Genomic DNA, 72,089 nt, shown 5'->3' on the forward strand with positions numbered 1-72,089 from the left:
GGATCAAGGACCCACATAGTCATTAAAGCAATTCAGAAAGAGGTTCAACAAAGAAGTATCCAAGACCAAAAAGGATGAGCGACGATGAGAAGCTTATGGCAATGCTTGATGTATTGCGACCAGAGGTGCCACTATGGGATATCTCCAAAAGAATGGCCTCCACTTTACGAAAAAATTGTTGAGGCAAGCTAAAGGTTTATGGAGCTCGAAGAAGCAAGGAAAAAGTTATGAGCAAGAAAGATGACCAAATTTTAGGGAAATTTGAGCACCAACCATCAACAATAATAGCAAAAAGAGATAAGACAACCAATAGCATGATCATCAAAAGCAAGCAAAGAAAGGCTAAAACAAGTTTAAGCTTGAGCCTCACCCACAAAGTATACTAGACCTAGTCTAGTCGTGAGAGAACATATTTGTTGCAACAAAAACCTAAGTGCCATATCGGTGAGCATCACCTATTAAGAAGGAAAATAGGGATAGAGGTTGGACTAGGTTCTACCGCTTTCACAATAATGTTGGCCACAACACTAATGAGTACCAACCAACAACATCGTGATATTGAAGAGAGACAAAGTGAAGTGCTCGATGAAGTTCAACAATGAAAGACATCATTCAATTAGTCGTGGGTTGATAAATAGATGTCTGTTGAAGCAACCAAGGTCGTTTTTGTTGGTTTTAATCTACCTTCCAATAGCAACACCCAATAAGATTATATGAGAAAAAGTCTAAAATACCCATATTTCAAGGGTAACAATATATTTTGTCCAAATTAATTGTGAAAACAAAAACAAAACTATTATAATTTAATTTTGTCAGCATTGATTTGAGGAGTGAGTATATTTGCGAAAAAATTACATTAGCTCAAGAAAAATATTTATTTACTCCTGAATTATTGCTTAATTCGACTTTCTTTATCTTCTAATTTTTATTTTATTTTTGTAAAATTATATCTGAAAAAAAATTCAATTTTCAACAAAAAGCTCATAATTCTTCGAAAATAGACTAAATACTTAATTGGCACATTTTAATATATTTAACTATTTAGTTTGATTAATAATTAAAAAAAATGGAAAGTAAAGAAAGAAAAAAGGGAAAAAAAGGCAAAGTCTCATCACATTCTCTAAAATAATATAATTATATTTATATATTATAAATGTGTGTTTAACTAAAATTATTATTTTCCGTTTGATTTAACAATTTTGTTTATTGTTTTCTAACACCGTTAGTTTTAAAGTCATCTAAATATAGATAAATAAATTTTAAAATAATAATAATAAAGTCATCTAAATAAGCTAAATAAATTGAAAGAAAAAAAAATAATAAATGAGTCATAATAATTTCTCATCACATATTTTAAAATATCATATTAAAATATTTGAATTACTCGATAAATTATGTTTTCAAAACTATAACCGAAAAATATTTATGTGCTAATATTTATTCTTTTCTTTCTTTTATTAACTATTTATTTTATCATTTAACGTATTGTGTTTATCCAAACATATATGTAATAGTGAAATAAGACATAAGTATACATATTTTCTTATTTTGTCATTTAATTTTTTTAATTAGAAATTACTTATTTTAATTACTCTAGCTATTAATTAAATAATATATATTTATATATAACTTTTTGTTAAGTTTAAAATTTGATCAAATAAAATTTTTAAATTCATAATTTTAATTTCAAATTTTTTTTAATATTTCATTATATTGAAATTCATAAGTATTTTTTCTAAAAGAAAATTAGAAAAAAAAAAGTATTAAATCTTAAAATTATAATGTATCATATCTTTATATATATATATAATATAATATGTGTATTTTGGTTTAACAGTTTTTTGTTTATTTAAAAAAATAAAAATGATCATATTATTTATTTTTTAAAAAACTATAGATAATGTTTTGATTATTATTATTTATTTATTTTTATTTTTTTGGGAAGGGCTCGCCACAGACAAATTTTCAGACTCTTTCTGAGACACAAGCTCACAACTTGCCACTTGGAAAAGCATATTTGATTTTTATTCAACCAAAAAATCCATGTTATACTAATTAATTTACCAAAAGTGTCATGCAGTTAGCACTTCACGTGAGGAGATTAACTTTGGTCAATGTCTCCAAATTTAATAAAAACAAAATGGTTTGAGTTAGTTTTCCACTATTTTATTTGCACGGTTAAATTAAGTGAACATATTGATGAAAAATAATTTGCTTCAAATTTAATTAACAGAAATAATTTTATTTATATGGTAAAACTATAAGTTATAGCCATAAGTCTCTGATCTTTATATTTTAATAGTTTTGCTTAATATTGATTGTAAAAAAAGATATAATCATTGTTTATCATCACAAACATAATAATTCATGGATAAATTTTTCATGTGGTTACAAAACATTCAACTAACAAAAAAGTTCATGTGCCCACTTAAATTATGTTTTTCAAAAATTTCTTCAAATATGACTCGTTGAAGGATCACATGTGAATGAAATATACACGCTGATGAAATATTAGAGATAAATCAATACTTATATATAATAAAAGAAAATTATTAAGACCAAGTTATTACATCTTACCTTCTCCACTTTCCTTCATCATTAATCTAATGCACTCTCATGTTGAAAATGTAGATTAGACAAAAACTTTAAGATGTTATAATTACCCTACAAGTAATTTAAATAAGACTAATTTATAAAATAATTATGTTTTGATTTATAACAAACCATTCTTTGAGAAGACCTTCCAATTTCTTTATGAGATAATTTAGTAGTCTTCAATGCCTTCAATATAGTAAAAATCACACATATTAGTATGAGAAAATTTTAAAAGACATGAAACTTATATTTATCAAAACAATTCTTACCTTTTTAGATGTGCCTCTCTTGCATTTCTTATCAATTCCACTTTTCATCCTTTTTGGAGCTCCTTTAGTATTTGAAACTCGTGGATCATTTAGTGAAAAATAACGCATGAGATTGCTATCGATGCTTTATTTGTTTAGATCACGGGACTCAAAATTAGGATTTATGGAGTTCTTCAATGAATGATTCTCCATAACACATTTTTTTTAGTGTATACTTCAAAGCATAATATGCATTGTTGAAACTATTCAAAGACATTGACCCTTCTTCACATAATTTGTGTGACGTCCTCCAAATCCAAGACCGTTACACTGTGCAATTAAATAGTACTTAACTCGCTAAACGAGTCATTTGGACTTAATCCGTATAATTGAAACTAAACACATGTGTATATACTAAAAATTTTGGTCAAAAGTCAACAATTTCATTAAAAAAAATGTTTAATCTCAATACATGGGATCCCAACAGAGTTTAAAACGGTTACAACCCAAAACGTATACAAAAACTGACCTAAGCGGCAAAATCAAGGTCCAACCCTAGTTCTAACTGATAACCTTGGTCATGGTGGACGAGCAGGCTGCGTATGTACACTCTGCCCCTGAAGCTCTCCAACTCATGGCTAGTCCAGCTTTTCCTTTCCTTTACCTGCACCATTTAGCACCTGTGTGCCAAGGCTCAGCAAAAAAACATAATCACGCTTATAAGCAATAAATCATTAGATCACAGAATCATAAATAGCATGCCTAGCAGTAATAACCCTACTCATGCATGTTGTAAATCCATATAAATGTCTATAAAGTCACACTAGAGCCTATTGCACAATTCCTCATATAAACAGCCTTAAAACTAGCCAAGAGGGTCTGTGTAGACCATGCGATTATTATGATGTGGGATTCGAAACCTTATTACCCACTAGGGAGTTATTAGTATCCAGAAGATGGGTCAGATCATTGCCAATGATAGTGGAGGGTAGAGAGTTATTAGTTGATTTGATAGAGTTGGTTATGACCGACTTTGACATGATTCTGGGTATGGACTGGTTGGTGAAGTATGGGGCAACCATAGAGTGTAGAAGGAAGATGGTAACCTTTGAGCCTGAAGGTAAGGGTCATTTTGTGTTTGTTGGCACTGTGTATGGACCCCGTCTACCCATGATATCTGTTTTGAGGGCTATAGATCTATTGCAAGGAGGTTGCATAGGATTCTTAGCCAGTGTGGTTGATACCACTTAGGTCATGCCAATGAGATTAGAGGAGACCAGACTAGTCTGTGAGTTTTTTGATGTGTTTCCAAAAGATTTATCAAGATTGCCACCACATAGAGAGATTGAATTTGAGATTGAACTGGCACCAGGGACGAAGCCAGTGTCTAGAGCACCTTACAAAATGGCCTCAGTGGAATTAAAAGAGTTGAAAGTACAACTGTAGGAGTTGTTAGATTTGGGTTTTATCAAACCTAGTTTCTCACCGTGGGGTGCACCAGTTCTGTTTGTGAAGAAGAAGGATGGTTCTTTGAGGATGTGTATTGATTACAGAGAAATGAATTAGTTAACAATCAAGAACAAGTATCATCTGCCAATGATAGATGATCTATTTGACCAGTTGCACACATAAAGCATAATAGTTACTAATCCACAATTATATGCCTTTAACTACCACATTTTATTACAACCAAGTATACTCATACTTTATCATGCTTCCTACAAGCTAATAAACAAGTATAACATATAAATTAAATTCAAACAATTAACCACATACACTCAGTAAGCAAACCATTATTCAAGTATTCATTCACATGCAACAGGGATGCTGATCAGCACGCCTCAATCTCATCACATAATAGTCAAGGGCCAGGCCCTATCAGTTCTTATGCTCCCTATAGTCATACAGCATAATATATTCATATTTCAATCAAAACTTAAACATATAGTCTCATATATTCAATTACAGAACCCTGAGTCGAGCTTGTCTTTAGCGGCGAGTGTACAAGTCCAGCCTTTCTCCAGGAATCCTTAAACCTAGGATGCTCTGATACCAAGTTGTAACGCCCTGGATAACCAGGACCGTTACACTGTGTGTTTGAAATAGTGCAAGACCTGCTAATCAAGTCATTTAAATAAAATTGTGAATCTAACGACACAACAAGTTAGGTTTAAAATATTTTGGCTATAAACAAACAATTTTCATCAAAATACATGTTTGGTATATGGGATCCCAAATCAAGGTTTAAATAACGTAATTACGGAATTTCCAAATCTTATAAATAATCAAGCCACTCTAATGGAAAAATACACGTTTTAAGTTCCCGTCCCTGTACAAACCCTCGACCGTGGCAGCCGAGCAGCTGACATTGTACACCTCGCCCCCAGAGCTCTCCAACCCATGGTCAACTCGTCTTACCCTTGCCTTTACCTGCACCACGTAGCACTCGTGAGCCGAGGCCCAGCAAGAAAACATAATATCATAGCATAATCAGTATCAACAACTAAGTAATTCACAAAGCATAACCAAATTATTTACAAGACATTAATCAATTATCCAGCAAGCCATAGCATTCATTCAATCCAAGACATCAGTCAATAATCAATGACCTAATTCTAGATATTCAACATATCATACACAACAATAAATAATAGTATACATGTCAAGCAACAATTATGGTTAACGCCCGTAGGTCGCACCCTCTATTTAATCCACTGTCTATGGCTCGCTTAGGACAAGCCCAGTGATATACCCACTGACTCCGGCCAGCTTAACTGAGCTCAGTGATTAATAAGTTGTCCTCAGTTACCAGTGGCTGAGCCGCGCACTGTGCGCCAATGTAAACTCTGGCACTCTTAGTCTGCTCGTTTACTATTTACATGGCATAATACCATCCTCTATAAAGCATAGAAAGCAGGGAACCCTTAGTCCCATTATAAATCCACAACAACGTGCAGTTTTCTTACCTTTAATTCCAAGTGCTTAGATGAAGAAAGACGACCCCCGAGCACGATCCTGCCTCGAGCCCAAGCGTAAACCTAGTCATAACCATGATAAAGGATTCCATTAATAATAAATGATTAAAGGTTTTCGGATAGGGTTCTAGCCTCCGGGACATCGAATTCCACCAAACACGGTAGTGGGATCGATCCCGAGTACCCTAGGTTAGGTTTCCATGCTTAAAAACTCCAAAAGGCCAATAATTCCCTTAAGGGTCGCGGCTCAAGCCCCCCATGCCACGGCATGGCCTCAAACAGAGGCTCAGCCTCACCCAGAAACTGACACGGGCCGCGGCCCTACACACCCCATGCCGCGCCCCGCCCTCCTTCTCCAGCACAATCTGTTCTAGAGGGTCGCGGCTCAACAAGAACTATGTCGCGGCCCGCCCCCTTCGAACCCAGGAAAACCTCCATTTTCTCAACCAAAACCAAACCAATTACCCCTTAAATTAACCTAACAACTTAGTTTAATCAGTCCAAGAGTTCTACTAAGACTCCAACAGCAAAGCCTAACAAACTCTAGCTTTAAAACTCATTAAACTCAAGATCCAATCTTCAACTTCAACACCTTTAAAGAACTAAGGAAACCAGCAAATAACCACTGAATTAACTTGCTAAAATCATAGTTTAATGCTTACCTCATCCTCTACTTGAATCCACAAAGTGATGCAGAACAATCCCCAAGCTTTAGAGCTCCAAATCCTTGCTTTGTTCTTCAAAATTCCCCTTGGAATAACTTAGAGAAAGGAGAGAGAGAGAAGGGAGAGTCTTGGGTCGGTTCTTAAACATTCTGAAAAGTTCTTGGTTTTGTTTTATTTAACTTAAGTTTCTAAGGTTATCTCAAAGGCTCGGGGTACCAAAAACGTCCCCGATGGTAAAATGGTAAAATTCCCCGATATTCCCACCTAGGCTTCCTAACCTCAAATATATATCCAATTATTTATTTTCATAACCCAATAATCCAAATAACCACCTAATACCCGAGATACCCCCTTAACTTGCCCCAAGTCAAGTATCGGGTCCCGTTGTAACTTTCTCGCTACTTGCCCCCTAGGATCGCCTCGTGTCGAAGGCTGCAAACACATATATCCACATAATAATGTGGTCTCAATAGTTTATCACAAATAATCATGTTTATGCCCTAACGGCCAAAATTACAATTATGCCCTTACCAGCCAAACAGGGTCCGCATGCTTATCCAATACCTATAACACATGCTTTCTTACCATTAATTCTCTTAACCTCCAATTATGCCCTCCCAGCACACTAATCAAGGCCCTTAAGCCTTATTAGTAATTTTGGGTCATTACACATGTCAACAGGTCAAGGATAAGCATCAAAGGCCAGGAGGGCTACTACAGCCTCTGGACATCCCATAGTGGAAATGGGAGGACATCACGATGGATTTCGTGGTGGGGTTACCCAGGACTGTGGATCAACATGATTTGGTGTGGGTTATTGTGTATCAATACACCAAGTCAGCTCACTTCATACATGTGAGGACAACTTATACAGTTGACCAATACACAAATCTCTATGTGAAAGAAATTGTATGCCTTAATGGGGTGCCGAGGTCGATCGTGTCAAGCTGAGACCCCACATTCACTTCTAAGTTCTTGGGAAGTTTGCAGAGGGCCATGGGTACACAGTTGAAGTTCAGTACTACTTATCATCCTCAGAAAGATGGACAATCTGAGAGGACGTTCCAAATATTAGAGGACATGCTACGAGCATGTGTGCTGGACTTTGGTGGGTCCTGGAGTAAGTATCTACCTTTGATAGAGTTTTCCTACAACAACAGTTATCAGTCGACCGTTGGGGTGGCTCGTTGTGAGATATTGTATGGTAGGTTATGCAGATCTCCCATTCATTGGGATAAGACAGGAGAAAGGAGATACTTGGGTCCTGAGGCAGTTCAGAGGACCAATGAGGCCATTGAGAAGATTAGAGCTCGGATGCTCGCTTCTCGAAGCAGACAGAAAAGTTATGTTGATCCCAAACGCAGGAATGTGGAGTTCCAAGTGGGAGACTATGTCTTCCTTAGAGCCTTTCCATGGAAAGGGGTGAAAAGATTTGGGAAGAAGGGAAAGCTGAGCCCTAGATTCGTAGGTCCATTTGAGATTCTGGAGAGGATTGGACAGGTGGCCTATAGGTTAGCCTTACCTCCAGCATTGTCGGATGTGCATAATGTGTTTCATATTTCAGCTCTTCGGAGGTATGTATCAGACGTGACTCATGTCTTGAGTTACGAGGATCTGGAGCTTGAGGAAGATCTCTCCTATGAGGAACATCCAGTCCATATACTAGATAGAAAGGGCAAGGTCTTGAGAAATAAAACTATACCTTTGGTCAAGGTATTATGGAGAAATATCAAGGTCAAGGAAGCGGCCTGGGAGCTGGAGTCAGATATGCAGAGTCAGTATCCCGAGTTGTTCAAATAAAATTTTGAGGAAGAAATTCCTGTAAGGAGGGGATAGTTGTAATGTCCCAAATTCCCTAATAAGTTTTAGTCCCTGGATTAGGGGGCCAGGAGGGGCCATGATTGATTTAATGTGTTATTATGTGATTATGTGGGTTGTATTATTATATGGCTATATTTTATGTGCATGTATATGATATATGGGTGAGAACACATTATTATGTGGATATATTTGAGCTATTCGGCATGAGACGATCCTAGGAAGAAAGTTAGCGGGTTAGTCATAACGGGGTTAATTACTGGGCTCGGGGTGAGCCTAGGAGTAATTTGGTGCTTAGTACATTATCAGGAATGAACGGGTAATGGGAAATGATTTGTTAAATATTTGAGGATATTGGGAATAACGGGAATTGAGAGTCATTAATTATGATTAAGGGGGTAGGTGGTAATGACAAAATCGCCCTTGGGTGGCTTTGAGGGATTAGGTTGGCCCTAGGGGCATTTTAGTCATTTAAGGCTATTAGATAGGCTTGACCAAGGAGGGAAGGCTGTGGACTAAACCAGGAAATAGGGCTCTCTCTCTCTCCTCTCACGATCACTCTTCCTCTCTCTCCCTCGGTTTGATTTTTGAAACTATGCTAGAGGATTCAAGCGTTGAGTTCTAGAGCTTGAGGTTTAGGATTGAATTGCAGCACTAGGATGTGTTGATCACAGCTGAGGTGAGGCTTTCTGGTTTTGACTGGTTTTCCCTATGGTTTTAGTTGTTATTGAGTTTGGAATTTTGATATTGGAATTGGGTATTTGGTGATGTTTTAAGTGTTATGAAGCTTGGGTTTTACTACTGGATTGGTGGTTATGTTGTGTTGAGGTTTGGTATTGATTTTGGGATTGTTTGATTGAGTTTTTGGTTGAGTTTGGATTCAAGGAAAAACAGGGGTGCTGGGTTCGCAGGGGGGCATCGCGGTCGTGTTCTTGGCGTTGCGACTCGTGTGAACCCTAGGGGATTGGTGGGGCTCTATTTGCTTAGCGTGTTGCGGCCTTCATGGGCATGCCGCGGCCCACCCCTAGCACCCAGACAAGTAGATTTTTGTCTGGGAGGCGTACCGTGGCCCTTGGGGGCATATCGCGGCCTTCCTATTTGTTTTTGGCCAGGCTTAATTTTATTTGGTTTTAGGCGCGGGTTTTTGAACCTTAAAGCTCGGGATTGAATCTACTAACCATTTTAGTAGGATTCGAGGTCTCGGGGGCTAGAACTTGGTCCAGGAATCCTTTATTGCTCATTTTATTGATGGGATTTCATATTTGGTTATGATTAGGTGACCGCTAAGGGCCTAAGGTCAGGATCGTTCTCAAGGGTCGTTCTTTTTTTATTTTACGTTCAAGTCTGAGGTAAGAAAACTGCACCCAGGATGTGACATACTTGATTATTGATGAGGCATGTTGAGTGCTCTATATATGGATATTTGTTGCATTGTGAATGCCTAGTTGCATTGCTTACTTGTGAGTGGCACTGGCTTATCAGTCAGAAACCGTAATAGTGTTGAGCACTGGTCGTATGAAATTGACTTATGAGTCAAGAATGGCAATAACGCAACGAGCATTGGTCGATATGATTAGATCTAATCAACCAGGGCATTATATGCTCGTCCGACCTATTGGTCAAAGAAAACTAAAGCGCTTGGCTAGTCTATGGCTAGATACTCAGAGCCAGGGCTAAAAGGCTCAGGTGACTTGATGGTCATATGGCTTAGGGCGCAAGACCCAGAATGACTTAATAGTCATCTATTCAGGGCACAAGACCCCAGAATTACTTAATAGTCATCTATTTAGGGCACAGGACCCCAGAATAACTTAATAGTCATCTATTTAGGGCACAGAACCCCAGAATGACTTAATAGTCATCTATCGAGGGTACAGGACCCCAGGGTGACTTAATAGTCATCTAATTTATTTATGTTTGTGTACATGTAGTAATAAGTTTCCTTCCTGAGCCTTGGCTCACGGGTGCTATGTGGTGCAGGTAAAGGGAAAGAAAAGCTTGCCCAACCTTGAGTGGAGAGCTTAGGTGGGGACGTGTACATATGCGGTTGCTTGACCACCACGACCAAGGTGTTTCTCAGGGGAACTAGGGTTTAACCCTATTTTTGCTGCTTAGGCCGGCGGATTGTAACTTTTGAACTGTAATGACCATTTTGGATTGTAAACAACTTTGTAAACACTTTTATGGGATCCCATGCACAGTTTAATGTTTTAAATAATATACATTCATTCCTTTTGGCCGAGATTTTAACCCTGACCATTAATAACACTTAGATGCACGTTTATGGCCTAATGACTCGTTTGGCGAGTTAAGCACTATTTAAAGTACACAGTGTGATGGTCTTAGCAAACCAGGGCATTACACAAATATTTCCTCACCCATTTCAATCCAATGGATGGGTGATCTGCATTTCTTTCCATACATCACCTCATAAGGAGCCACTCCGATAGTCGACTGGTAGCTATTGTTGTAGGAAAACTCAATCAATGGAAAATATATAATCCAAGACCCTTCAAAGTCCAACACACATGCTCGCGGCATGTCCTCTAGTATATGTATCATCCTCTCAGACTATCCATCTATCTGAGGATGATAGCCGGTACTGAACTTCAGTTGTGTACCCATAGCCTTCTGCAGACTTCCCAAAACTTGGAAGTAAAAATAGGGTCTCGGTTTGACACGATGGACCTGGGAGTCCCATGAAGGCACACTATCTCCTTCACATAAAGATCAGCATACTGATCTACTGTAATGTTTGTCCTCACTGGAAAGAAATGGGATGATTTGGTATACTGATCCACTATCACCCCTACTGAGTCATGCTAATCCACTGTTCTGGGTAATCCCATTACGAAGTCCATAGTAATGTCCTCCCATTTCCACTCAAGGATACCCAAAGGCTGGTCTCTGGTGTTCAGCTTTCACCTGATGACACGTTAGGCATTTAGCCACATATCCAGCGTCTTTCTTCATCCTAAGCCACCAGTATAGTGATTTCAAATCCTGATACATCTTCGTGGTGCCTGGATGGAGTGAGTACGACGTAGTATGAGATTCATCCAGAATCTCTTGTTTGATAGCATAGTCCATCGAAACACAAATCCGCTCCATGTACCTCAGTAAACCCATCTCTGAGACATTGTAATCCCTAGCCACTCTACTTAGGACATCCTCTCTTTGCCTCCTTAACTGAGGATCATTCATCTGACCCTCTCTAATCCTCTTCAAGAAAGTGGACTGGAAGATGATGCTAGCTAACTGTCCCACCACCAACTCTATATCTGCTTTAGTCATCTCCTTTGCCAATTCCTTTGATAATTGCTTCAAACTAAACAGTTGTCCCGGACCTCTCCAGCTTAAGGCATCAGCCACCACGTTGGCTTTCCCTGGGTGGTAAACAATCTCACAATCATAATCTTTCACCAACTCCAGCCAATGCTTCTGTCTAATATTAAGATCTCTCTGAGTAAAGAAATACTTCAGGCTCATGTGTTCAATGTATATCTCACACTTCTCCCTATAAAGGTAGTGTCGCCAGACCTTAAAAGTAAAGACCACCGCTGCTAACTCCAGATCATGTGTAGGGTACCGCTATTCATAGTCCTTCAACTGTCGTGACACATAGTCAAACATCTTTCCATCCTGCATAAGGACACAGCCTAACCCTTGCTTTGATGCATCACAATAAACCTTAAAATTCTCTTGATCTAAAGGAAAACTTAGAACTGGATCAGTGATCAACCGCCACTTCAACTATTGGAAGTTGTTCTCACATCTATCTGACCACACAAACTTCAAGTTATTGCATGTCAGTTCTGTCAATGGTGTTGCAATCTTTGAGAACCCTTCCACAAAACGTCAATAATATTTTGCCAATCCAAGGAAACTTCAAATCTCTGAAGCAGTCCTTGGCCTTGGTCAATCCCTGATCGCCTCGATCTTGGCTGGATCCACCATAATTCCTTCTCTGCTGATTATGTGACTGAGGAACGTCACCTGAGATAACTAGAACTCACACTTATGGAACTTTGCATACAATCTATGCTCCCTCAACCTCTGTAATACCAACTGGAGATGTTGCTCATGCTCTAACTTTGGCTGAGAATAAACCAGAATGTCGTCGATGAAGACGATTACAAACATGTCCAAGTAATCCTTGAACTACATCCAAAAACTCACAAACTAACCTGGTCTCCTCGGATCAAACTGGCATAACCCTAGTGGTATCTACCACACTAGCTAGGAATCTCATGCAACCACCTCGCAATAGGTCTCTAGCTCTCAATGCTGATATCATAGGAATACGGGGTCCGTGCACAATTCCCACAAATACAAACGGGTCCTCACCCTTATGTTCAAATGTTACCATCTTTTTCTTACAATTTGTAGTTCCTCCATACTTGGCTAGCCAATCCATACCCAATATCATATCAAAGTCTTCCATGAACAGCTTAATGAGATCTATTGATAGCTCTCTGATATCTACTTCCACCTGTAATAATCTGACCCATCTCCTAGAGACCACCAGATCCCCAGTAGGAAATAAAATCCCAAATCCCACTACATAGTATTCACATGGTCTACACAAACTATCAATCACCCTACTAGATACAAAGGAATGTGAAGCCCCAGAATCAATCAAAACAAAACAAGAAGTGTCAGCACTAGAAAGCTGACCTTTCATTACTAAGGGTTAAGCCTCAACCTCTGATTGTGTCAATGCGAACATTGAAGCTGAAGCAAGTTGTATGCCTTCTTTGGTTCTTCCTTCTTCACCCTTGGGCAATCTTTCTTAAAGTTCCCAACTGTACCACATAAAAAGCAAGCCTTCGCCTAACACTCTCCTAGATGATGTCTCCTGCATCTAGCACATTCTTGATAAGTCCTCCAGCTCTCATTGCTACCCTGGCGGCCAACCTGTATACCCCATGGCATTCTATCTAGGCCTGGAACTGTAATGTTATCTGGGGTCTTCCTCTTCTGGTCAATAGGGCCTCCGCCCATGCCAGCTCCAATAAAGGGAGGTCCCACCCTCCAAGAGCCCTTCTGGCAGCGTTCTCACACCAGATCTTGTTTCCAGCGCCCTCAGCAGTAATGGCCTTCTCCACTACCTAAGCATAAGTCGTCACTCTAGGTACTGAAGTAATTTTAACATCCCGTGCTATCATAACGCTTAGCCGTCGAACAAATCTCTCTTTTCTTATAACATCAATTGGCACCAAGTCTGCAATGAACTTGGCAAACCTATCAAATTTCAAGGCGTACTTTGTAACAATCATGGAGCCATGCACCAAATTACTGTACTCATCTGTCTTTGTAGCTCTGACTGCATCGTTATAGTATTTCTCTTTGACCAATTCTCTGAACTCCTAGCTCAGAGTATTTACATCTCTGGTATAGGATACAATTTCCCACCAGATTCAGGCGTCCTCCTGAACATAAATGTGGCACGGGCCACTCTGTCATTACCTGCCACCCCCATAAAGTCCAGGATGGAGGTGGTCATACCCATCCAATACTGAGCTCGCAGCGAATTTGGCCCTGCCTCAAAGGTAGGAGGGTGTTGTTTTCTGAAGCACTCAAAGAGAGGTTGCCACCAGTTTTCAACCCCTGGCTGTTGCTGTAATACTGGTTCCACAACAGGTGGCACCACTAGTGTAATGTTCCCTGCTGGAACCTACTGCTGTCTCAATAGGCGAATCTCTTCTTCCTACCTATGTATCCTAGCTTGCATATTAGGAAGCACATGTTGGCAGTTCTCAGAAGCTGGCGGAGGGTTCTGACACTGGTCGTTCTCTCTAACCTGACTTCCAGTGCTGACTGGTTCATTTGATTTCCCTGTAAGTATACTCCTTAGCCTATATGTAATCAATGACTCGGCACATCAGGCAACAATAACGGTGCCCAGCACCACCCCCACGTTCCAAGACCGATCAATTAAGCATACACATGCAATAACAGTGCTAATAAGCAGTTCAATAGCTTTCACATACATCAGTCATTCTAATAAGCTAGTCAGTTCATATTCATGCTTAATCACGGTGGTAATAAGTACATTCTTCAATATTCATAACAGTAATAGTGCTAATGAGCACATCCTTTATAATCCACAAAATAGTCAAGGGCCAGGCTGTAATGCCCCAAATTTCCTAATAAGGATTAAGACATTGATTAGGAAGCCGGGAGGGCCATAATTGATTTAATATGTTATTAAATGATAATATGCATGTTTAGGTGTATTAAATATGCATGTGAACTCATTTATGAGTAATTGGGTGATTTTAATATTTTGGCCATTTCTAGCATATTTGGCATATATGTGATATGTGTGTGGTGCTATATTATTATTTGGTTATACCAGGGTTACTCAGCACAAGACGATCCTAGGAGGTAAGCTAGTGGGAAAGTCACAACAGGATTTATTCTTGACTCAAAGTGAGTCAAGGGGTATTTAGAGCATTACCGGGTTATTGGGTAATGGGAATTAATATTTGGTCATAAATTGGGAGTTAGTAAGATCAAGGGGAAATTCTGGAGGTTTTGACTATTTTGCCCATGGGAGTGTTTTCGGGACCCCGAGTGTTAGGTTTTGGTTAAGGATACTTAAGCTTGAAGTAACCTTTTAAAAGAATAAAAGAACGTTATGTGCGTTCTCTCTCCCTCTAAGTTTCCTTCTCATCTCACGATCGTATTTTCGAAGGTAACTTGAGTTCTAGGACTCAGATTCAAGCGAGGATTGAGGTATAGCGATCCTAGGAAAGATTAGAAGCTTATTAGCCAGAAGATTTAGTTGGAAACAACTCAATTGGAGGTAATTCAAGTTTTAAGTTTTTAAAGTTTTTATGCTTGAATTGGACTTTGTGTTTTGATGAGCTTTTGTTAGATTTGAAGCTTGGGTTTTATGGGTTTTGGATCATGGGGATGTTTGGGAACTTTGATTTTTGGATTTGGAGGTGTTTAGGTTTATTTTTGGGAGGTTTTAAAAGGTTAAAATCGGGGTTATGGCTGGTTCTGGGTTTGGGGCCGCGACCCTGTTCTTGGGCGCCGCGGTCCTAGCTCGAAGAAGTTGTTGGAGAGGTTTTGGCCTTACTGGGCGCTGCGACCTTCTTCTGAGGGGCGTCGCGGCCCTTGCTCCTGGAGTTGCTGGGGGTCGCGGGTCAAGGTGTTAGGGTCACAGCCATTGGTTACTTTTGAGCTCGTTTGAGCGTTTTGACCTCGGGAACTTAGTCTTAGGCCTCAGGATCATTCCTACTACCCGGATTGGTGGGGTTTGATGTCTTGGAGGTTAGGTCTTGGTTCTGGGATTGGTTTTAGAACTTGAACTCATTGGATCACCATTTTTGGTTGTGACTAGGTTATCACTAGAGGCTTGGAATCGGGATCGTGCTTGTGGCTCGTTTATTGGTAACCTGTGCTTGGACCAAAGGTAAGAAAGCTGCACCCTGTGTATATGTGACATGCATGGTTATTCTTGATGCATGTTGGATGTTTAAATGTAATGCACGAGAAACATGTGATTAGGGCATGCTATGTATATTGAATATGAGGTTGTTCAGAGCTTGAGCCTCTGTGTTTGTGCATGATCCTAATTGTGATAGTATTTATTGAGTAAGCATGTTGAAGCCCTATATTCGGATATTTGACATATGATATATGTTTGGTAGCATTGCTTGCCTGTGTGTGTGGCACCAACTGTTCAGGATCAGCACTGGTCGCGTATTACTGACTGAGAGTCAGAAATGGCATAAGCGTCGAGGACGCAGCACCGAATGAAGATTAGATCTAATCGATATCAGCGTTGAATGACTCATATGGGGTATTAATGCTGGACCGACTCGAAGGTCGATTAAAATTATAAGCGCTGGTCTAGTCTAAGACTAGTTACTCAGAGCCAGGGCCTAAGGCCTAGGTGACTGCTTGTCACATGGCTAGGGAACAGTGTTCCATAGTTATGACACTAGGGTCATGAGGAAGGTTATGTTGGTGACTAATCAGCATGCACCTATCCTGTTTAAGCTAGTGAAAGGATCGTGTATGGGAACGAAACCCACCTTAGTGACTTGTACCACTGTCACTCTTTTGTTCAGGGCTATCAGCCCGGTATGGTTACCGGAACCACCAGTGTTAAAGCACTTATCTAATTGAGATTGACTTGATAGTCATCCACTCAGGATCTTATTCTGGATACTCATCATTACGTGGATTTGTTTGCTTGCTTGACTAAGGCTATGTCTGCTAGGCGTGTGCCTTATGATTTGATGACATGTTATTACTGTTCATGAGCATATTGAGTTTTCTTGCTGGGCTTCTGCTCACGGGTGCTATGTGGTGCAGGTAAAGGCAAAAGAAAGCTGGACCATCCTTGAGTTGGAGAGCTTAGGTGATGATGTGTACATATGCAGCTGCTCGACCACCATGGCCGAGGTTTGAAGGGGAACTAGGGTTAAACCTTGTTTTGCCGCCTAGATCAGCTGGTTGTAAATATTTTCTTGTAATAGACCTCTAAATTATATTTTTGGGTTCCCAATGTATATAATAAACGTTCTAATGAAACGTTATATCTTAACCAAACTTTTTAATCTCTAAACTGCTAATCATACTTAGTTACACATTTTTGGCCAAATGACTCTATTAGCGAGTTTAGCACTATTTACAAGGCACACCGTAACGGTCCCTGGAGTTTAGGGCGTTACAACTTGGTATCAGAGCGAGCCAAGGTTTATGGTTCCTGAAGACAAGCTGGGCATGTACACTCTTCACTGAAGATAGCTTCACTCAGGGAATGGTAACTATTTTTGTAGTTATGTGCTTAACTGCTTAAATAGAATGTAAATGCTTTACCTGCACATTGTATTAAGGAGCATGAGAATCTGACAGAGCCTGACTCTTTACTATATGATTATATGCTTCGTGAATATATATATATGATTGTGGTCATATGATTACCTGCTCCATGAATATATAATTATGATATTTGCATGCTGGAGTTGAAGGCATGGTGTTAGTGTTGGAAGAGCAAGGATTATGATTGATGTATGAATGTTATGGGCATGTTTTTAGCACTGCAAGTGGTTTGTGATCGTGGTGTGGTAAGACTACTCCCGTGGGGAAGGCTCTTGATATGCTCGTCATGATTAATGGGTTAAGTTATTGACTGCAAATCCAATCAGCAGATTTATAGCCAAGGCAGATAATGAGGCCTAGTGGTGGTTATATAGAGGTTGGGAATTACAGCCAGGGTTTCAGTTCTTCATCTGCTCCTATGAATTTTCAGCAGATGCTTACATATTTGCAATCAAGATTGCAGAGGCATGAAGAAGAGATCAGGTGTCTGAAGCAACAGCGGAATCTGTTGGGGAGCACCTCTTCCTTTGTTGTGCCAGGAGTGGCACCAGCTTTGGCTCAACCTAGGGTTGAGAATAGATGGGAATTTCTCTGTGGAAGATTCCAGGAGTATTACCCTCCAGTCTTCGAGGGAGGCCTAGATCCATTCAGAGCTGAGCAATGGATGGGCATGATCAGTTCCATTCTTGATAGTATGGGACTGGTGGGCCACGATAGGGTGATATGTGCTACATGTGTAATGCGGGATGATGCCCGGACGTGGTGGGAGGTAGTATCCCAGACACGAGACACGACTGTGATGGATTGGAAAGAATTCAGGCAACTGTTTAATGAGAAGTATTATTGTGATGTATCCAAGACCGCTAAGATGAATGAGTTTCTGAATCTTGTTCAGGGTAATGCAACAGTAGCTGAGTATGTTAACAGATTTTATGGGTTGGCCAAGTTTTCTTTTGACATGGTACCCACAGATGTAGCTCGGAAGGAAAGGTTTATTCAGGGGTTGAATCCCAGAATAGTTCAGGGCATTAGAGTTGCCCCAGTGCATGAAGTCTCTACCTATGCTCAGGTAGTAGGGAAGGCTCTTGCTATTGAGAGCGCAGGACATCAGATTGGGCAGGAGAGTGTTGGAGAGCATGGAGCTCAGATAGGGGTACCTCCACTTATTGGAGCAAGTAAAAAGGAAAGTCGGAAGATATATCTAGTATGCGCTCGGTGTAAAAGGCATCATCTAGGAGAATGTCGAGCAAGGGCATGTTTCTCATGTAATATGTTTGGACATCATAAGAAGGATTTCCCCAGCTCAAGTGTTCATTCAGATGCAGTCGGAATTTGAGACTGAGACTAGTTCCTCAAGAGTGACAGGTCAGTTTTCTAGTTCTGAGTTTTGAGTTATGCTGACTGGTTTTGGTGCCATGCTGTTTCTTTATTTTTTGCATATAGAGAAGCATAGAGTTGTTATGCATATCACATGATTATGTTGTGGTGGGAAGGCAATACCGTATTGGTGACTTAAGAGATGAGTTGGGTTATGATAAAAAGGACTCGTCAGTGGTTTTGGGTAAAGCTGGTTATGACTGGCTCAGTATGATTCTGGATTTGAATTGATTAAGTAAGTATATGGCAATGTTAAATGGCAAGGAAAGGATAGTAGTTCTTGGGCTTGAGAGCATAAAGCCTTGTGGCATCTGGCACTGTGCATAGATTTGGTATGTTGATGATATTTGTATTGAGAGCTAGAGCTCTAGTGCAAGGAGATGCATGGAACTCTTAGCTAGTGTGGTGGATACCACTTAGATTGTGCCAGTGGAGTCAGGACAGACTGGATTAGTCTATGAGTTCTAGATGTGTTTCCAGGAGGTTTGCCAGAGTTTCTTTTATATGAAGAGATAGAATGGTGATTGGATTAGTGCCAGGGATGGAATCAGATTTAAGCACTGTATTGAATGGCTCATTAGAGTTGTAAGAATTAAAGGTTTAGTTATTAAGTAAGATGGAATTCTCTAAGGTGGATCTTGGATCTAGTTAGGACCAGATAGAGATCAGGGAGAAAGTTATATAAAAGATTGTGTTTGTATCAGATAAGGGCACTGGGAGTGCTGAGTATGTCTTGAGAATTTGTTTAATGCCAAGTGTTTTATGAATTAGATGAAAAGAGCATTCAAAGGTTTATTTGAATGGGAATTGTGATTGTTTTGGACGATGGTATTGTGGTATTTTCTCTGCGGAGATTTGCCAAGGTTAAGGAACACCTTAGGGGCAGGAGTGTCCTTGGGTGGTAAGGATATTACAGGTGCCTTGGGAAATAGTTCTGAGTCTTCTTGCAGATCAGAACCAGTTAGTAGGTTGTTATGACATCTCAGTGACAGAGAAAAGTAATTGCCTAAGCAATATGTTGGTTAAAGCATCTGATCAGAACTATAGTAGAGTTTCTGGTGGGCCAGGTGGCCAGTGTTATGTTTGAGATTATTATCTCAAAGATGATCAAAAGGAAAACAATTAAGTGAACCATAGATAAGAAACATTGAATGGAAAATCTTAGCTGGATTGGCTAAGAGTTGTATAGTGTCAGGTATGAATTTATTGTGGTATAGGGTCGGATTTGGAATCCGATGGACACTGAGATTAATTGGGAGATTCTGGATGAATCTCATGTTATTCTTCTATTCTCTTCATTCAGGCATCATGGAAATGTAACCAGATATGAAAGCTTTATAGTGGTTGCCTGAGATGGAGAGGGATGTAATGGAATGTGTGGTAAAGTTCTTAGCCTGATAGTAGGTCAGATCAGAGTGTCAGAAATTAGTGAGGCCATGGTAGCCTTTGAGTATTTTATAATGTAAATAAGATAGCATCTCGATGGCTTTCGCGGTGGGATTGCCTAGGTTAATGGATCAGTATGAGTTAGCATTGAGTCATTGTGGACCAGTAGTCCAAGTGAGTTTATTTTTGTCAGCAAGGATGAATAGTACAGTTGATCAGTATTCAGATCTCTTTGTGAGAAAGGTAGAGCGCCTTCATGAAACTCAAGGTCTATCTTATCAGATGAAGACTCTATTGCGACTTCTAGGTTTTTGGAAGGGTTAAGAAGGCGATGAGTATATAGGTGGAATTTAGTACAGTTTATTATTCTCAGACTAATGGTAAATCAGAGAGAGAGGGTTATCAAATTATTATTGGAAAAACATCTTATAAGATGAATGAGTTAATATATATCTGCATCATGAGGTGGTTCAGGGGACTATTGAGATTACTAGAGGTTGAAGCTTGGATGCTTACTTCTCAGGGTAAATGGAAAAGTTTTAATAAATTGGAAAGCAGGAACATGGAGTTCCAGGTAGAAGATCATATCTTCCTTAAAAAGTATCACCATGGAAAGGGGTGACGAGTTAAGAGCAAGTTGAGTCCTAGATAGGACTGGTTAGGTTGATTTTGGTTCGACCTGATCTTTGGCACTGCCAGGTATATACAGTGTATTTTGTATTTCCATGCTGAGGACATGGGTTGAAAGAAACTCATGAGTTGAGTTGTGAGAATCAGGGATTTGAGACTAAGTTATCCTGTAAAGAATAGCCAATCTAGATATGGAATAGAAAGAATAAGGTTCGAAGGAACAAAGTGTACATTGAGTTAAGGAAATGTTACAGAAACAGTGAGGTCGAAGGAATGACCTAGAAAACTGAAATCAGTTGTGCGGAATTGATATTCCGGCAGTTCAGATAAATTTCGAGGACGAAATTTCTGTAAGGAGGGGATAGTTGTAATGCCCCAAATTTCCTAATAAGGATTAAGACCTTGATTAGGAGGCCGGGAGGGCCATAATTGATTTATTATGTTATTAAATGATAATATGCATGTTTAGGTGTATTAAATATGCATGTGAACTCATTTCTGAGTAATTGGGTGATTTTCATATTTTGGCCATTTCGGGCATATTTGGCATATATGTGATATGTGTGTAGTGCTATATTATTATTTGGTTATACCAGGGTTACTCAGCACAAGATGATCCTAGGAAGTAAGCTAGTGGGAAAGTCACAACGGGATTTATTCTTGACTCGGAGTGAGTCAAGGGGTATTTAGAGCATTACCGGGTTATTGGGTAATGGGAATTAATATTTGGTGATGAATTGGGAGTTAGTAAGATCAGGGGGAAATTCTTGAGGTCTTGACTATTTTGCCACCGGGAGTGTTTTCGGGACCCCGAGCGTTAGGTTTTGGTTGAGGCTACTTAAGCTTGAAGTAACCTTTTAAAAGAATAAAAGAATGTTCTGTACGTTCTCTCTCCCTCTAAGTTTCCTTTTCGTCTCCGGATCGTATTTTCGAAGGTAACTTGAGTTCTAGGACTCGGATTCAAGCGAGGATTGAGGCATAGCGATCCTAGGAAAGATTAGAAGCTTATTAGCCGAAGGATTTAGTTGGAAACAACTCAATTGGAGGTAATTCAAGTTTTAAGTTTTAAGATTTTAAAGTTTTTAAGCTTGAATTGGACTTTGTGTTTTGATGAGTTTTTATTAGATTTGAAGCTTGGGTTTTATGGGTTTTGGATCATGGGGATGTTTGGGAACTTTGATTTTTGGATTTGGAGGTGTTTAGGTTTGTTTTTGGGAGGTTTTAAAAGGTTAAAATCGGGGTTATGGCTGGTTCTGGGTTGGGGGTCGCGGCCCTAGCTCGAAGAAGCTGCTGGGGAGGTTTTGGCCTTACTGGGCGCCGCGGCCCTTGCTCCTGGAGTGACTGGGAGCCGCGGCTCAAGGTGTTAGGGCCGCAGCCCTTGGTTAGTTTTGAGCCCGTTTGAGCGTTTTGACCTCGGGATCATTCCTACTACCCAGATTGGTGGGGTTTGATGTCTTGGAGGCTAGGTCTTGGTTCTGGGATTGGTTTTAGAACTTGACCTCATTGGATCACCATTTGTGGTTTTTACTAGGTTATCACTAGAGGCTTTGAATCGGGATTGTGCTTGTGGCTCGTTTCTTGGTAACCTGTGCTTGGACCAAAGGTAAGAAAACTGCACCCTGTGTATATGTGACATGCATGGTTATTCTTGATGCATGTTGGATGTTTAAATGTAATGCACGAGAAACATGTGATTAGGGCATGCTATGTATATTGAATATGAGGTTGTTCAGAGCTTGAGCCTCTGTGTTTATGCATGATCCTAATTGTGCTAGTATTTATTGAGTAAGCATGATGAATGCCCTATATTCGGATATTTGACATATGATATATGTTTGGTAGCATTGCTTGCTTGTGTGTGTGGCACCAACTGTTCAGGATCGGCACTGGTCGCGTATTACTGACCTGAGAGTCAGAAACAGCATAAGCGTCGAGGACGCCGCGCCGAATGAAGATTAGATCTAATCGATATCAGCGTTGAATGACTCATATGGGGTATTAATGCTGGACTGACCCGAAGGTCGATTAAAATTATAAGCGCTTGTCTAGTCTAAGACTAGTTACTCAGAGCCAGGGCCTAAGGCCTAGGTGATTGCTTGTCACATGGCTAGGGAACAGTGTTCCATAGTTATAACTCTAGGGTCATGAGGAAGGTTTTGTTGGTGACTAATCTTCATGCACCTATCATGTTTAAGCTAATGAAAGGATCACTTATTTATATTGGGAACGGAACCCACCTTAGTGACTTGTACCACTGTCACTCTTTTATTCAGGGCTATAAGCCCGGTATGGTTATCGAAACCACCAGTGTTAAAGCACTTATCTAATTGAGATTGACTTGATAGTCATCCACTCAGGAGGGCAGGATTTCTTATCCGGGATACCCATCATTACGTGGATTTGTTTGCCTGCTTGACTAGGGCTATATCTGTTAGGCGTGTGCCTTATGATTTGATGACATGTTATTACTGTTCATGAGCATATTGAGTTTTCTTGCTGGGCTTCAGCTCACGAGTGCTATGTGGTGCAGGTAAAGGCAAAAGAAAGTTGGACCATCCTTGAGTTGGAGAGCTTAGGTGATGATGTGTACATATGCAGCTGCTCGACCACCACGGCCGAGGTTTGAAGGGGAACTAGGGTTAAACCCTGTTTTGCCGCCTAGATCAGCTAGTTGTAAATATTTTCTTGTAATAGACCTCTAAATTATATTTTTGGGATCCCAAAGTATATAATAAACGTTCTAATGAAATGTTATATCTTAACCAAAAATTTTAATCCCTAAACCGCTAATCATAGTTAGTTACTCGATTTTGGCCAAATGACTCGATTAGCAAGTTTAGCACTGTTTACAAGGCACACCGTAACGGTCCTTGGAGTTTAGGGCGTTACACAGGCCCTATCAGTATAACTTTTGCTTCCTAATCAAGCATGCAAATAAGACATTCATATGTCAAATAGGCAGGTAAACACAGATTAACATAAATAGTTACCGAACCCTGAGTCGAGCTTGTCTTCAGTGGTGAGTGTACATTCCCAGCCAATCTTTAGGAACCTTTAAACCTAAACCTCACTCTGATACCAAGCTGTAATGTCCTCCTAATCTAGGACCATTACACTGTGTAATTAAATAGTACTTAACTCGCTAAACGAGTCATTTGGACTTAAACCGTGTAATTAAAACTAACCACAAGTTTAGGTACTAAAAATTTTGGTCAAAAGTCAACCATTTCATTAAAAAGTGTTTAATCTCAATACATGGGATCCCAACAAAGTTTAAAATGGTTACAACCCAAAACATACACAAAAACAAACCTAGGCAGCAAAATCAGGGTCTAACCCTCCAACTAATAACCTTGGTCGTGGCGGAAGAGCAGGTCGCGTATGTACACTCTACCCCTGAAGCTCTCCAACTCATGGCCGGTCCAACTTTTCTTTTCCTTTAATTGCACCATTTAGCACCTATAAGTCAAGGCTCAGCAAGAAAGCATACTCATGCTTATAAGCAATAAATAATCAGAACACAAAATCATAAATAGTATGCCTAGCAGTAATAACCCTACTCATGCATGTTGTCAATTCAGATAAGTGTCTATAAAGTCACACTAGGGCCTATTGCCCAATTCCTCCCTCGACTCATAAGCCGAGTCTTTTAACTTTTGACTGATAAGTTGAGTCGTTTAACCTTCAACTGATAAGTCAAGTCTTTTAATCTTCTATTGATAAGTCGAGTCTTTTAACCTTCGACTGATAAGTCGAGTCTTTTAACCTTCGACTGATAATTCGAGTCTTTTAACCTTCGACTGATAAGTCGAGTCCTCTATCATTCGACTGATAAGTCGAGTCTTTTATCCTTCGAATGATAAGCCAAGTCTTTTAACCTTCGACTGATAAGTCGAGCCTTCAATCCTTCCAATGATAAGTCGAGTATTTTATCCTTTGACTAATAAGTTAAGTCTTTTAACCTTCGACTGATAAGTCGAGTCTTTTATCCTTAGACTGATAAGTCGAGTCCTTTTATAACATGTTTGTCCTTAACTATTAAGCCAAGCATTTCATCAGATAACACATATGAATTCTCGACTTATAAGTCGAGCTTCACAATTAGATAACCAGATATGTAGCTATTATTTAACAGAAGTAAACACAACGCAATTAACATGTTTAATAAAACATTCTCAGCATAGTAATAATCTTGTACTATAACCAGACCAAGCCTTAAACACAGACCGGGTGCGGTTTTCTTACCTTAGGTTTTGAGTAAATAGTGTTTTGACAACCCCTGAGTACGGTCCTTTCCTCCCAAACCTAATGGTTCACTCTAGTCACAACCACATAATGAATAACTATCAGGAAACGAACTAACAAAGGCTTTCAGACCCAATCCTAGCCTTCGGGACCATGCATTCTACTAACTCGGTAGTAGATACATTCTTGAGCCCTTTGATTTGGGTTCTCAGCTCCCAAAACCCATTTTTTCTCATTTCCCCAATTAGAGTTGCAACTCCCCCCACTAAGGGTTGTGGCGCAACAAGTCAAAGAGCCCCGAGCCCAAAACCACAGGGCACGCGTCGTAGGGCCAAGGTAGTTCGAGGCACCTTGTTTTTCCTCTGAGTTCATAAGGGCCGCAAAGCGACATGGCGAACTCAGAAAACCAATGATTTCTCATAATCGTCATTCCTCCAAAAATCATTCAAAAACATGGTTTTCACTTGTTTCAACAATAATATTTACCTCTGTTGACTGTGATTTTAGCCAACGACGTGAGAACGTCAAATACGACAAGCCTTCAAGAGAATATAAACGACAACAGACAGTTTAATCAATGAAAATAAATAACACAAGATTTTTATAGTGGTTCAGCCCCGATAGTCGGTAATAGCCTAATCCACTTAGAGATTTTATTACTGTATTCACACTCAAGATCAGATGAACCAGTGTCAACTGAGTTTCTTCAGTGAAAATATTCCAGAATACAAAAAGGGGTTCTCTCCAGAAAAACACACTTTCTCTCTCTAGAACACAGATTCACTCTTAATTTGCCAAAAAGTCCTGTACGATCCTCCCAATTCTCTATTTATAGGCCTGGGATTCTCAACTGATATCCCCTTTAGATAGGGATATTTTATTATTCACCTTATATTTATATTACAATAAATGTTTAAAATACAACTGATCCCTCAATTCGAGTGAGGAATGAGAGATTCCCGGGTGTTTAGACCAATTCTCACTGAAGTCGTTTCGGGGATTTTGACGTAGTCTCACATGCATGTTGATTACTCCTTCAAGCTTTCCGTGGGCCAAAGGTTGTATATGCATGGCTCTCCTCGGACCAAAGGTCATGTAAGTTTGGCTCTCCTCGGACCAAGGTGGTCCGAGCCAATTCCCTTTGCACCTTACCTCGGGTAAGTCCGAGGTAACCTCCTCCATGACATGTCCAATCGGACATGATGGCCTTCTCCTCGGTCTAAGGTGGTCCGAACCATCCTCTTTGGCATCCCACCTCGGTCAAGTCCGAGCCTATTTCCTTCAGCCAAGGTCTGATCGGACCTTGTAGTCTTCTCCTCGAACCAATGTGGTCCGAGCCATCCTTTTCATGCTTTCTCCTCGGACCAAGGTGGTCCGAGCCAACCTTCCTCCTTTTTCTCACCTCAGACAAGCCCGAGCATACCTCTTCCATGGCATGTCCGATCGGACATGATGTCCTTCTCCTTGGACCAAAGTGGTCCGAGCCACCCTGATTGGCACTTCACCTCGGACAAGTCCGAGGCATCTCTCCTCTTGGCATCTTCAACTATGTCCGATCGAACATGATGTGGCCTTCCCTTGACTAAAACCTAAGTCCCAATCCTTGGCTTGCATGGGACCTCTTTCCCTTAGCCTTCTTACCTCGGACACAACCGAGCCAAATGCTTGAGAGGCTCCCAAGCTAAGGTTCGATCGGACCTCCTGCCCTTATCCCTCGAACCAAAATCCAAACCCCTCCTTCAATCTCCTTGGACTTGGATTCAAACCAATCACTTGGGTCTTCAAACTGGGGTCTGAGCCAAGCACTCCTTAGGCCAAATATTCTCCTCGGTCGGGTGTATTTGACTTGACTATGCATCTCTCAAGCAGTCCAACTTCTTAACTGATGTATTGGGCTATTGCTAGGCCAGATCACCCAACTAACTCATGCCATGTGTTAATTTTATTGCCAAATCATTCTTTTCAAATTTTTGGGATAACATTTGCCCCCCAAGTTTATTATATGATACATTCACATAATAAACTTTTTCTCCAGCTGACGTCATTATAAAAAATAATAACTGTTCATCTCCATGCAGCAGACCCACGATCACTGCAAAAAACCACCCATGATCGTGGAGAGAAAAATAGTCCCATAATGCCAAAGGTCCAAAAGTAAATAAAAAAACCCACTTTTTTTTCTTTAAATAACCCAACTCTATACACTTTCTTCACACAAGCAAAAAATCACATCTTTAAAAACCTCTCATCTTCCTCCTTCCCTTTTAGCCGAAACCCCAAGACTCTTCTTTTCCTTGCTGATTCCAAAAGCTTCAAGGGGAACTCTTCATCTTCAAGCAATCTTCAAGCAAACCAAAGGTCCTCCAACCTTGAGTAAGTCTTCTTTCCCATGCCTATAATTTTTCAAAAATTTTCTAAGAAAAACATGCCATGGCCGAATCCCCATAGCTTTGCTTGCTCTTGAAGTTCTTATGAATGCTTTGTATAATGTGCTAGCTTGTTGTCTTGATGATGTTTGTGGCATGGGCAACCCAAAATTACCTCTAATTTCATATGAATTTCAAGACAAATGGGCCAATTTGACATGAATATGAATATGGGTTATGGGGTTTTTGATAGTATAATGGGTTTTCAAGAACATGAAGAAAACTTTTTATTTCCATGCTTTGATCTTGTTTTTGTATGTGTGAATGAAGAAATGTGTTTTAAATAGGGATTCTAGGGCCTTGTTTACACGGTTTGGGTTTGAGGTAGGAGGAGTATATAGTTAGGGGCTTTGCTCATTTAGTTTGCCAAGAAAAAATCTGGGCATGAATGTGGTCCGATCGGACCACATATTGTCTTCCTTGGGATCCCATGTCCGATCGGACATGGTGAGTTGTTGCTAACCAATGCTCTTGGAGGCGTAAGATGTGCCAAGCCTTCGGACACCACCCATTCGAACCTCAAGGTGCGCATCTCCTTGGACGAGCCAAACCAGCACATCCGATCGAGCCATTGAGAAATCTGGGTAAGTTACCACGCACTTACCATTTTTTGACCAGCCATGTCCGATCGGACACTTTGGGATAGGACGCTCGCACGCCACCTCCTGGACCGCACGACATGCTTCTCCTCGGGCATGTTACGTCCGATCGGACATCCTGGGGGACTTCACGCTGGGCTCGTACGGAGGCAAGGCTGGACGTCACCTCAGACTCCCACGGCTGCTGAACGCCTCTTGGGTCATGAGCATTTGGTGGGTCTAGGCATCCGATCGGATGCATTAGGTAAGGCCATCACCTTGAGCCCAAAACGTGGTCCGATCAGACCATACCTAATCTCTTAGGCCTCGGCCTTCTTTCCTTCCTTCCAAATGTATACCCAACCCCTTAGCATGCTCACTTACACGCATAAGGAATTTAGCCTCATAGGAACCTCGAAAATGCCCATTTATATAAACTTTAATAACGTTCAACACCCCAAGTACTTTTTAGGCACTTTTGGGCATTAAAATTATTTTTTCCCTATGTGTTATATTTTTATAACTTAGACAAATTTTTCTAAGTATAAAAACAAATTTTATTCTTGGTGAATTTTTTCTGTATGGTTACTCACCTCCCCATGTTTTATTCATTTTTGTAGATGAATCGCTCTGACTATAGGGGAGGTGACAATCATACGGACTCCGACACATTCGTCCCGCAAACAATCGAGACTCCTCTAAATAGCGATTCCTCACCAGACTCGTCTACCGGTTGCACTCCAGAGGACCGTCTTCGCCGCTTCAAGCAGATCCTCCCTCGCTCAGCTTTGTATCTTCTCCACGAGGAACAGTTCCTTCAACAAGTTTCTCAGTCGACGATGAGGGTGAAGCAATCCAACAGACTTCCTCAGGAACATGATCCACAGGTTGCCCGCAGAGCGGTGCAGAAGGTGGTAAAGCGCAATCATACTCGCACTGCCATAGCTTCAGAAAAACCTTCTCAAGAATTTGCTACTGCGATCCAGGACCTGGCTGTCCAGAAGCCACGCAAGGAGGGAGAAGAAGAACCTTCCTGGTTCATTGCCGATGCTTCAAAACTTAATCCCTTGCTGTTCCAAAAACACATTGAAGCTTTAGGCTTGAGCGGGGCCAACGTGATATGTCCGAGTTCTCACCAAAGAGCCAATAGGCCTGGTGGAACATACTGTGCCTGGTCCAGGCACCATGTGCACGCCGGAGCATCACTTCCGCTACACCCATATTTCCGGTCTGTAGCGGATTATTTCAATGTTTCCCCATTCCAGATCGCACCGAATGGGATCCAGGCACTCTCGCCGCTGTACATCCTCTAGTTCCTGCATGGTTGGGATGAGCCCACCCCACATGAGGTACACTACTTGTTTGATCTCAGGACCAATCCTTCCCACAACAACACGGGCTTCTTCCACTTCTACCATAGGCATAGGGGGATTACATATCTCAACGGTATCTCTCACAAATCGAACCCCAGGAAGTATCATAAAGAATACTTCCTTACTTCGGACATTGAGGCAAACAACTTGGCTTTGACACGTGCGGGTCCCTTCGAGCGACCGTTGCCTACTAAGGGAATGTTTAAGCGGGCCCAGAAGTTGGCTAACATGAGTCTTAGGGAGAAGAATGTGAAAAAATTGGTCACTTTGGACCTCCTTCAAATGGTAGGTCTGGTGCCATGTGACCAAGATCTGGCGGCGGAAAGTTCCACCCGGGAGAACAACACGACTGATCAGTCCAACGAGGGCACGGAGCTAGTAACTGATCAGCTTTCTCCTGGACCTTCTCCGCTCTCTTGTAGACCTGGCGACTTAGTCATTAGGGAGCCCAAACCTCAGCGCCGATCTACTATTCCCGCTCAGCCTGGGTAAGGAAAGGCTATCCAGGTTGAGGGGGAACTTAGCTCATTCTCAGACGACGAGGATGAGTTCCTCGATCAGATCCTCAACGCAGGTAACACATGTTAGTGAACATAGGAATATTTTTGATAGCTTGGTGATTTGTGAGTAACAAAATTGTAGTATACACTTGTACACATTTAATTATGTTTATATCTCTAACAACGTTGTGTTTTCCTCCTTTGCAGACCCAGACATGTTCAGAGAGTGCGTTGCTTCAAAGAGGAAAATTGGTGATGGAAGTGGCTCTATGCCCCCGCAGAAGATTCAGAAGGTAGTACCGCCCAGTCAAGGGAGGCAAACTAAGGGACCGACTACACTCCCGCCACTGACTCCCTCTTCGCTTCCTCCCTCTACGAGCCTAACTCCTACTCACTAGGGTAGCTCGAGTGAGGTCTTTCGTGCTGTTAGTGACCTAGGAAAGGGACTCCTTGAGGAGATCGGCCATGACGCTTCAACCCTCCAAAGCTTAGAATCCTACCCTCGGCTTAGCGTTGAAGTCGTCTTGAAAAGAGGGCTTGCTCAACTGATGAAGGTAAGTATTTTCTCTTAAGACAACTTATTATGAGTATTTTTGCTTGTAATAACCTTTTGTCTTCCATGTAGTCACTTGTCACCATTGGTCACGCTCAGCTCCGAGCGGTAGACTACAAGGAGTTGATCAAGGTGCTAAACGATCAACTGGTGGAGGCCAAATCCAAGCTGGAGCAAGCAGAGAGAACCGTAGCTGAACGGGATGAGTCTCTCAGGAAGCTTTCTGATGAGAACCAGCAGCAGGTTCAAAACAACAACTCCTTGACAGCCCAACTGGAGAAGCTGTCCCTCGAGAACAAGGGGTTAGTTCGGGATAATGAGAGACTGATCAACGAAAACGAAGAGTTGAAACAAGAAAAGGAGCTTGATTTGATTCGCTTTGAGGAGGCCAGTTTCGACTGCTTTTATAAGGTCTGGAAGCTGAACAAACCTCTCAATCTCGATTGTTTCTCCAAGGAGGCTCAGGCAGAGGAGCTTGCCAGATGCAAAGCAAGGGCCGCTGAAGAAGCTGCCAATCCTCCTGCACTCACTCCCGCCTCCTCTGCTTTATCATTCCGAGCGAGAGGGGCAGCTGATGCTGAGGAGGGGGTCGATCAACCCACTAGAGGAGCACGCCAGTGACTCCCTCTCGTAGTTCATCATAGTTTGCTTTACTTTGTATTTTGTTGCTCGAACTAGTGAGCTATTTTGACATTTAGCACTTTACTCTTTCTTTGTCGACAACTTTAAACTTTTAAGTTTTTATTGTACATAGCAAAGTTCTTAGATGCCTTTAATTTCACATGAGTATTTAGTTTTATAACTTAGAAATTTTAACCATTCCATAAGTCCATACTAAATATACTTCCTCATGCTCTTATTGCTCTTAACTTTTTATGAGCATAAATTTTATTATTACACGAATACCTGTTTCTAACTTAAAATTTTTAAAAATTCTAAGTTACTTAAGCTTTGTAAAACAAGTTAGCTTAATGGCCATTTTAGACTTCCAAACTTACAAGTCAGCCCAAAAACAAATATATTTGCTTTTGCTCTTATTGCCTGTGTTGAAATACAGACCAGTATTCCCTATGTGCCCCCCAAGTGATTGAGGGTTGATAAATCCTTGATCACTTGCTACTTGACCGAATTTGTCCGAGTAGTTACTACTCGTGAAACACATAAAATATACAAACATATTTCAGTAGTTGAGCACTACAAAAACATTATATAAACGTTGGTCCTTCATGTCATGATACCGACCAGTTGAACACTGTCTGGTATACATTTACACTTAGCTTTTAGAAGACCTGTTTTGTTTAAATTATTATGACAGTTGAACACTGCCAAGCAAAAATAATCAACACATATGCAAAATTTGTAGCAAGATTCGACCACGCTGCGCGTGGTCTCTTTTATTACTCATAATAATAAGTGACAAAACGTGTCTAACAACGAGTTCCAAACAAAATAACATTGTTCAAAATAATGTGACTGGGTAGCAAATAACCAGTTCACAAACAAAAAACTTAAATAACAAGTTAAGCACTTGATACAAAGCTACTACTCTGCAAGCAGTATTTATTGATAATACTTTCTCAAGTGCTCGCCGTTCCAGTAGTTCCTGATTAGCTCTCCATCCGACCTGGAACTTTCGATCTTGCACTCTGGAGTTGAAGTAGCGTGCCACTTTTTGCTGATGAGCAGCTACTCTGAGGTTTGCCTCCTCTCTTCTCTCTTCGAGGAAGTCCAATGATTCTGCCAACAACTGATGGTTCTCCTCTTGGTTGTACATGGTCCTTCTATGAGAGGGTGGGTCTATCTCCACAGGTAACATGGCTTCATACCCATATGCTAAAGAGAATGGGGTATGACCAGTTGCCGTCCGAGCAGTAGTCTTATATGACCAAAGGACCTCTGGTAACTCTTCTGCCCAAGCACCCTTAGCTTGCTCCAGGCGCTTTTTTAGAGTGTCTTTCAATGTTTTGTTCACCGCTTCAACCTGCCCATTGGCTTGAGGATGGGCTACTGAGGAGAAACTTTTGGTTATGCCATGCCGAGTGCAAAAATCGGTAAATATGTCGCTGTCAAACTGGGTGCCATTGTCAGACACTATCTTCTTAGGTAGACCATAGCGACATATTATGTTTTTAACCACAAAGTCTAATACTTTCTTCGATGTGATCGTGGCTAATGGCTCGGCCTCAGTCCACTTAGTAAAATAATCTACCGCGACTACCGCAAACTGCACTCCTCCTTTTCCCTTAGGTAACTTCCCGATCAGATCAATGCCCCACACTGCAAAAGGCCACGGACTTTGCATTTGCTTCAAAATGTTTGGGGGCGCTCTGGGCACTTTAGAAAATCTTTGGCATTTGTCACACCTTTTCACATATTCCATAGAGTCCTCGTTCATAGTAGGCCAGAAAAATCCTTGCCTCAAGATCTTTTTAGATAGACTCTGCCCCCCAGCATGATCTCCACAAAACCCCTCATGCACCTCAGCTAATAAGCTCTTTGATTGGTCGGGCATTATGCACCTGAGTAGAGGTAAGGAGTATCCTCTCCTATACAACACTCCATCCACCATGGTGTATCTAGCAGCTTGCCTTATAACCTTCCTCGCTTCATTACGACCATCAGGGAGGGTCCCTTGCTCAAGGTAAGCAATGATGGGAGTCATCCAGGTGTCGGCTATCGTGATCGGCATGGCCACTTGTCTGTCAATGCTTGGCTTCGCCAAGTATTCTACTGATACTATATTCAGAGTTTCGGCATCCTTTGCACTAGCAAGCTTTGCTAGAGCATCGGAATTGGAATTCTGCTCCCGTGGTACTCGCTTGATGGTATACTCCTCGAACTGGAATAGCAAATCTTTGGTCTTGTTTAAGTATGCCACCATGCGTAGGCCCCTTGCTTGGTATTCTCCCAATACTTGATAGACCACCAATTGGGAATCACTATTTATCTCTACCGACTGGGCACGTACATCTCTAGCCAGTCACAAGCCTGCTAAGAGGGCCTCATATTCCGCCTCATTGTTAGAAGCATTAAATCCAAATCTTAGTGCACAATGAATTCGGTGCTTCTCTGGTGTGACTAGTATAATCCCAGCTCCTGAATGGTGCTCATTCGACGATCCATCAACAAAAAGTTGCCAAGTAGGAATTTCTTCTTTTTGCCCAGTAACGCTCTCCTGCTGGTCGGAGACCTCAACGATTCCGGTACATTCAGCGATGAAATCTTCCAAAGCTTGACCTTTAATAGCAGTCCTCGGTTGGTACTTGATTTCAAATTGGCCTAGCTCAACCGCCCATTTAAGTAGCCGACCAGATGACTCCGGCTTCTGTAAAACTTGGCGAAGAGGCTGGTCAGTAAGGACCTTGATGGGGTGTGCCTGAAAGTACGGCCGCAACTTTCGTGATGCAAGTACCAAGCAGTAAGCCAACTTCTCGATCATGGGGTATCGGGACTCTGCTCCTATCAATCGCTTGCTAACATAATATACCGGGTGCTGTACCTTATCCTCCTCACGTACTAAGGCAGCACTAACAGCGTGTTCCGTGACTGCTAGATACATGAATAGGTCTTCTCCGTCAACTGGCTTAGAAAGAACAGGAGGTTTGGCCAAGTGCTCCTTTATCGCGTGGAAGGCTTGTTCACACTCTGCAGTCCACTCAAACTTCTTGCCTCCTTTAAGCAGGTTAAAGAACGGGACGCACTTGTCCGTTGATTTCGAAACGAACCTGCTTAGAGCTGCAATCCACCTAGTCAAGATTTGTACATCCTTTATTTTTGTTGGAGACTTCATCTCTATGAGAGCCTTGATCTTCTCTGGGTTTGCCTCTATTCCTCGGGAGTTAACAATAAACCCAAGGAATTTTCCAGAACCCACTCCAAATGAACACTTGAGGGGGTTTAACTTCACGTTATACTTCCTCAATATTGCAAAGCACTCCTCTAAGTCTCCCACGTGCCCTTCAGCTTCCTTTGACTTCACCAGCATATCGTCTACGTATACCTCCACGCTCTTGCCGATTAAGTCACGAAACATACCATTCACCAAGCGCTGGTAGGTAGCTCCTGCATTCTTCAATCCGAAGGGCATCACTCTATAGCAATACAGCCCTATATCCGTTTGGAAGCTGGTATGCTCTTCATCAAGAGGATGCATGCTGATCTGGTTGTACCCCGAATACGCATCCAGGAAGGACAATGTCTCGTGACCAGAGGTTGCATCTACCAACTGGTCTATTCTCGGTAAAGGAAAGCAATCCTTTGGGCACGCTTTGTTTAGATCAGTAAAATCTACACAAGTCCTCCACTTTCCATTGGGTTTGGGCACCAAGACTGGGTTTGAAACCCAAGCTGGGTAGTATGCCTCTCTAATAAACTCGTTCTCCTTCAATCGCTCTACCTCCTCCTTAAGAGCATTTGCTCGATCCTTGTCAAGCAACCTCCTCTTCTGCTGTACCGCTGGATATCTTTCATCCACGTTGAGCACGTGGCTGATCACAGTTGGTGAGATACCCACCATATCCTTGTGAGACCAGGCGAAGACATCTTGATTCCTTCGCAAGAATTCTATCAGCTGTACTTTCACCTCGGCTTTCAACTTCTTTCCAATCTTGACCCCTCTTGTCGGGTCATTCTCATCTATAGGGACCTCCTCTAACTCCTCGGACGGTCCCACATCACTCTCATAATCCCTAAAGCGAGGATCAATATCTCTTCCCTCGCTTTGGGCAACGCCCTATTTGGTGACTTCATCACCTGATGGGGTCTTCTGCTCTTTTAAACTAGGAGTGCTCTCCTGGCCACACTCCTCTAACATCTCTTCTCCGTTCACCACTATAAGACTCTGGTCTACATCCATCTCATCCATCTCCTCTCTTTCAACACATACAATCATGTTGTTCTCCTTGGCACCTTTTTTCGCCTTAGCTATCGAGGCGTTATAGCACTCTCTAGCTTCCCTTTGGTCTCCTTGGACACAGCCTATGCCAGCGCTGGTTGGGAACTTCATAGATAGGTGCCAAATTGAAACTACCGCATGCAAGTTGGTGAGTAGTGGTCGACCAATAACCACATTGTAGACAGACGGGCAGTCAACAATCAAAACTCAATCATCACGGTTTCATGCTTGGGGGCTTCCCCCGTTGTGGCTGGTAACTTGATTGTCCCAGCTGGTGACAGTCCTTCTCCAGTAAACCCATAAATGACGTGAGAGCAAGGCTTCAAGTCATTGATGGATAGCTTCATCTTTTCAAAAGAGGACTTATAAATAATGTTTACGGAGCTTCCCGTATCAACCAGACATCTTTTCACCTTCATATTAGCTATTTGGACTGTCACAACGAGAGGGTCATTGTGAGGATACCTCACGTGTTTAGCATCTTCTTCTGTGAAAGTGAGGGACTCACTTTCATACCTTGGGCTCTTTGATGGTCGTTCCTCCACCGTCATAACCTCGGAGGTGGATGCCGCACCCAACTCATGACGAAGGGTGCGAGCATACCTCTCCCTCGCCTTGTTGCTATGCTCTTGCAAGATGTGGCCCTCCACATATAGTATCTAATGTGAAGTCCACAGGTTCAGGCTGCAAAGGTGGGGACCATTGCCGCTTGAAACCAGGATTATTGTTGCTCCCCTCTCCCTGGGTCTTCTCTGCCTTATACTTTTTTAATTTCCCCGACCGGAGGAGAAACTCTATCTCATCCTTAAGGTGATTACACTCATTCGTGTCGTGACCATAGTCTCCATGGAAACAACAGAACTTGTTCTTATCCCTCTTACTCATTTCCTTCTTGATTGGTGGGGTCTCCGGTAAGGGACCTCTTGATGACTGGCTAGATAGATCGCCGCTCGGGTTGCCGAAAGAGTGGTGTAGTTGGTGAATCGAGGTTCATACTTCGTTGGCTTGTCATTCGATCCCGACTTAGCCTTTTTCTCATTGTGGCTGTCAGACCCGTTATTCCCACGTTTCTTACTACCGCCTTGATCATTTCTGGTATCCTTCGGAGTATCATCTGATCCACTCGTATTGTTCAACCCATTCTCTCCTTTCTCAATGGCATCATCCAACTTCATGTACTTATCTGCCCGGTCCAAAAACTGCTGTAAAGTTGAAATTGGATGGCGATGGATGCTGTCCCACAAAGGACTTCGATAAATAATACCGGAGGAGATTGCCACCATTTTCCCTTCATCTCCAACCGCGGTAGCCCGATTGGTTTCTCTCATAAACCTTTGAATGTAGTTCTTGAGAGACTCATCTTTACCCTGCCTAATGTCCACCAAGTGGTTGGCATAAATAGGAGGGGTTCGGGCAGTACTGAACTGCCTGCAGAACTCTTTCCTAAAGCTCTCCCAAGAGGTGATGGAGTCTGGTTTGAACTTCCAGTACCACTCCTGGGCAGTGTCTGACAAGGTGGTGGGGAAGACTCTGCAGCGGTAGTCATCACTCACCCCAAGCAGCTCCATCTGATCTTCGAACTTTCCAACGTGTCTCACCGGGTCTGCCTTTTCTGTATAAACTGGCAATACCGGCGCTTTGTATTTCCTTGGTGGTTGGGCTGCTCTTATTCTAGCACAAAAAGGGCTACCACTTCTGTGGTCTACCAGATCAATAACTGGTTGTTTCGACAAACTTTGGACTGCCACCGTCAAAGCATCAAGCTGGGCTTGGATGCCCGGGGCCACTACTGGGGACGCACCTTCGGGACCGCTTGGTTGGGCACTCCTATCCGGCGTACCATCATCGAGTATTTCTACTCGACTGGTAGGACGGATTGGCTCCTGCCCTTCGACCGGAACGGTCCTCCTTCTGTCATCAATGACGTCCCTTAGGTCCTTCTGAGCAGTGTTCTTTCCCAACCGGTCGAACACCGTACTCCGAGTCTTCTCGGAAGGTCTGCTAGGTGGAGCGTGCTCTTTGCCATTACGCTGGTTGGGATGCCGTGGTGGCTTCCCCGTTTGAGCTGGTTGATCCTCTCCTCCTCGTCGGTTATTATTCTTCTCCTTCGACTGGTTGGTGTGGTGACTGTCAGCTTCATCACGCCCATGTCCATCTTTGAAGTGGGAAGTCTCTTTACCACGAGGAACTTTGTTGTGCCCCTGCTCAGAAGGTGTTTTCTTACTGCCTGACTTATGACTCCCTGACCTGGAAGTCTCTGATCTGTGGCTCCTTGAGGGGGTCTTGGAGTTCCCCCTCTGGGTTGAGGCAGTGCGCGATCGGACTCCCTCTTCCTCATGACCAGGTGGGTTACCACCATTCCTACTTGGCCTATCAATTTTCTTATGACCAGCCTCTGTGGTCCTTGCCTCTGGGGTGGGTGTCACCCCAGGCGCAGCTTGAGCATTGGCTCGGGTCAATTGCGTAGCTGCCTCCAGAGCAAGTACAGCTTCGCGATGTCGCCTGTCGGCCTCCTCTTGCTGTCGACGGATCTCCTCGCTCCTAGCGTCCATATCCCGTCTCTGCTTGGCCATTTCCTCAGCAAAGGCCTCTTGCCTAGCATTGAACTGAGCTAGCTCCTCCTGGAATGTGCTCATGGTCTCTTGGAGCTCCTCAACTTCTAGAACTGCATCCTCGAGCACGACTCTGGGCTCATTCTCACGATCTTGAACGCTGGGACCCTCTGATCTAGCATGCTCCTTAGAGGTGCTTGCCCTCTTGGAGGCCGCGGTGGTGTTCTTAGGCGCCATATTATTTCAAGGACTGTCTGTCTTCTCTTCAGGCTCTCAATGAAAGCACCAAAATGTTGACTGTGATTTTAGCCAACGACGTGAGAACGTCAAATACGACAAGCCTTCAAGAGAATATAAACGACAACAGACAGTTTAATCAATGAAAATAAATAACACGAGATTTTTATAGTGGTTCAGCCCCGATAGTCGGTAATAGCCTAATCCACTTAGAGATTTTATTACTGTATTCACACTCAAGATCAGATGAACCAGTGTCAACTGAGTTTCTTCAGTGCAAATATTCCAGAATACAAAAAGGGGTTCTCTCCAGAAAAACACACTTTCTCTCTCTAGAACATGGATTCACTCTTAATTTGCCAAAAAGTCCTGTTACGATCCTCCCAATCCTCTATTTATAGGCCTGGGATTCTCAACTGATATCCCCTTTAGATAGGGATATTTTATTATTCACCTTATATTTATATTACAATAAATGTTTAAAATACAACTAATCCCTCAATTCGAGTGAGGAGTGAAAGATTCCCGGGTGTTTAGACCAATTCTCACTGAAGTCGTTTCGGGGATTTTGACGTAGTCTCACATGCATGTTGATTACTCCTTCAAGCTTTCCGTGGGCCAAAGGTGGTATATGCATGGCTCTCCTCGGACCAAGGTGGTCCGAGCCAATTCCCTTTGCACCTTACCTCGGGTAAGTCCGAGGTTACCTCCTCCATGACATGTCCGATCGGACATGATGGCCTTCTCCTCGGTCTAAGGTGGTCCGAACCATCCTCTTTGGCATCCCGCCTCGGTCAAGTCCGAGCATATTTCCTTCAACCAAGGTCCGATCGGACCTTGTAGTCTTCTCCTCGGACCAAGGTGGTCCGAGCCATCCTTTTCATGCTTTCTCCTCGGACCAAGGTGGTCCGAGCCAACCTTCCTCCTTTTTCTCACCTCGGACAAGCCCGAGCATACCTCTTCCATGGCATGTCCGATCAGACATTATGTCCTTCTCCTCGGACCAAAGTGGTCCGAGCCACCCTGACTGGCACTTCACCTCGGAAAAGTCCGAGGCATCTCTCCTCTTGGCATCTTCAACTATGTCCGATCGGACATGATGTGGCCTTCCCTTGACTAAAACCTAAGTCCCAATCCTTGGCTTGCATGGGACCTCTTACCTTTAGCCTTCTTACCTCGGACACAACCGAGCCAAATGCTTGAGAGGCTCCCAAGCTAAGGTTCGATCGGACCTCCTGCCCTTATCCCTCGAACCAAAATCCAAACCCCTCCTTAAATCTCCTTGGACTTGGATTCAAGCCAATCACTTGGGTCTTCAAACTGGGGTCTGAGCCAAGCACTCCTTAGACCAAATATTCTCCTCGGTCGGGTGTATTTGACTTGATTATGCATCTCTCAAGCAGTCCAACTTCTTAACTGATGTATTGGGCTATTGCTAGGCGAGATCACCCAACTAACTCATGTCATGTGTTAATTTTATTGCCAAATCATTCTTTTCAAATTTTTGGGATAACAACCTCAGCTGAAAATGTTTCCCTTAATGATTACCAAGCTAACAAGCTTCCCAACTCTTTTTAGACCCACTCCAAATCCCTATCTAGCTTGCTTCCAAGCTTTAAGATCGAGAACTCTAATTTCCTTCAAAGTGCAACACTAGTGAGAGAGAGAGGGAGTAAACGAGAGAGAAAGTGAGGCAGCTTCTGAGTTAGTCTACTCAGCCAACTCAAATATAACTAATGGTCTAAAGACCAAAATGCCCTCAAGGGAATTTTCTCCTCTCTCTCAACGCCCCTCGAGGGAAAATCGTCATTTTGCACTCCTGTCACCCATTACACTTAAAATTCTCAGTTAATCCTGCTAAACCTAGAAGATCACTAATTCTCCCTAAATATGACTTATACTCTAGTGAGTCCCGGTAGCTCACCGAAATACTCATTGGCTCACCCCGAGCTGGGTATAAACTCCTCGTTGTGACTAAATTGCTATCTTGCTCGAAAAGACCGAATCATTTCGAATATCTCAAATATATACACATAATAATGTGGTCTCAATAACATAATATCATATAATTACAATTAGACCCTCAACGGGTCAAAATTACAAATATGCCCATTTAAATAAAGAGGGCTTGTTTCGCACTTTAACATGCATAATCAATTATATAATAAAATAACCCATCCAATTCACATAATCACATCAATATCCAATTAATTCACATAATATTCCAATATTGCCCTCCCAGACCCCTAATCAAGGCACTAAGTCTTATTAGGAATTTCGGGACGTTACAATTTGATAGCCTCGTGGTATAATTCATCAAATCGTTGCTTCTTGGATTGTGTATCTTTTGGAATTTGTACAGTTGAGTATAAACTTCTTGCATCCTTACACCATCGTTTTAATATGTAATGTGGTGGCATATTGAAAATGCCAAGGGCTTGAAGAACACAAATTGCATGCCGACAAAGAAATCCGTAGGTATCAAACATGCGACATAAACAAGTTATAGTTTTTGATGTTGAATCCCAATTTACTTTGAAATTTTATTTTCTCTCAAAGTCTTGATCTTTAAAAGTTTTCAAAAAGCCTTCATCAATTTCTTTCATAGAAAAGCAAGCAAATGCTCCCATAACCTCAACTTGAAACTTCTTGAAAAATTCATGTGTAAATATTCTTGACATTTGCATCTCCAATGGCCATGGAGATTTTAAAACTGGTATTTTGTGCCATGTATTAAAATCTGCGTAAACTTCTTTCTTTTGCCTTTCTTGGAAAGCCACCTTGTATTGATCAACATAATCTTTTAATGAGGTTTTCTTGCTCACATATTTATCAAAAAAAATAATTTATATTTTCTGATAGTTGAGTTGAAGACATTCCAACAAAAAAATATCTCTCACATAAGTTGGTATACAATACTTGCGTTCTTCAAAAAAAGATTCAAGCCCTTCATTATCTTCAAGTTGAAATTCAATCATATTCTTACAAGTCTTTTCAAAATCTTTCTCCGTCCACAATTGTTGAATACCCTCAAGAAGTTTGCATTTTCTTTTACAACATGTCTCTAATCTTTTTCAGATAAAATAAATAAAGTCTAGAAATAATAGTCACATTACCTTAAAATGGATAGGATCTTGATAAACTTTGAGCTATGATATTCTTCTTTATGCAATAGCTTGTTTCCCTCTTTTCACATATAAACAATGAAATAAAATAAGAAACTTGGAGCCCAAAATATACTAAATAAAACAGACAAAGTAGTCGTTACCTTAAAATTTGGCAGAATCTTGATAAATTTCGATGTATCTAAAGATAAAGTTTGGATACAATAGTAAAGTTTGTTTTCCCCTCCGTTTTGCAGATAAAACCAACGAGTTGCAGAAAAACTTGTTGCCGAAGTCATTTAATAAAGTAAGTGAATATGTGCATGGTACTTTTGGTAAATTAATTAATATAACATGGGTTTTTTGGTTGAGTAATTCTAAGAGAAATGGACCAAAGTCAATCACGTGAAGTACTAGCTGCATGACACTTTTGGTAAATTAATAAGTTTAACATGCGTTTTTTTGGTTGAATAAAAATCAAATATGTTTATCTAGGTGTCATGGAGTCTTAAAAATTGGCTGTGATGTCACTTTTTTTTTTTTTTTTTATATATACGGGGAGAAATATAACGAAATTAGATATAATATTTGAATAAATGCAATATGATAAATACAATATTTATATCTAGACACATAAATGTTATAATTATAAATAACACAATATAAATAACGCAATATAAATAATTATAATATAAATAGCAATTATAATTAATCTAGACAATAATTATAATGAACAATAATAACAACAAAATAAAAACTGAGGCCTGGGTAACACAGTTTTCTTAAAACAGATTCGCCGCCTCCAAGAGGTTTCGACGTCTGTCTCCCAAGATACAACGGAGAATGACAAATAACTTAATTACTTCGCCGAACCAAATATGTCCGAACTCTACTACACTAAGAATATAAAACTTTTAACTAAAACCATAATATAAATATAATTTAATATGATTATATACCTTAAAAATGATTTTTCTTATCTCTAAACTACAAGGCCCATGAATCCTTATATAAGCCAATATTGAGAGATAAAACCTCTCACAATCAATGTGGGACAATTTGGTTTTTCTATTAAAAAATTCTAACAATCCCCCACATGAATGAAAATCTGATTCAAGGAAAAACAACAAAAGAATTAGGCCTAGGTGATAGAGTTCAACGTTAGAAACCCGAATAGGTAGGTGTAACCCTTTGAACCTTCCCCTGTGTAAGTATATTTACTTTACTGGCTGATCAGTAGACGTGATGTCTTTGAACTGTTCTGACGTTCGTGTAAACGATGATATACCACACACAGGAATCTTTCCTGACATATTTTGGTTCTCAATATTATGTTCGTTTGTGGCCCTGAACATTTCCCTGGTTCTGCAAGATATATTCAAGGAATTGAGCCATATTCAATTCCTATGGAAGCAACCCATCTTCTCTCTCACATAGGTGATTTTCTTAATTAAGAGTAACCCGTATTACTCTGCTTGACATTTCGACGCATAAGAAATCATTAAAAGCATAGCTTAACCTTTTCTTTACGATTATCACTATTTCATCATAGGAATGGACAATGAGGATAACCCCCACAGTGATTTAACATAATCTTTACAGTTTTAGTTGTCCCTTTGAACCTAGATCTTAGGATCTCCAATCAACTAGGTTGGGTGTCTACTGTATTAATCTTTCATTCATAGGCTTTAGTCCCATTCCACTTGATGATTTTTCAACCAACTCTCTATTTAACACTTTGGTTAGCGGATCCGCAATATTATCCTTTGAGTTCACATAGTCATTAGAGATAACTCCAGTTGAGAGTAGTTGTCTAATGGTATTGTGTCTACAACGTATATGTCTAGACTTACCATTATACAAATTATTATGTGCCCTACCAATTGCAGATTGACTATCGCAATGTATGCCAATAGTTGGCACTGGTTTACGCCATTTTGGAATATCTTCTAAAAATTGACGAAGCCATTCAACTTCTTCCCCACACTTGTCTAAGGCAATAAACTCAGATTTCATCGTGGATCAAGCTATTATCATTTGTTTAGAAGATTTCCATGATACAGCTGAACCACCGAGTGTGAACACATATCCACTCGTAGATTTTGAGTCTTTCATATCAGATATCCAATTAGCATCACAATACCCTTCAAGTACTGCTGGATATTTAGTATAATGCAGCCCATAGCTACGATTAAATCGCAAGTACCTAAGTACTCTTGTTATTCCTTTCCAGTGGTCAGACCCTGGATTACTGGTGTATCTACTAAGTTAACTAGCTGCGTAGGCTATATCAGGTCTTGTACAACTCATTAAGTACATTACACTTCCAATAATTCTAAAGTATTATACCTGAGAGACACTCTCCTCTTTGTTCTTGAACAAATGTAGACTTGAATCTATAGGGGTTCTAGATACACCAGAATCTTCTTTGTTAAATTTTTCAAGAATTTTGTCCACATAATGTGACTGACTTAGTATGATCTTATCAGATGTCCTTGAGATTTGAATCCCCAAAATAACATCTGCTAGACCCATATCTTTCATGTCAAATTTTGAGTTCAACATACTCTTGATAGATTTGATCATCTGATCACTGCTTCCAACAATGAGCATGTCATCTACGTAAAGACATAAAATGACATAGTCATTGTCTGTTTCTTAAACATAAATACAGTTATCGGATTCATTGATTTTGAAGCCATTTTCCAACATTGTTTGGTAAAATTTCTCATGCCATTGTTTTGGTGCTTGCTTTAAACCATATAAAGATTTCACCATCAGCTTTCACGTTGCTTATCACAGGAGAATAAGTATCAAAGTAATCAAGGGCTTCACGTTGCTTATAACCTTCAATTACAAGTCGTGCCTTATACTTATCAATTGAACCATCAGCTTTCATTTTACTCTTGAAAATCCATTTGGCCCCTAAAGGCTTACTGTTGGGAAAACTTATACATGATCTTTATTTATTTTCATGTATATCTAATATTAAACAAATTAATACGAGATAGCCTAAATTATGTTTTTAAAATTGAATTCAAAGAGAAACAATGAATAGAGTAATTACAGTATACACAACGGAATGAAAGAGTCATTCCTTCACTTTCTCTAACTCCTGCATCCTTTCTGTCGTAGAGTATTATCAAGAAATTGAACTGTTCTTCTAATTTCTTCACAGTCTTCCAATGTATCCTTAGAATCACCTAGACTAGTGTGGGCAATTCTCAACACATGAGATAGATACAGAGAAGAAGAAGAGAAAATAATCAAAGAGGCTTAGAAAAGGACTTGTGTTTAGAGAGAATCTAAAACTATCAGAAAACCAGTGATTAAACTTATATTTTGACTTCTCTCTAAGCACTCTTTTATAGACTCAATTAGACCATTTAATTTAATTAAAAAATCAATAAAATAATAGCCATTTTAAATCCCTAGGTCGAAATTATCATGGGCTTTAGGCCCATGAAATTTCCCATTTGGTTATAAGCCCATTGGACTTAAAATCAAGGCCTGTACTATTTTCTATTGATTTAATTAATTAAATAATTATTTAAATCCTTTATCAAATTAATTATTTATAATTTGAACATTGATTTAAACTTATTTATTCATTTAGATACCAATTTATCTTAATTAATAAATCTGCTATAATTTCTCTTTTCTTCTCTAAATTACATAACTCTGTGAAACTATCCAAAATTGACCTGGTCAACTTTGATAGTTCTAATTGATAATTAAATCAATTAATTGAGACTATCTAGATGATTTTATCCAAGGTACAATGGGAACCATGGACCTATGAAATCAAGCTCCAATAAGTTATCATAAATCTAACAAATAATTTTACTAACTTATTAATTCATCGTGACTCCACAATAGATTTGGAATTGCACTCTTGAATTCATAGAACGCTCTATAACAAATATAGATACGCTATTAATTATCCATTGTTACGACCATCATTGTCACTCAATCCTCTATAGATGGTCTACAATGAGATAGGACTAAAATATCGTTTTACCCCTCATTGTATTTTACTTAGTTCCTTGTAAATGATATTTCATTAAACTAATTTAATTACTGAAATGAGATCTCTATCATTTAACACCTTAAACCAAACTAAAAGGAAACCATCGTTTCACTTCTTCATCAGAAGCTATAGATGTTCATATCTATGATTAACACTCCCACTCAATTATACTACCGAGTTCCCAAGATGTAAGTATGGGCTAGTCCGTAGGGTAAGCTGGTAACAAACAAGTCAAGGAACTCAAATAATACAATCAGTTAGAATATTAACCACTCAGAATTAAGATTGAATTGACCTATGGTCAACTATATGATATGACTAGAATAGAAAATAATAGTATGTTTACTTATCTTATCACCTGTCAATATCGGTCCTGTCCGATGTAACAAATACATCCGATCTTCTCTACTTTGCTAATGTTCTGGAAATAACATAACACAGTAATGTGTAAGTAGATCATATCGTAGATTGGCAAGTCAGTGTAAATCCTGTGCACTGACTAATCTGAGGACTAACTTATTTTGAACATATAATCATATTTATATTCCACTGTGATTACGTCACTATAAATACGATTAGCTATATGCTCGGGATTTAATAGAAGTTTATATTAAACAAATAATCATGAAAATAAAACATGTGAGCAAAGTGATTGACCAAGTCAAAAAATGATTTCTATTCTTTTATTGATAATAAAATGATATTACAAAGAATTTGGGTTTTAATTAGGGCATAAAACCCCAACAAACTCCCACTTGCACTAATTGAAACTAATGCCTTAATTCTAATAATCTCATTTCCTTGATATGCTTATCAAATGTAGCTTCTGGTAGTGTCTTTGTAAACGGATCCGTAAGATTGTCTTCAGTTGCAATCTTCATAACCTTCACATCTTCCCTGGCCACATATTCTCGAATAATGTGATACTTCCTTTCTATATGCTTACTCCTCTTGTGACTTTGGGGTTCTTTCGAGTTGGCTATCGCTCCTATATTGTCACAAAACAACACAAGCAGTTTATCCATTTCTGGAATAACACCAAGATCTGAATAGAACTTCTTTAGCCAGACTATTTCCTTAGCTGCTTCAGACGCAGCTATGTACTCAGCCTCCATGGTGGAATCTGAGATTGTAGACTGGTTTATGCTTCTCCATATCACAGCTCCACCCCCAAGAGTAAACACCATTCCAGAAGTAGACTTCCTGTCATCGACATCGGTCTGAAAATCTGAATCAGAGTAACCTACAGGGTTCGGAACACCACCCTTGTAGACTAACATATAATCCCTAGTTCATCTCAAATACTTCAGGATATGCTTAACTGATATCCAATGTTCTGGTCCTAGGTTTGACTGATACATGCTCACTACTCCCACTGCATAGTAGATATCTGGTCTAGTACACAACATATCATACATCAGACTTCCAACTGCAGATGCGTAAGGAACTTTTCTCATTGCATCTTCCTCTTCAGGAGTTTGGGGAGACTGCTTCTTTGAAAGATGAATTCCATGGCGGGACAGTAGACTCCTTTTCTTGGAATTTGTCATTGAGAAATGTTCAAGCACTTTATCTATGTAAGCTTCTTGAGATAGAGCTAAGAGTCTGTTCTTTCTATCCCTGATGATCTGGATACCTAGAACATAACTTGCTTCACCCAAATCCTTCATCTGGAATTGAGTGCTCAGCCAATTCTTCACATCTGATAATTTCTTAACATTGTTTCCAATGAATAAGATATCATCTACATAAAGAACCAGGAATACCACTATTTGATTTTCCTTCAGTTGGTAAACACAGGGCTCATCAATATTTTGTTCAAAGCCATAGGTTTTGATTATTTCATCAAACCTAAGATTCCAGGAAGGAGAAGCTTGATTAAGTCCATAGATGGACCTATTCAACTTGCAAACTTTTCCTTCTTGTCTAGCTACTTTAAATCCTTCTGGCTGATCCATATAAATGACTTCGTCAAGCTTTCCATTAAGAAAAGCTTCCTTGACGCCCATTTTCCAAATCTCATAGTTGGGAGCGGCTGCTATGGATAGGAGGATGCGAATGGATTTGCGCATAACTACTGGACTAAAAGTTTCCTCATAGTCCACGCCTTCTCTTTGGGTATAACCCTTTGCCACTAATCGAGCTTTATAAGTCTCGATATTTCTATCAACACCTCGTTTCTTCTTATAGATCCACTTGCACCCAATGGCCCTAAAGTCACTAGGTGCTTCCACAAGATCCCAGACGGAATTTGAGTCCATGGACTCCATTTCCTGTTTCATGGCTTCGAGCCATAGTTCCTTTTCAGGGCTAGCCATTGTCTGTTTGAAAGACAACGGATCATCATCACTAGTGTCACCAACAACCATATTGGTTTCACCATCCAAACCATAGCGAACTGGGTTCTTAGAAACTCTCCAACTACGACGATGCTTCGTGACTGTTTGCTCAAGAACAGTGGTACTTTCTTCATTTAAATCGACTTGCGTCGGTTGGACTTGAAGAGTAGGAATTTCATCATCAACTCGCGTTGATGATGATGGAACATTGGTTGGAGTCAATTCTTCAACCATCTCCTCTAAAACTACTTTGCTACTAGGTTTAAAGTTCTGGACATAGTCATTTTCTAGAAAAGTAGCATTTGTAGAAGTAAACACTTTCTTTTATGAATGACTATAGAAAAGTTCACCCCGAGTACCTTTAGGATAGCCAACAAACATGCAAACTTCAGTTCGCGGTTCTAGCTTTCCCTCCTTTTTCCCCAGGACGTGGGCGGGACACCCCCAGATTCTAAAGGTGTTTTGGGGATTGATTTAGACGGCACGACATTGAGAATGTCATTCACGGTTTCAATTGCATATCCCCAAAACAAAGTTGGTAGAGTTGAGTAACTAAGCATGCATCTAACCATTTCCAATAAAGTTCTGTTCCGGCGTTCCGCGACACCGTTTTGTTGCGGAGTACCTGGGGCAGTGAGTTGTGATAAAATCCCAAGTTCAGTTAAATAATCTTGGAACTGCATATCCAAATATTCTCCACCCCTATCAGATCGCAAGATCTTTAACGTTTTACCTAATTGGTTCTGATTCATTGCTAGGAATTCCTGAAACTTTGAAAATGTTTCTGATTTCCTATGCATTAGGTAAAGACATGAGTATCTAGAGTAATTGTCAATGAAAGTGACGAAATACTCAAAACCACCCCTGGCTTGTACATTCAAAGGTCCACAAACATCTGAATGCACAAGACCAAGTGGTTCTTTGGCCCTATCACCCTTTGCAAAGAATGGACGCTTGGTCAGTTTGCCTTCTAGACAAGATTCACAAACAGGTGATTCACCTACGGTGAGTTCCCTCAAAGGTTCGTCCTTTGTAAGTCATTGAATCCTATCATAGCCAATGTGACCTAGTCTCAAGTGCCATAAATACGTCATATTATCGTTATTGGTCTTTGGACGTTTATTGCTCCTAGGTTTAGCTACTTCGAATAAATCATTATTAAGAGCGAGGGGTTCGTTAGGTCGTAGAATATAAATCCCATTTTCCAAACATGCAATACACAATTGTGATCCATTGAAAGAAATAGATATATTAAAACTTGTGAAAGTCATAACAAATCGTTCTAATTGCAACATGGAAACTGAAATTAAATTTCTACTAAAATCTGGAATAAAAAATACATCTTTTAAAATTAAGTATTTATTACCGAACTTCAGACGAGCTATTCCTCTAGCTTGGACCTTAACGAACACTCCGTTCCCAACTCTAAGCTTTAAGCCTCCTTCGTCCACTTCCTCCCACGATTCAAGAAGTTGTAAAGAGTCACAAACACGGTTGGTAGATCCAGAATCAATAATCCAAACAGATTTATCATTCTCTAAAACACATGTTTCTAAGATAAATGAACTATAATCATTACCTTTATTTTTCGCTCCTAGAAACTTGGGGCAATCTCGTTTCCAATGTCCCTTCTCTTTGTAATGAAAACACTTTCCTTTACCTTTCTTGTTTTTCCCCTTAGGCGTATGTGCACTTGGTTGTGAACTCGCCTTTACAGCCTTTGCAGGCTTAGGTTGTTGTTTTGTCTACCTTTCCTCTTGTTTCCATCTTTTGAAGATGAAGCTTGGTTAGCTTCAGCCTTAGCTGGATCAGCAGCAGTAGTAGTTGTTGTCTTCTTTTCTCCTCCCTTACTAGGTCCACCCATGATAGACTCAAAAGTCTGAAGCTCGTTCATGAGCTGCGTCAGACCATAGTTGAGTTTATTCAACACATAGTTGGTGGTGAATGGAAGGAAAGTTGGAGAAAGACTGTTGAGGATTAAGCCAACTTGAGTTTCCTCATCTATTATGGCTCTGTGTAGTTCAACTTCCTAAAAGAATTTTTTCATCTTGATCAGGTGATCACGAACATGTTGAGAAGGTGCCATTCGAGCATTGGCATATTTCTTGGTGGCCTCAAAACGAGTCTGCGCTGACTTGGCACCAAACATGTCTTGGAGCTGATTCATGATTTCGTAGGTTGTCTCGACATTCTCCATCTTTGTCTTGAGAGTGTCGACCATACTAGTCAACATGTAGTACCGCGCCTTGTTGTTAGCCGCTTGCCAATGTTCATACTTGTCCCTCACAGACTTGGTAGCTCCTTCAGCTAGAACTTCCGGGGATTCCTCAGTCATGACGAACTTGGAGTTGTCACCAATCAACACAATGTTGATGTTTTGCCTCCATTTAAGGAAGTTTTCTCCAGTGAGTTTCTCCATCGAAAGTTGAGAAAGGATGGGAGTAGACACAACCATAACTTAAAACTACAAATTACCAATAAAATAGAAATCAGTCACATTTTCTCAATAAAACTTCTATTCACACATATTTCAAGAAATTGCACAACATATACCAAAAATATGTAAGATATGAGAAAAAAATACCAAAAACAATCATATCTCTACTTCTTTAGGTTTTTAACTAATCTATGATATCCTTGTCCCGGTTGGCGAGAGTAAAAAATACCACTAGTTAAATAGAGTTGTAAACTCATTTAATAATGGACACCACTATTAACAACCTACTATTCAATCAAAATAAGAAAACAAAATCTCTTATTTTATGAGCTAGACTCACGGTTTCGATAATCATAGATTTAGTCCTAGTAGTCACCGTAGGAGTGAATCTAGTAGAATTTGATCTATAATTATCTATCTTTCGAGATCTAACCTTGTCAAAATAGCTAATGAATACATTCCGTAGGGGGACGAATCAAAGCGCCTCGAGGCCCCATTAAGCTTTTGACTATGTTAAACCAATGGTGGAGATCGAATAAATCTTAAAATAAGCTCATTATTAAAATTAAAAATAGTATTTTTATTATTTATTTTTTATAAAATTAATGACTATGGTTTTCCAAAAAAAAATTAAACAGATTAAAATTTTTAAAACCTAAGTCCTATAATTTCTTATTAATTCTAAAGTGTCACATTGAAACAAATTCAATTAATTTAGAATTATCTTGTTGCTAATCAATATTTAGGTTTAACTAATATAATGAACCTATACAATTAAGTCCAACTCAGTTAAATGGGCCTTAACAATTGGGCTTGTATGGAGGAGGGCTGGGTCCAGTATGTCGTTCCCACTACAAAGGCCCCTATCTTCCATACAAGGTCCAAAAGATAGGAATTTAAACCTTTAATTTATTAATTCTTATTAATTGATTAGACTCACTATAGACATGCAAAACAAATGGACCTTCACAAGTGGAATCACCCAGAAGAGAGGAATTTAAACTTTACATTTTCTAATGGGTCCAAATAAAACCTATCATTTTATGAATATTTTATTTGACAAAATACTATATATCTAACAAACATATGGGCCACTATATGCATCTAAGCCCAATTGTAAAAATGTCACATATAGTGCAAACAGACATGTTATAATTGGATGGACCTAATCATGTTACTATATGAGCAGTTCTATGAATTTATGCAAAAATACCACAATTAATTATCTAGAATTTATCAAAAAAAAAATCAAATTAATTAAATTTTTACAAAAATAAGTCAATTTAAATAAAATTTACCAACAATTAACAATAGTTAATTTAAATTTCATTTATCAACAATCAACATTGTTTAGGTTGATTTGAAAAAAAAATTAATTTAATTTAAATAGGATTTATCAACAATTAACCAAAGTTAATTTAAATCTCATTTATTAAAAAAATATTTTATTAATTGGCTGAAAAAAATGATATTTTTCAAAATTTAACCAATTTTAAATTTTAAAATCAATATCTTAACTATTTTCCAAATATATCTTGTGTTGTTACAACTATTAGCTAATATTTTAACCACTTAAAAAATATATATATATATAAATAGTTATAACAACCCTAAAATATCTCAAAACAGTTAATCAAATTAAAATATCCATAAAAATATCTCACTAAAAATATTCAAATTTTAAATAATTTAAATATTAAAAACTATAGAATAAAAAAATCAAGAATTTAAATAAAAATATCTAAAATATCTCATATCATAATTATAATATTTTAATATATTAAAAGATTTAAAATTAAGTTGTTAGTCTATTTTTAAATTTGAATTTGAATTTTTGTAGAAAATATCTAATTATTTAAATCTCAACTAACAAAAATATCTTATTTTTTTAAAATAATAAATGATAAAACAAAAAAAGATATTTTTTTGGTTTTGATTATAAATAATTTATTTCCACAAATTTTATTTTTCTTTAATTTTAAAAAAAAAATTTGGATGAACAGTACCACGGGGTACTGTTCATCGCGTGATGGTGGCTGGGCATGCGCACGCGGTTGCAGGGGTGCGCGCGGGTGGCGCGCACGTGCGTGCACTGGTACGCACAGTGTGCGCGCGTGCATGGCAGCCAGTGCAAATAATTTTCGAAAATTTTTTTGTGCAATTTTTCAATCCAAAACCATTTTCTATTTAATTTTTAACATGTTTTATACAAAATAAAGCATATATAAAAATTAATAGCATAGAAAACACTACAAAAATAACCTAAAAATTGCTAATATTCACATAAAATCAATATGTTTCATAAAAACATGAAAATCATCCAATTATTCAAACATATCAAATAATCCAATTTTAAACATGTTCATGCATGAAAATAAAGATTACCAAAGGCTCTGAGGCCAGTTGTTATGAAAACTTATACAGGATCTTTATTTATTTTCATGTATATCTAATATTAAAAAAATTAATACGAGATAGCCTAAAACATGTTTCTAAAATTGAATTCAAAGAGAAACAATTAATAGAGTACTTACAGTATACGGAGCGGAATGAAAGAGTCATTTCTTCACTTTCTCTAACTCTTGTATCCTTTTTGTCGTAGAGTATTATCCAGAAACTGAACTGTTCTTCTAATTTCTTCACAGTCTTCCAATGTATCCTTAGAATCACCTAGACTAGTGTAGGCAATTCTCAACACATGAGATAAATACAGAGAAGAAGAAGAGAAAATAATCAAAGAGGCTTAGAAAAGGACTTGTGTTTAGAGAGAATCTAAAACTATCAGAAAACCAGTGATTAAACTTATATTTTAACTTCTCTCTAAGCACTCATTTTATAGACTCAATTAGGCCATTTAATTTAATTAAAAAATCAATAAAATAATAGCCATTTTAAACCCCTAGATCGAAATTATCATGGGCTTTAGGCCCATGAAATTTCCCATTTGGTTATAAGCCCGTTGGACTTAAAATCAAGGCCTGTACTATTTTCTATTGATTTAATTAATTAAATAATTATTTAAATCCTTTATCAAATTAATTATTTATAATTTGAACCTTAATTTAAACTTATTTATTAATTTAGATACCAATTTATCTTATTAATAAATCTGCCATAATTTCTCTTTTCTTCTCGAAATTACATAACTCTGTTAAACTATCCAAAATTGACGGTCAATTTTGATAGTTCTAATTGATAATTAAATCAATTAATTGAGACTATCTAGATGATTTTATCCAAGGTACAATGGGGACCATAGGCCTATGAAATCAAGCTCCAATAAGTTATCATAAATCTAACAAATAAATTTACTAACTTATTAATTTCTCGTGACTCCACTATAAACTTGGAGTTGCACTCTTGAATTCATAGAACACTCTATAACAAATATAGATACGCTGCTAATTATCCATCGTTACGACCATAATTGTCACTCAATCCTCTATAGATGGTCTACAATGAGATAGGACTAAAATATCGTTTTACCCCTCATTGTATTTTATCCTTAAAACACTTAGTTCCTTGTAAATGATATTTCAATAAACTAATTTAATTACTGAAATGAGATCTCTATCATTTAACACCTTAAACCAAACTAAAAGGAAACCATCGTTTCACTTCTTCATCAGAAGCTATAGATGTTCATATCTATGATTAACACTCCCATTCAATTATACTACTGAGTTCCCAAGATGTAAGTATGGGCTAGTCCGTAGGGTAAGCTGGTAATGAACAAGTTAAAGAACTCAAATAATACAATCAGCTAGAATACTAACCACTGAGAATTGAGATTGAATTGACCTATGGTCAACTATATGATATGACTAAAATAGATAATAACGATATGTTTACTTATCTTATCACCTGTCAATATCGGTTCAGTCCGATGTAACAAATACATCCGATCTTATCTACTTTGCTAATGTTCTGGAAATAACATAACATTGTAATGTGTAAGTAGATCATATCGTAGATTGGCAATTCAATGTAAATCCTGTGCACTGACTAATCTTAGGACTAACTTATTTTGAACATATAATCATATTTATATTCCACTGTGATTACGTCACTATAAATATGATTAGCTATATGCTCTGGATTTAATAGAAGTTTATATTAAACAAATAATCATGAAAAAAAAACATGTGAGCAAAGTGATTGACCAAGTCAAAAAATGATTTCTATTCTTTTATTGATAATAAAATGATATTACAAAGAATTTGGGTTTTAATTAGGGCATAAAACCCTAACACTTACATCCTGGAGGAAGATCTACTAACTCTCAGGTGTGATTTTGAAGTATGAATTCAATCTCACTATTAATAGCTTCTTTCCATAAAGAGCCTTAAGTGGAGTTCACAGCTTCATCAAAGCTTTGAGGTTCACCTTCTAGCAAATAGGTCAGGAAATCTGTACCAAAAGACTTTTCTGCTCTAATTCTTTTTCTACGTCTTGGTTCATCCCCACTCTCTTAATTTTGATCCTGACTATTTTTAGCAATAGTCTCATGTGTTCATTTTAATGAACTTGAATCCTCTTTTGATCTACATGGATATACGTGTTCAAAGAACGACGCATTTCTGGATTCCATTATCGTGTTTTTTGTATGTCTGATATTTTAGACACATGCACCAGAAACCGATACGCGCTACTATTATGTGCATAACCAATGAAAATACAATCAATAGTTTTTGGACCTATTTTTACCATTTTTGGTAAAGGTACAACCACTTTGGCAAGACACCACCACACTCTTAAGTATTTGAAGGAAGATTTTGTTCCTTGCCATAACTCATAAGGGGTCTTATCTATTAGAGAATATATATTATTGCTCAATGGAAATATGGAAAAACCAATATACAACTCTATGCAAAAATACAATAGACAAGGTAATTGATAAATAAATATTACAACTCAATTGCTCAAAATACAAGTAACTAGAAAGATGTAGAAGAAGAAGATTACAAACTCAAAGCAATAATAATACAAGTAAATAAGAACAACAAGATCAAAAGAATGAAAATAAAACAAACTCTCACACAACCAAAGTGTAGAGTAGTGGGGATCACCAACTTGAACAAGGTTCAAGACCTTTGTCCAAAAGCTTATTTCCCCCTATTCTCTAAGCACTAAGGGATCTCTCTAGGAAATAGCTCTCTGGAATTATCAAGCCTTTTGGTGTATTTTCCAGCCAAGTGCTTTATGGATGGAAAATGGTGTGTCTTACAAGTGAGCATTAGGCTCCTATTTATAGAGTTTGAGATACCATTTGGATTTCAAATTCCACCAACCCCCATGGCTGTTACCAATGTTTAATTGGATTAATATGGAATTAAAATTGAGATTTGGGAGTTATTTGGGTTTTTGGAACCGCTCAACACATTTGGAAAAAACTGAAAAATTGGCCTAAAATGCACCTGTGGCCACGGCCAGGGACATCAGTGGCCGCGGCCACTGCTCTCTGTCCCCCAGGCCGCGACCACCATCATTCAGTGGCCGCAGCCATAGCCCATTTTCAGCACTTGAAAATGTGTTGTTTTCCAAACGGTTCCAAACCCTCCCAAATGACTTTGTAACTCCCAAAACACATTATTGGGGTTAAAATCATATCTCCAACAGCCATATTCTATAATGGCTTTATGAAATCCAATCTCAAATGTGTAACATATAATATACACATTATTGGGTAATATTTGGGAGTTACAAATTTGTAACTGATTTTGTAACTCCAAAATATGTCACATTTGGGCACACACATGTGTCCAATTTTTTGACTCTCAATAATATGTTACAAGGTGTGACAAATCACATTTTGTCACATTATTTAGTCTAATATTATATTATATGAAATAATATAACATTATCTTCTTTCTTTTTGGGTATCTTATTCAAAAGATGATTAGCTGATAAGATAGCTTCTCCCCACATGTTCTGAGGCAATCCAGAACTAATCAACATTGCATTCATCATTTCTTTCAATGTACGATTTTTTCGTTCAGCAACACCATTTTGCTGAGGTGAATAAGGTGCAGTAGTTTCATGGATGATTCCATGTTCAGCACAGAATTCAAGAAATGGCGATTCATACTCACCACCTTGATCATTTCTCAACACCTTAATCTTTTTGTTAAGTTGATTCTCAACTTCGGTCTTATAGAGAACAAATTTCTCTATAGCCCCGTCTTTGCTTTTTAGCAAATACACATAGCAATATTTAGTGCTATCATCGACAAAAGTAATAAAATACTTATTGCCTCCCCTTATTTGAACAAATTTGAAATCACATACATTGCTATGTATTAAATTTAGGGGTTCATTATTTCTTTCAATCGTTTTGAATGATGACCTTGTTAGTTTTGCCTCAACACAAGTTTCACATTTATGATTTGAATCAATATGAAATCTTGGTATTTGATTCAAGTTAATTCATCTCCATAGAGTATCATAATTAACATGTCCTAGTCTACCATGCCAAACATTAGAAGACTCAAGCAAATAAGGAGAAGAGTTATTAACTTTATTGATATTTGGTTTAACAACCATAACATTGAGTTTAAACAACCCACCAGTTACATAACCCATTCCCACATACATTCCACTTTTGGACAGAACAACTTTGTCTGACTCAAATACAAATCGAAATCCGTGTTTGTTCAGCAGTGAACCAGATACTAGGTTTTTACGGATCTCTGGTACGTACAACACATTGTTCAGAGTCAACTCCTTTCCAGAAGTCATTTTCAGAATCACACTTCCTTGACCCGCAATTTTAGATGTGGCAGAATTTCCCATGAAAAGCTTCTCTCCATTATCTACTTGTTCAAAAGATTTGAACAGACTCTAAGCATACATGCCGAGTGGCACCAGTATCAATCCACCACTCCATTGGATTGGAATTGACTAGGTTTATCTCAGAAACCATGGCTGATAGATTTATTAGATCAACATCCTTGGAGATGCTATCCACAATATGAGCCTCATTATTTTGTTTCTTCTTTGGAAGTCTACAATCTATGGACTTGTGACCCGACTTGTTGCAGTTAAAGCACTTGCCAAGAAATTTGAATGGCTTTTTGGAGATTCCTCCTTTTGGCCCAAACTTGAACCATTTATCGTTGGGTTTTAAGTTCTTCTTTCCTCCGGAGTTTTGACCTTGCTCCATCAGATTGAACTTAGCCACATCTTTTCTTGAACTCTTTTTTTTCAGAATTCTTGTTGTCTTCTTCGATACGAAGTCTAACAATTAATTCTTCAATGCTCACATATTTTCGTTTGTGCTTCAAGTAGCTCTTGAACTCTCTCCAAGCAGGGGGTAGCTTTTCAATCAATGCAGCTACTTGGAAGGTCTCACTTAGGATCATACTCTCAGAGTGAATCTCATGCAAGATAATTTGGAATTCCTGAGCTTGACTACTCATAGATTTGGAATCTACCATTTTATAATCTAGGAACCGTCCAACCACAAATTTCTTTGCACCAACATTCTCAGATGTATATTTCCGGTTTAAGGACTCCCATAGTTCTCTAGCTGTTTTCTTTGTATCAAATACTCCATACAAAGAGTTTTCCAAACCATTGAAAATGTAGTTTCGATAGAGAAAATCATCATTTATCCAATCTTAATGACATGGATGTCTTTTTCATCTTCTTTAAGATTTTGTTCATCATCAATAACGAATCTTGCAAGATTCATCGTAGTCAGATAGAACAACATTTTTTGCTGCCACCTTTTAAAATTATGTCCATTGAATTTTTCAAGTATTTCCCCAGCTCTCTGAGGATGGTTTGTACAAACCACAACAGAACCCCATTGGGTATGAGCTTGAACTGTCAAGGCTGGTGACTCAATTGTCACCTCATTATTCCCGCTATTTTGGTTTGCTTCAGTTGTCATTTTTTCTGAAATCACAAAACCAAAAGTGTTATTTTCCTGACAATGGAAAATTATACGGGTTCGCTTAGATCAAACTTAAAGAAAATTCTCAGTTTAGCCTGGAAGGGTTAAAAACCCAACCATTCGTGGTCTAGCCTCTCGTAGAATATTTCTATTGGGTATTTATCCAGCCTCAAATGCAAATATCTCTACTAGATAATTTCCAAAGAATACTAGGAGGGTCTAGCCCCTGCCTCAGCAGTCTAGTTTCTTTGAAAATATTCAGTTCCCAGAACTTCTCTAGTGAGATTTAAGTTCAAACGAACTTTTCGCAATAACAATATCTTTCAATATATAGATATAGAAATATCATTAATAGATATATTAAACATTATAAAAATATAAAATATATCTAACATTCAAATATTATATTAAACGATATTCTGTTTTAACATTGTGGGAGAAATATAACGTAATTAAATATAGGGTCTATATATTTTTAGACCCTGTGTTTTGTCTCATTACCTGTTTGGACCATGTGTTTTGACAAATTACTTTTTGGACCCTGTGTTTTCTAAAATAGTTCAAATAGACCCATAAACTCGATTTTGATCAAAGTTTTTTTTTAACTAAAATCACAAATAATTCATCAAACTAACAACTCAGAACAAAAATATTGTCATTCTGCCTAAGAACTGTGTTGTTATATTCAATTTTTTGTTCATCAAAATCAGGTTTAGGGGTCTATTTGAACAATTTTATAAAACATAGGGTCCAAAAAATAATTTTTCAAAACATAGGGTCCAAACAGGTAATAAGGCAAAATATAGTGTCTAAAAATGTATAAAACCTTAAATATAATACTTGAATAAACACAATATGATAAATACAATATTTATATCTACTAAATTAAAGACACATAAATATTATAATTATAAATAACACAATATAAATAGCAATGTTATAATTATAAATAACATAATATAAATAATTATAATTAATCTAGACAATAATTATAATGAACAATAATAACAACAAAATAAAAACAAAGGCATGTGTAGCACACAATTTCCTTAAAACAGATTTGCCGCCTCCAAGAGATTTCGACGTCTGTCTCCCAAGATACAATGGATAACGACAAGTAACTCAATTACTTTTCCGAACCAAATATGTTCGCACTCTACCACACTAAGAATATAAAACTTTTAACTAAAACCACAATATAAATATAATTTAATATGATTATATACCTTAGAATGGATTTTTCTTTTCTCTAAACTACAAGGCCCATGAATACTTATATTGGCCAATATTGAGAGATAAAACATCTCACAATTAATGTGGGACAATTTGGTTTTTCTATTAAAAAATTATAACAATAATATATGTTATTATTTATTTATTTAAAATTTCTATAATAATTAAAAAATAAATTAATTCATTTTTAAAATAAAACTAACCAAACACAACTTTTACCTAATGTATATAAATAATATTATAATATACCAACAAAACATAGGTGTCGGAACAAAAAAAAAATAGACATAAAATTTACCATTTTCATAATGACTTTTTTGTATTACATGTTTAGAATAATTTTTTAGAGCATTTTATGATTTTCTGTTTTTTTAGGAGTAATTGTTACTATTGGCGTTTTTTAACTACTCCCTAAAAAAAGTGTTTTTTACTACTACATTATAATAAATAATAGTAATTAATAGAATATCATAATTTTATATCCGAACATCAACTTTCTTTTTCCCATGCTTGAGAACATCAACTTACGGCTAAAGATAGCATATATAGAGCTTCCAAACCTTGAAATATTCCTTTTCATTTAAAATCATATCATATTAACTTATGCCTTATATTATTGATGTCATCTTTTCTAAATTATTCTGTCCTTTAAAGGCAAGTTTGTTTTAAGGACACGCAGATATGATTGACTAATTATGTCAAATACTATGTTTGTGCCAAAACTAGACTTAAGGGGGGATCGAATATACTTGGTCCTTCACTAATTTTGTTCAATGGAATGGGGACTATTTTAACCCACCAAAAATATAGGTTAAGATAGTCCTTAGCTTTTTTTTTTTTTTTTGTATAGTATATAATATTTAAAAATTTTAAATATATTAATTTATGGGTATCGTAATGTTTTCTATTTTTCTCTTTTTCTATTATTAATTTTGTTTATGGTATATATTAATTGCATTAAATTTTAAATGTAATAATTTTTTAATTTTTAAAATAATAAATTTATGTTATCATTTTTTTATTAAATATTATATTATTTTTAAATGTATCATTACTGAAAATTATTTAATTTAATTTTTAAATTATTTAATAAATAAAATATGTGATATTAAATATTTATATAATTTATTTTTAATTATGAGTACTAAATATTATTTGACATTATTTTTATTATTAAAACATTTTTTCATTTAAAAAATTACAAATTTATTAAAAATATATTTAACACTCTATTTAGTCTACTACTGCACCAAACATGGTATAGTACAAATATAATTTAGTCCAATACAGTATAGTCCAGTCCTAATTTGTAGTCAAATACAATATAGTCCAGTCCTGCATGCCAAACGAACTCGAAATGGTTTTATAGTTACGAGATTGGCAAAAATTAATGATAAAAGGAATCAACATTTCTTCTTATAAGATATTAAAGATTAATAATGATTCCTCTTTTTCTTTTCCTTGTAAAGTTTCATTTTTCTTGTTAAACTTTAATTTTTAATTTTAATTATTTTAATTGTTTTTCCTTTAACCTTTACTCATTTTTAATATAATTAGCCAATGGGTACGAAAATGATTTTTTCTAAGTTTAAGATTAATTAAAAAAATGTTGAATATATTATACTATTTGTATGGGGTTAAAACAGCATATGAATGGTAATCTTCAAATATAGTTTTGATATGAGGTTTAGTTTTTTTTTTCCTAGAGTTTATACCAGTTTTTTTAACAAAGTGTTTATACCATTTTGAGTCCGTGTGTTTTAACTTAATTCTATGATAGACCTTCTGTTTTAAAAATTATATTTTTGGACTCTGTGTTTTGTCAAAAGGTTAAAAATGGATCTCTGAATCTAAATTTCGTCAAAATATTTTTGTCTTCAGGCTTTATTTACGGGGTTATCAACTTGTGAAATGTGTGGATCTCCAACGGTAATTGTTGAACAGCGTTTTGGTCAACAACACTGAGTCAATATGAATGATAGAAATAAATTTAAAGAACTAAAATCAAGTACACAACACAAAGAATTTATAGTGATTTGCCCCAGGACTTGGTAATGACCTACGTCCACTTGCACTTTTATTAATCAAAGAGGTCTCAGACCAAAGATCAAGAAGAAATAGGGTTCAACTGAGTTTCTTAAGCCTGAGAGAGAATACAATTCGATAGGGTTTTGTATGTAAAGTGCACACAAATTCAACTTCTGATTTGAACCCAGAGATAATGACTGGGAGATACCTCTATTTATAGAGTCATTTATTGGGCAGTGGGCCCTTACAAATTAATCTAGGTCTTACACGTGTAGTTTGAGATTGTTACAACTTATTATAAATTCAAATAATACGGGAAAAATACATTCAAATATCAGTAACAAAAATATCTTGGGATATTTTACAATATCTCGTGAAATATGGATCATTTGGTGAAAATGTCTTGCATATTGAGCAAGGTCTGTCTCCGAGCAGCTTCAATGGATAGTGCTTGCTTGTTTTTATTGAGCAGGACACTTGGTTCAAGCAGATTATGACTCCTTGTGTTGGTATGGCTTCCTCGAGCAGCTATCTCATTTCGACCAGCTCTCAGTGTTTGATGTCGTTTACTGCCACGTGTCATCTTCAAATGCCACATCATCATGTCCAAATTTGGGTTAAACATTTGCCCCCCAAGTTTATCCTGGTACGGTCATCATTGGATAAACTTGCATGCTACGACTAGGTTGGCGCTTCTTCATTGTATCTTTTAAAGTCTTGTTAACAACTTCTACTTGTCCATTAGCATGGGGATGAGCAACTGCTGAAAAACTTTTTGTGATACCATATCGTGCACAAAGGTCTGTAAATAAGTCACTGCCAAATTGAGTGCTATTATCTGAAACAATCTTTTTTGGTAGTCCATATTTGCTGATGATATTTTTAACCACGAAGTCGAGCATTTTCTTCGAAGTAATAGTTGCTAGCGGTTCCGCTTCGTTCAATTTAGTGAAGTAATCAACTTCAATGACTACAAACTTGACTCCTCCTTTTCCCATAGGTGTTTGTCTGATCAGGTCTATTCCACATACAACAAAGGGCTAGGGACTTTGCATTTGTTTAAGCTAATTAGGAGCTGCTCAAGGTATTTTGGAGAATCTCTGACACTTGTCACATTTTCGTACATATTCCATTGTAACATCCCAAATTCCCTAATATGGCTTAGTGCCTAGATTAGGGGGTCGGGAGGCAATAACTATTTTAATTATGTGCTAATATAGTATGAGCATGTGCATTATGTGAATTATATTATAATATAATTATGATGGCATGTTAGAAATATTAAATACGTGTATCGACCTATTTCTTATAAGAAGGGCATTTTAGTAATTTGACTCATTGAGGGTATAATTGTAAATTTGCGTGTAACGACCCAAATTTGCTAATAAGGCTTAAGGGCCTTGATTAGTGTGCCTGGAGGGCATAATGGGAATTATGTGTGATTTTAATGAGTAAGATGCATGATTATGATTTAAAGCATGTTATATGACTACTTGAATATTTGAGATGCATGACTATGTGTATTAGAATGCATGTAGGCCCTGATTAGGTTAGAAGGGCATAATCGTAATTTTGGCCATTATGGGCATAACTGCTTTGATATATGTGATAATTGTTGAGACCACATTATTATGTGGATATATCTGTGATCTGTGACTCGAGACGATCCTAGTGAGCAAGGTAGCGAAAAAGTCATGGCGGGGATTTATACCCGACTCGGGGTGAGCTTAGGGGTATAAATGGGAATTTAGTGAGTATACTGGAGTCTATTTTGACATTGAGGAATATTATTGGTAATTAATTAGGTATCGGGAGTTAAGCGGGAAATATTAGAGACACTCGAGGAGTTAGCGGGAATTGGGTAAAATGACTAGAATGCCCTTAAGTGGATTAAAGAATTAAAAATAAAGGGGAGGGCATTAAGGTCATTTGGCTTGTAAGGGATAGATATGCTGAGGCTTTATGTTAGTGGGAATTGTAGAAAGTAATAGAAGTCTGAAAGAGAGAAAAGAAAGAAAAGAGAAAAGGAAGGGAAAAACAGAGCTGCTTTCCTTGGAGTCGGTTTGTGATCTCTTCACCATTTCTGGGCGTTTTCTTGGAGTAACTTTCAGAGGGGAGTTAGGTCAACTAAGCCATAAGGTTTCTGAGCTAAGCTTGAAGAATTGGCAGAGGTTTAGCAAGAACACACTAATACTTGAGGTAAGACTTTAGAGTTCTTCAGTTTCTAATTCTGGTTTTTGAACTATGGTGTTTAAGTTGAATTTGATGGGAACTTTAGGGAATTCAGGCCAAAGGATGAGGAAGAGAAAGCTAAGGAGGTATAGAGGTTATCTTGAAATCAAATTCCATTAAAAGGTATGAAGTTCTGAGCTCTAGACTTTGGTGTTTTGACTAGTTTATGTTGAGTTCTGAGTATAGGGTCAACTATGGTGAATTTTGGGATTAGGATTGCATGTGCTTGAGATTTGGGTATTTGGGATGAGTAGAGTGTGTTCATAAGGTTGTTTTTGAGTTGGGTGAAGGTTTGGAGAAGTTTTGGTTGAGTTTGATTCGAGGAAATTGCAGGAAGGAGAACTGGGGTGGTGTCTGTCTGTGACTAGCGCTAGCCTTTGGGCGCTGTAGCGCTAGGCCATGCATTATGAGGGGATTTTGCTTCTGTTTGTAGCGCTGTAGCACCCTCCCATAAGCGCTGTAGCGCTACCCTGTCTTCTGAAGGGGATTTTAAGGTTGTCTGCAAGGGTTTTTGACCAAGGGTTTGGGGTTTGATTCCACCACCTTGTTGGGTGGAACTAGGACTTCCCGGGGGCTCGGGATTGGTCCCGATGCTAGGTTTTGGACTTGAGGATTGATGATGACTTTGGCCTATGGTTGTGTTTAGGTGAGCGCTAGGGCTCGAGGGGGATCGTGCTCAAGAAGTCGAGGGATCAAAGCTAGTGAATTGAAAGGTAAGAAAACTGCACCCAGTTATGTGATTGTGATGGGACTAAGTGCTCCTGAAATTTGTATCGTGTCAATGATGGTATTATGCCATGGGACATGTAAAAGTGGCCTAAGGGTGTCGTACATTATATTTGCGCACAGGGCGCGACTCAGCCACTGGTAGCTGAGGACAGCTTAATATTCACTGAGCTCGATTTAAGCGGGCCGGAGTCAGTGGGATAACAAAGGGAGCAGCCTGAGGGTGCTAGCCCTAGTTATCACTTGTGAACTAATATATGATATGAGATGGCATGTTAATGTGCTGAATACTTGATTATACTGAATGTTTATATGGTTGAGAATATGTGACACAATATGAGATATTGATTTGTCTGTTGATTGCTTATGTTCAGTTGTTGTGTTTTCTTGCTGGGCCTCGGCTCACGGGTGCTACATGGTGCAGGTAAAGGCAAGGGCAAGTTGAACCAATCCTGAGATGGAGAGCTGCGGGGTTGAATGTACATAGCTAGCTGTTTGATCGCCATGGTCGAGGAGTGGATCAGGACAGGGATTGCCTAACTGTCTGTTTTGCCTTAATATGGCTTGTTATTGTGTCTAAACCTTATGACTTTTGTAAACGGTCTTTAAACTTATCATTTTTGGGATCTCGTGTTAACAGGAAATGTTTCTTAATGAAAATTTTGACTTTTGAGGCCAAAACATTTTAACCCTAGTTCCTTTATAATTTCAATAGCATGTCTTTAATTAAATGACTTGATTAGCAAGTCCAGCACTTTATAAACACACAGTGTAACGGTCTTGGCTATCCAGGGCGTTACAACTTGCTATCAGAGCGTCCTAGGTTTATGGGTCCTGAAGACTGGCTGGATATGTACATTCGCCACGAGAGACAAGCTCAACTCAGGGTCTGGTAATTGTGTATACATGACTATGTGTTTAAATGATTTGAGTGAGATATGATTGTTGATATCTGTTTGGTGAATAGGGAGCATGAGATACTGATAGGGCCTGGCCCTTGACTATTGCATGATGCTATTGAGGCGTGCTTATTAGCACTGCTGTGCATGTGAATGAATATCTGGATAAATTGCTATACTTTGATTGTTTATGAATGGTTGGAGTTCCAGTGATGGATTATGGAAAGATTGTTACCCTATCATCCTAGCCTAATTGCTGAGTCGTTGATTGCAGATTAATTTGAATAGTTATGCGTTCAAGGAAATATACACAATTAGCCGGCAGGTCTGGACCTAGAGATGATGATCGGGGCCCGACTCCTCCGCCAGTCCCTGAGAACTGGCAGCAGTTAATGGCCGACATGCAGGCTCGGCTTCAAAGCCAATATGAGCAGATTCAAATTCTGCTGCAAGCTCCATCTGGGAGTGTTGCCCCTATTGCGCCACCGGCAGTGGTACCTGTGGTACATCCAGTTGATGTTGGGAACAAGTGGGAACCGTTGTATGAGCGGTTCAGGAAACAACAGCCCCCGATCTTTGAGGGAGGACTAGATCCACTGAAGGCTGAGCAGTGGATGACTATGATCACTACCATACTTGATTTTGTGAGAGTGGAAGGACATGACAGGGTGGCCTGTGCCACTTATATGCTGAGGGAGGATGCCCAAATTTGGTGGGAGGTGGCATCGCAGACCAGAGATGTTTCCGCATTGACTTGGGAAGGGTTTAAGGACTTGTTTAGTCAGAAGTATTATAATGTTGCCATCAGGGCAGCAAAGATAAATGAGTACGTGGGGCTGGTTCAGGGCAGTATGACAGTTACAGAATATGCCTTGAAGTTCGACAGACTTGCGAAGTTCGCACCAGATCTTATGCCTACTAATGCAGCTAGGTAGGACAGATTTATCAGAGGGCTGAATGCTATGATAGCCTGAGATGTGAGAATTACCACAGTTTCTGGAGGAACAACTTATGCCCAGGCTGTGGAGAAGGCTCTTACCGCTGAGGAAGCGGAGAATAAGATATGGAGGGAGAGTGTAGTGAGGAGGGAGAGCCGCAGGGCGATGCCTCCGTATTCTGGTTCTGGTAGGGGCGGAGGCCCCAGTGATTTGAAGAGGAAAACCTCTGAGGCTTCGATCATTCTTGGTTCTGATAGGAGAGGTCGGGGTACTCAGGGAGGCCGTCAGGGAGGCGGTGACATGTGGAGGACTTATCCGGAGTGCACGAGGTGCAAGAGACGCCATCCAGGTGAGTGTCGGGCTAAGGCCTGCTATGTATGCGGGGTGGTGGGACACCTCAGGAAGGATTGCCCGGCAGTGAAGAAGGGAGAGACAGGGAAGGTGGACAGCTTGACCCCAGCTCGAGTGTTCACCCTGACGCAAGCGGAGGCCGAGGCTAGTCCCTCAGTAGTGACAGGTCAGCTTTCTAACGCTGGCATTCCTTTTACTGTTTTGATTGATTCTGGTGCAACGCACTCGTTTGTATCTGATAAGGTGATTGATAGATTGTGTAGACCTAGTGAGTATAGTACTTCAGGGTATGGGACTATTTTTCCTACAGGAGAACTGGTAGTATCTAGGAGGTGGATTAGAGCACTGCCAGTGGTTGTTGATGGTAGGGAGTTGTCGGTAGACTTGATTGAGTTGAGTATGGAGGATTTTGATATGATTCTAGGTATGGATTGGCTGGTTAGATATGGATCTACCATTGACTGTAGGAAGAAGATGGTGACTTTTGAGCCAGAGGGCGAGGATCCCTTTGTTTTTGTGGGGCCGGTGCATGGACCCCGCGTACCCGGGATATCTGCGTTGAGAGCCAGAGATTTGCTACAAGGTGGATGCGTAGGCTTTCTGGCTAGTGTGGTGGATACCACCAGAGTTTCACTAGTAGGACCGGAGGAGACCAGATTGGTTTGCGAATTCTTGGATGTGTTTCCTGAGGATTTGCCTGGGTTGCCGCCGCGTAGAGAGATTCAGTTTGTCATTGATTTGGCGCCAAGGACAGAGCCAGTGTCGAGGGCACCATATAGAATGGCACCGACAGAACTGAAAGAGTTAAAGATACAGCTGCAGGAGCTTCTAAATTTGGGGTTCATTAGGCCTAGCTACTCACCATGGGGTGCTCCAGTTTTGTTTGTAAAGAAGAAGGACGGGACTTTGAGAATGTGCATCGACTACCGAGAGTTGAACAAGTTAACTATCAAGAATAAGTATCCCCTACCAAGGATTGATGACTTGTTCGATCAGCTGCAAGGCAAGACGGTGTTCTCAAAGATTGATCTTCGATCTGGTTATCACCAGCTGAGGATCAAGGATGAGGACATACCTAAGACGGCCTTCCGAACGCGATATGGGCATTATGAGTTCTTGGTCATGTCTTTTGGTTTGACCAATGCCCCAGCAGCCTTTATGGACTTAATGAATAGGGTGTTCAAGGATTTCCTGGATCAGTTCGTTATTGTCTTTATCGACGACATCTTGGTGTATTCCAGTTCAGAGGCAGAGCACGAGTTTCATCTTCGACAGGTTCTTCAGAGGTTGAGGGAGCATCAGTTGTACTCCAAGTTTAAGAAGTGTGAATTTTGGTTACTCAAAGTGACATTCCTTGGTCATATCTTAGGTGCAGATGGGATTAAGGTGGATCCATCTAAGATAGAGGCGGTTAGGGATTGGCCGAGGCCAAGGAACGCCTCGGAGGTGCGGAGCTTTCTTGGGTTAGCAAGTTACTACAGACGGTTTGTAGAGGGCTTTTCGAAGATAGCAGCACCGATGACAGAATTGACGAGGAAGAATCTTAAGTTTATCTGGTCTGACAAGTGCGAAGACAGTTTCCAAGAGTTGAAGCAACGACTTATTACAGCGCCAGTGTTGAGTCTTCCTTCGGGGAAAGGGAAGTTTGTTGTTTACTGTGATGCATCGAGGTTGGGCTTAGGCTGTGTGTTGATGCAGAATGAGAAGGTTATAGCTTATGCATCACGACAGCTGAAGGAGTATGAGCAGCGATATCCTACCCATGATTTGGAGCTGGCAGCAGTGGTTTTTTGCATTGAAGATTTGGCGACACTATCTGTATGGGGAGAAGTGTGAGGTATACACTGATCATAAGAGCCTGAAATATTTCTTTACACAGAAGGACCTGAATATGAGACAGAGGCGTTGGCTAGAGTTGGTAAAGGATTTTGATTGTGATATTCTCTACCATCCAGGGAAAGCCAATGTGGTGGCGGATGCGTTGAGCCGCAGAGGTCCAGGTCAGTTGTATAGTTTTGTTTAGATCTCAAGGGAGTTAGCTGATGAGATGGTTAGAGCAGGGATAGAGTTGGTGGTAGGCCGGTTGGCTAATATTACTCTGCAGGCAACTCTGCTAGAGCGGATCAAAGAAGGGCAGTTATCAGACGCTCAGTTACAGAGGGTTAGAGAAGATGTCTTAGCGGGAGTAGCTAAGGATAATTCTGTTTCTGAGGTTGGATTACTTCGATATCAAGGGCGGATTTATGTTCCAACTGATGAGGGGATTAGACGAGAGATACTAGATGAGTCTCATACAACACCGTACTCACTTCATCCGGGTACCACGAAGATGTATCAGGATCTGCGGACTTTATATTGGTGGCCCGGGATGAAGAAGGATGTGGTAGAGTACGTTGCCAGATGCTTAACCTGTTAGCAGGTGAAAGCTGAACATCAGTGACCAGCAGGGTTGCTTCAGCCTTTGAGTATTCCTGAATGGAAATGGGAGGACATTACTATGGACTTTGTGGGAGGTTTACCTAGGACAGTGGGGCTTCATGACTCAGTGTGGGTGATAGTGGATCGATACACCAAGTCAGCCCATTTTCTTCCAGTGAGGTCGACATATACTGTAGATCAGTATGTCGAGTTGTATGTGAGGGAGATCGTACATCTCCATGGGGTTCCTAAGTCTATAGTATCAGACCGGGATCCTATTTTCACTTCCAAGTTTTGGGTGGTTTGCAGAAGGCTTTGGGGACTCAATTGAAGTTCAGTACAGCCTTTCATCCTCAGACTGATGGATAGTCTGAGAGGACGATCCAGGTATTAGAGGATATGCTCAGAGCATGTGTCATTGATTTTGAGGGTTCATGAAGTAAGTATCTTCTGTTGATTGAATTTTCATATAACAATAGTTATCAATCAACGATTGGAGTGGCTCCCTATGAGATGTTGTATGGGAGGAAGTGTAGGTCACCCATTCATTGGGACGAGATGGGTGAGAGGAGATATTTGGGGCCAGATATGGTTCAGAGGACAAGTGAAGCTATAGAGAATATCCGGGCTAGGATGCTCGCATCTCAGAGTAGACAGAATAGCTACGCTGATCCTAAACGTAGGGACGTGGAGTTCCAAGTTGGGGACCACGTCTTTCTCCGAGTTTCACCATTGCGAGTGGTGAGGAGGTTTGGAAAGAAGGGCAAGCTAAGCCCTAGATTCATTGGACCATTCGAGATCCTGGAAAGGGTTGGTCAGGTGGCTTACAGGTTAGCTTTGCCGCCATCGTTGTCTGGAGTTCATGACGTATTCCATGTCTCCATGCTTCGGAAGTATGTCTCAGATGTGACTCATGTGTTGAGGTACGAAGATTTAGAGTTACAGACAGATTTGGCTTATGAGGAGCAACCAGTTCAGATCTTGGATCGGAAAGATAAAGTATTATGAAATAAGACGATTCCTCTGGTTAAAGTGCTGTGGAGGAATAGTAAGGCCGAGGAGGCGACCTGGGAGCTTGAGACAGCGATGCGAGAGCAGTATCTCGAGTTGTTCAGGTAAATTTCGAGGACGAAATTCTCATTAGGAGGGGATAGTTGTAACGACCCAAATTTGCTAATAAGGCTTAAGGGCCTTGATTAGTGTGCCTGGAGGGCATAATGGGAATTATGTGTGATTTTAATGAGTAAGATGCATGATTATGATTTAAAGCATGTTATATGACTACTTGAATATTTGAGATGCATGACTATGTGTATTAGAATGCATGTAGGCCCTGATTAGGTTAGAAGGGCATAATCGTAATTTTGGCCATTATAGGCATAACTGCTTTGATATATGTGATAATTGTTGAATCCACATTATTATGTGGATATATCTGTGATCTGTGACTCGAGACGATCCTAGTGAGCAAGGTAGCGAAAAAGTCATGGCGGGAATTTATACCCGGCTCAAGGTGAGCTTGGGGGTATAAATGAGAATTTAGTGAGTATACTGGAGTCTATTTTGACATTGAGGAATATTATTGGTAATTAATTAGGTATCGGGAGTTAAGCGGGAAATATTAGAGACACTCGAGGAGTTAGCGGGAATTGGGTAAAATGACTAGAATGCCCTTAAGTGGATTAAAGGATTAGAAATAAAGGGGAAGGCATTAAGGTCATTTGTCTTGTAAGGGATAGATATGTTGAGGCTTTATGTTAGTGGGAATTGTAGAAAGTAATAGAATTCTGAAAGAGAGAAAAGAAGGAAAAGAAAGAAAAGAGAAAAGGAAGGGAAAAACAGAGCTGCTTTCCTTGGAGTCGGTTGGTGATCTCTTCACCATTTCTGGGCGTTTTCTTGGAGTAACTTTCAGAGGGGAGTTAGGTCAACTAAGCCATAAGGTTTCTGAGCTAAGCTTGAAGAATTGGTAGAGGTTTAGCAAGAACACACTAATACTTGAGGTAAGACTTTAGAGTTCTTCAGTTTCTGATTCTGGTTTTTGAACTATGGTGTTTAAGTTGAATTTGATGGGAACTTTAGGGAATTCAGGCCACAGGATGAGGAAGAGAAAGCTAAGGAGGTATAGAGGTTATCTTGAAATCAAATTCCATTAAAAGGTATGAAGTTCTGAGCTCTAGACTTTGGTGTTTTGACTAGTTTATGTTGAGTTCTGAGTATAGGGTCAACTATGGTGAATTTTGGGATTAGGATTGCATGTGCTTGAGATTTGGGTATTTGGGATGAGTAGAGTGTGTTCATAAGGTTTTTTTTGAGTTGGGTGAAGGTTTGGAGAAGTTTTGGTTGAGTTTGATTCGAGGAAATTGCAGGAAGGAGAACTGGGGTGGTGTCTATCTGTGACAAGCGCTAGCCTTTGGGCGCTGTAGCGCTAGGCCATGCATTATGAGGGGATTTTGCTTCTGTTTGTAGCGCTGTAGCACCCTCCCATAAGCGCTGTAGCGCTACCCTGTCTTCTGAAGGGGATTTTAAGGTTGTTTGCAAGGGTTTTTGACCAAGGGTTTGGGGTTTGATTCCACCACCTTGTTGGGTGGAACTAGGACTTCCCGGGGGCTCGGGATTGGTCCCGAGGCTAGGTTTTGGACTTGAGGATTGATGATGACTTTGGCCTATGGTTGTGTTTAGGTGAGCGCTAGGGCTCGAGGGGGATCGTGCTCAAGAAGTCGAGGGATCAAAGCTAGTGAATTGAAAGGTAAGAAAACTGCACCCAGTTATGTGATTGTGATGGGACTAAGTGCTCCCGAAATTTGTATCGTGTCAATGATGGTATTATGCCATGGGACATGTAAAAGCGGCCTAAGGGTGTCGTACATTATATTTGCGCACAGGGCGCGGCTCGGCCACTGGTAGCTGAGGACAGCTTAATATTCACTGAGCTCGATTTAAGCGGGCCGGAGTCAGTGGGATAACAAAGGGAGCAGCCTGAGGGCGCTAGCCCTAGTTATCACTTGTGAACTAATATATGATATGAGATGACATGTTAATGTCCTGAATACTTGATTATACTGAATGTTTATATGGTTGAGAATATGTGACACAATATGAGATATTGATTTGTCTGTTGATTGCTTATGCTCAGTTGTTGTGTTTTCTTGCTGGGCCTCGGCTCACGGGTGCTACGTGGTGCAGGTAAAGGCAAGGGCAAGTTGGACCAATCCTGAGATGGAGAGCTGCGGGGTTGAATGTACATAGCTAGCTGTTCGATCGCCATGGTCGAGGAGTGGATCAGGACAGGGATTGCCTAACTATCTGTTTTGCCTTAATATGGTTGTTATTATGTCTAAACCTTATGACTTTTGTAAACGGTCTTTAAACTTATCATTTTTGGGATCTCGTGTTAACAGGAAACGTTTCTTAATGAAAATTTTGACTTTTGAGGCCAAAACATTTTAACCCTAGTTCCTTTATAATTTCAATAGCACGTCTTTAATTAAATGACTTGATTAGCAAGTCCAGCACTTTATAAACACACAGTGTAACGGTCTTGGCTATCCAGGGCGTTACATT

The 72,089-nt window shown here is 39.4% G+C and overlaps 1 long non-coding RNA gene across 1 annotated transcript; it reads right to left on the reverse strand.

Moving 5' to 3' along the window:
• Positions 1-4,733: 4,733 nt before the first annotated feature.
• LOC133816453 (uncharacterized) lies at positions 4,734-41,283 on the reverse strand. The gene is made up of 3 exons (XR_009885252.1): positions 41,165-41,283; positions 41,013-41,082; positions 4,734-5,273 (listed from the first exon to the last, which is right to left on the reverse strand). It is a non-coding gene; the product is annotated as an uncharacterized LOC133816453 (long non-coding RNA).
• Positions 41,284-72,089: the final 30,806 nt, after the last annotated feature.

The sequence above is a fragment of the Humulus lupulus genome, chromosome 2 (genome assembly GCF_963169125.1).
Source record: "Humulus lupulus chromosome 2, drHumLupu1.1, whole genome shotgun sequence".
Classification (NCBI taxonomy): Eukaryota; Viridiplantae; Streptophyta; class Magnoliopsida; order Rosales; family Cannabaceae; genus Humulus; species Humulus lupulus.